General features: G+C 42.0%; 3 protein-coding genes and 3 long non-coding RNA genes across 6 annotated transcripts in view; 2 read left to right on the forward strand and 4 right to left on the reverse strand.

Moving 5' to 3' along the window:
• Positions 1 to 235: 235 nt before the first annotated feature.
• On the forward strand, positions 236 to 28,224 carry LOC134219675 (uncharacterized). Its single transcript, XR_009981633.1, has 5 exons — positions 236 to 311; positions 377 to 573; positions 631 to 899; positions 965 to 1,428; positions 27,916 to 28,224. It is a non-coding gene; the product is annotated as an uncharacterized LOC134219675 (long non-coding RNA).
• Positions 8,720 to 10,347, forward strand: LOC134227192 (threonylcarbamoyl-AMP synthase-like). The gene is made up of 2 exons (XM_062708517.1): positions 8,720 to 9,193; positions 9,294 to 10,347. The coding sequence occupies exon 2, from the start codon at positions 9,534 to 9,536 to the stop codon at positions 10,272 to 10,274; it is 741 nt and encodes a 246-aa protein (XP_062564501.1). The 5' UTR covers positions 8,720 to 9,193; positions 9,294 to 9,533; the 3' UTR covers positions 10,275 to 10,347.
• On the reverse strand, positions 18,256 to 18,942 carry LOC134228033 (uncharacterized). Its single transcript, XR_009983822.1, has 2 exons — positions 18,455 to 18,942; positions 18,256 to 18,386 (listed from the first exon to the last, which is right to left on the reverse strand). It is a non-coding gene; the product is annotated as an uncharacterized LOC134228033 (long non-coding RNA).
• Positions 19,416 to 25,215, reverse strand: LOC134227639 (uncharacterized protein K02A2.6-like). Its single transcript, XM_062709273.1, has 2 exons — positions 24,632 to 25,215; positions 19,416 to 24,563 (listed from the first exon to the last, which is right to left on the reverse strand). The coding sequence occupies exon 2, from the start codon at positions 23,568 to 23,570 to the stop codon at positions 19,416 to 19,418; it is 4,155 nt and encodes a 1,384-aa protein (XP_062565257.1). The 5' UTR covers positions 23,571 to 24,563; positions 24,632 to 25,215.
• Positions 28,225 to 37,804: 9,580 nt separating the features above from the next.
• LOC134221572 (uncharacterized) lies at positions 37,805 to 58,447 on the reverse strand. The gene is made up of 5 exons (XM_062700762.1): positions 57,847 to 58,447; positions 45,630 to 48,917; positions 43,706 to 45,585; positions 40,332 to 43,609; positions 37,805 to 40,299 (listed from the first exon to the last, which is right to left on the reverse strand). The coding sequence occupies exons 1-5, from the start codon at positions 57,903 to 57,905 to the stop codon at positions 38,011 to 38,013; spliced, it is 10,794 nt and encodes a 3,597-aa protein (XP_062556746.1). The 5' UTR covers positions 57,906 to 58,447; the 3' UTR covers positions 37,805 to 38,010.
• Positions 58,448 to 72,013: 13,566 nt separating this feature from the next.
• LOC134219528 (uncharacterized) overlaps positions 72,014 to 72,089 on the reverse strand; it is a 2,965-nt gene continuing 2,889 nt past the window's right edge. The window contains exon 3 of the long non-coding RNA XR_009981601.1: positions 72,014 to 72,089. This exon is cut by the window's right edge and continues 153 nt beyond it. This is a non-coding gene — a long non-coding RNA (uncharacterized LOC134219528).

A 72,089-nucleotide genomic window follows, 5' to 3' on the forward strand; every position in this document is an offset into this window, starting at 1 on the left:
ACTTCAGATGTAAATTTACATCGACTGGAAATTACACATTTTCGGAAGTACCTTTTCGCATTACATTGTATTTGTGTAATATTTGTATGCCAATTCAATGAATATTACACCGATTCAGGTGCAATCAAGTTGTTCTAAACCTGAAGTGTAAAACAACATATCTTCGTGTGTAATATTATAATCATCTGCTATACAATATTAAATCTTGGCAACACTGACCAGATGTTTGCACCATTGCACATCATATCAGTTTTAATCCGACTGGCGATGGTGCGCCATATTCAATTTTGTTATTATTTTTCGAAAGAAACGTAAGTTTTTATAATTTGTATTTTTGAGTTTTTCAATTTAAATTCTTTTCGTTTTTTTTTCGTAGATTCAGCTATAGCACAAACAAACTGGTAGTCGGTCGCAAAGGATTCATATTGCGCTACATCCAGGATATCACAAGCTACGACTCTACGAGGAACAGAGACAGGCATTTGAGCAGCTGAAGACCTGCTCATGCAGGAAGCTTCTCGACAGTTTACGCAAACCGGCTGGTCCCACAAAGCGCATGTGGGAAAATTCTGGGTAAACTTATTCCAATCGATGTTATAGAAGGGCTTCAAATGAAATCTTCTGTTATAGGATGATGCGGTATCGTAAACTTCAATGGTATCGAGCTGAAATGATCGCCATCCTACCAAATAAGTTCCAACCGGGTGAAAAAGCGCTAGATTTATTCTTCGTAGACTATGGCGACAATAAGTATATCAAACCTTCTGATGTGTACGAGCTTCGGGCGTACTTCGAATTCAAGCGACTGAATGTTTTCTGGCACAATTTGATCAATTCGACAACAGGGGAAGAGGAGTTGGATCGTTTGGCGATTACCGGATTAGAAAAGCTTACGCATGGTAGGTTTTCATTTGCCTTATAATCTTATGATATTTATTACAGTTTATAAATTATTAACCTACAGCGGCTCAGTGTAAGAAACTACTTTCCCGCATTGCCATGTACCACGTAGGTAAAGGGACATCGAGGCAATCGTGAATCTCGAGGAAGTGCATCCGGCCCAGGTGTTGAGCTGTATGCGACTGGACTGAGGTTCGCTTGCATCCAGGTCCGAAGAGCTTAACGATCTTTCATCAGCTTTTAGTGCTAAGGATACAGTTTCGTCTGTAGTAACGACGATTCACCCGAGTGGACCAATTTGCGAGGTGACCAACCAAGATGAAGAACCCAGCTCCGTTACGTCGTGAATTGGTGAACTCCAAAAGCAGATGAAACTGAGAGCGACGACTTCATACAAGCAGAAAAGACGAATTACCAGTGCAACCGGAACAGCCGTCCGCTGCTCAATATTCATCCAATAGCTTGGAAGCAGGAGCAAATTAATCTGCCATGTATTAAACCACCAACAGATTGTGCACGGAACAAAACGTAAGTAGTTTCTTCCGCTTTGCAAAAGAGTTTCTCACATATTCGATTACGGTAATCGTTAATCTATGAGGAATTTTCTTTGCAGAAGTATTTTTTTTCTCGCAGATTAGTCCAAAATAGTTGTGATATCCGAATAAAATTCTAATATTCTGATGCAAATCTTATAACCTAATAAAATCTTCCTAATCATCAGAACGCTCTGTATAATTCAAAATATTATCGTTCTGGAATTGTAATCTAATTGAATTGACCATGGGAATTTTAACTGACTAGGGATATACAATCAAAACCTTTATTGATTCATTAGGGATTCCTAACCAGTCTTTTGCGCTCCATTTTTTTGAGGATTCAAATGGTAATCTTTTTGAGATTTCGATGAAAATCTTTTGAAAATTCTGATAGAAATTCTTTGAGTATTCCGACCGGAATTCTTTGGTGTTACTGACCGGAATCCTTCGAGAACTCCGACTGGGATTCTTTGGGAATGAGAATCCTTTGGTAATTCCTATGGGAATCCTTTCGAATCCGATAGTGATAAACTCTTTAAATAACTCTTATAAAAAAATATTTAAAAAAAACTTTCGAATCCAACGGGAATTATTTGGAAATGATAACTGGTATCCATTGGAGATTCCGCTGGATTCCTTTGAAGATTTTGCTAGAATTCTTTGGGATTTTGACGGGAATCTTTTCAGGATTACAACGTATTCATGTTGTTAGAATTACAACGAACATATTTTTGGGACTCCGACGATTATTCGTTAATGATTCTGTTGAAATTCGGTGAAAACCTTTAGGGGATTCCGATGGGAATCCTCCGGGGATTCCATTGGGAACCTATAAGATGGGAATCCTTCCTGGATTCTCATAGAACTCCTTTGGGAATCTTGACGAGAATTCTTTCGAGATTCCGATGGGAATCCTTTGGGCTTTCGAACGAAAATACTTTGGGGATTCCGACTGAAACCCTTTGGGGATCCCAACAGAATCCACTTAGCGATTTCGACGGGAATGGGTATTTCGACAGGAATCCTTCAGGTATTCCGACGGGAATCATTTGAAGATTCAAACAGTAGTTATTTAATAATTCCGATGGGAATTCTTTGGGCATCCGGAGGGAAATCCTTTGGGGATTCCAACAGAAATCCTTTGGGGATTGTTTCGGGCATTTTTAGGGATTCAGATGGAATCCCTAAATGAATGGATAAAGATTTTGTGGAAGATTTCGACTGAAATCTTTTGGGAATTCCTACTTGAATCCTTTGAGGATTCCGATGCAGTATACTGCGACTAAAACCCTTTGGAGATTCCGGCGGAAATCCTTAGTGGTTTCCAGCGGGTAACTTTTGTTAATTCGTTGTAAATGCATATGAGATTCCGTCTGGAATACTTTGGACATTCTAACAGATATCTTCTGAAGATTCCAACGACAATTCTTTGGAAATTGCGACAAGAATTCTCTGATGGGGATCTCGACGTTAATGCTTTGTGGTTCCAATGAAATTACTTTGAGGACTCCAGCTGGAATCCTTTGGGGACTCTCACAGAAATCCTTTTGGGATTCCGGCGGGAATCATTCGGAGATTGCGACAGGAATCCTTTGAGGATTCCAACGGGAATCCTATGCAGGTTCCAATGGAAAGTCTTTTTATGATTGCAATGAGAATTTTACAAGGATTCATATGGTAATGATAGAAATTCTTAGAGTAGTCCGACCGGAATTCATTGGTGTTACCGACCACAATCCTTTTGGTATTGAATGACAACTGGAATCCTTTGGAGATTCCGCTGGAATCCGTTAAAGATAATGCTAGAAATCTTCGGGATTCCGACGGGAAACCTTTGAGGTTTACAACATGAATACTTTGAGGATCCCAACAAAAATATTTTGGGGACTCCGACGATGATTAGTTAAGGATTCTGATTGGAGTCCGATGAAAACCTGTCAAGGATTCCCATGAGAATCCTTCGGGGATTCCATTGGGAATCTATTAAGATGGAAATCCTTCTAGGATTCCCATAGAAATCCTTTGGGAATTTTGACGAGAATTCTTTCGAGATTCCGATGGGAATATTTTGAGCATTTCAACGAGAATACTTTGGGGATTCCAACTGGATTCCGACAGAAACTCCTTAGCGATTCCGAAGGGAATGGGAATTTCGACAGGAATCCTTTAGGGATTATGACGGGAGTCCTTTGGGTATTCAGACGGGAAACTTTTGGAAGATTATAACAGCGCAGTTATTTAATAATTCCGATGGGAATCCTTTGCACATCCGGAGAGAAATTCTTTGGGGCTTAAGGGATTCCAACGGGAATCATTTTGGAAATCTTCCGTGAATTCCGATGGTTTCGTTGATTCATAGAGTGTTGTTTGGGGATTGGGGATTTGGGGATTCCGACGGGAACCCTTTGGGAATTCTTTTGGCAATTCTTTGGAGACTCTAACTAGAATCTGACGGGAATCCTTAGGGGATTACTACGAACATTTTTGACGATTCCGTCGGCAACGAGACGACAATTCCTTTGGGCTTCCGACTGGAATCCTTCGGGGATTCTGACTTGAATCCTTTTGAGACTTCGATGCAATACTCTGGGGGTTCCGACTGGAATCCTTTGGAGATTCCGACGGAAATCATATGTAATTTTTAACGGGAATCTTTTGTGAATTCGGTTGAAAATTCTTGTGGAATCCATTGGATATCCTAACGAGAATTTTTGAAGATCCCAACGCCAACATTTTAGGAATTGCAACAAGAATTGTCTAAGGATTCCGACGTAAAAGCTTTGAGGTTCCGATGGAAACACTTTGAGGACTCCAACTGGAATCCTTTGGGAGTCCCTTTTGGGTCTCCGACGGTAATCCTTGGAAAATTCCAACGGAAATCCTGTAGGGATTGCGACGGGAATCCTTTGAGGCTCCCAACGGGAAACCTTTGCAGATTCCAATGAAAATCGTTGTGGGGTTGTGATGGAAATTCTTGTAGGATTCCGCTGGATTGGAAAGGAAAGGATTTCGTAGGATTGGAAACCTTCTGTGAAATACGATGGATTTTTTTCGAGGATTCCTATAGTTTTGCTCCGACGGAAATCCTTCAAGGATTCTGATGGAAAACGATTATTGCGATTATTACGACGGAAATCCTTTATGACTTAGGTAATCGTTTGGGGATTCCAAAGCAAATACTTTGGGGATCCCGACTGGAATTCTTTGGGGATTCTGACTATAATTCTATTTTGGGAATTCCGGGAATTCCGTTGGAAATACTTTTGGGATACCGTCTAGAATCCTTTAGAGATTCCGACGGAAATCCTTTGAGGTTTCCGACGGAAATCCTTTGGGGTTCTTCTTCATTGGTCCCACTGGGACATTGCCGCCTCGCAGCTTAGTGTTAATTAAGCACTTCCACAGTTATTAACTGCGAGGTTTCACAGCCCTCAGCATGGTCTTGCTTTGTAGCCGCGCATCTTACCGCACGGCTAAGGAGGGCCCCTTTGGGGTCTTCCATCAAAAATCCTTTGGGGATTTTGATGGAAATACTTTGGGGATTCTGACGACAATCCTTTGAGGATTCTGATGTGAATCCTTCGGGAATTCCGTTGGAAATACACTGGGGATTTTGACGGAAATCCTTTGGAGATTTAGACGGGTACAGTCTACTGTAAGTTCCATCGGAATTCTAAACGGTTTTTTTTGTAACAAAATTCTTTCTGAATCCCTGGAAAATTTTCCCTACGGGATCTTGAAAATACTTTCTGGAATCGGAAAAGTGTATTCGCTTCGAAATGTCAGAAGGGTTTTATTTCAAATACAAGGATTGTCTGTATTTTCAGAAGAATTAAATCTACGAAAAATTCCCTTTGGAATCGAAGGATTCCCTTCGGAATCTCAGCAGTGTTCCTTTCAGAATCCCATAGATTTTCTTCAAATTCGTAGGATTTCATTCGAAATCCCAGAAAAAATCTGTTAAATCACAAAGGAGAGCAGCAGGGACTATGTCCAAGGACTTGACGATCCCTCCTCAGGCCATCTGCGAGTAATGTGGCTTGCCTAGGAGGGGGGTGGGAAGTGGGGTTTGACAGTGGGCCCTGTTAAATTCATTTAAAAAGCTGTATGTATCCGCAAGTAGTTTCCACCAATGCGAACGTGTGCCGCTCAAAGCGCACAAGCCCAAGTCCTGGTGTTAGGTGGGACGCTAAACAGCCCTGACACGACGGCCCTCCGATGAGACTGGAGGTTTGCGCAGGCCCAATAAGCCGCCTGGAAAACCAATAATTACGAACAATATAAGAGATAATGCGACTCGATATAATCGGCAAAGACCTAGGTGACGTATAAAGGATCACGATAGGAAGCTTGGAACATGGAACTGCAAGTCGTTAGGTTTCGCAGGTTGCGTCAGGATGATCTACGATGAATTACATCCCCGCAACTTCGACCATCGTGTGATTGGGTGGCAGCCAATCAATGCAAGGATGTGCATCATCAACGTGAACTGACCACACGAAGGGAGACCCAACGAAGAGAAAGAAGCGTTCTACGCACAGCTGGAGCAGACATACGATGGAAGCCCACTGCGGGACGTCAAAATCGTCATCGGTGACATGAACGCACAGGTAGGAAGGGAGGAAATGTATAGACCGGTCATCGGACTGGATAGTCTGCACACCGTATCGAATGACAACGGCCAACGATGCATAAACTTCGCAGCCTCCCGCGGAATGGTAGTCCAAAGCACTTTCTTTCCCCGCAAAAATATCCACAAGGCCACATGGAGATCACCTAACCAAGAAACGGAAAATCAAATCGACCACGTTTTAATCGACGGTAAATTCTTCTCCGGCATCACGAACGTCCGCACTTACCGCAGTGCGAATATTTAATCCGACCACTACCTCGTTGTAGTATGCCTGCGCTCAAAACTCTCGACGGTGTACAACACGCGTCGAAGTCGGACGCCGCGGCTTAACATTGGGCGACTACAAGACGGTAGACTAGCCCAAGAATTCGCGCTGCAGCTGGAAGTGGCACTCCCAACGGAAGAGCAGCTAGGCGCAGCATCTCTTGAATATGGCTGGAGAGATATTCGATCCGCCATTAGTAGCCCCGCAACCGCTGCACTTGGCACGGTGCCCCCGGATCAGAGAAACGACTGGTATGACGGCGAATGTGTGCAGTTAGTGGAAGAGAAGAATGCAGCATGGACGAGATTGCTGCAACACCGCACGAGGGCGAACAAGGCACGATATAAACGTGCGCGGAACAGACAAAACACGATTTTCCGGAGGAAAAAGCGCCAGCAGGAAGATCGAGACCGTGAAGAGACGGAGCAACTGTACCGCGCTAGCAACGCGCGAAATTCTTTGTTTTCGAATGGTATTGATTTGGGTATATTCTTTTGGAAATCCCTCAAAGTTATCCGTGGGAATCTCACAAGGATTCCCAACGGAATCCTTAAGCATTCCTGTCGAAAACGCTCTAGTATTGACGTCGGAATCTATGGACTCTGGATTCTCGTTGGAATCCCTGAAGGATTCTTTTTGGAATCCCTAAAATATGTCCGTCAAAGGCTCTCATGGATTCCCGTCGGAATTCTTAAAGAATTTTCGTCAAATCCCTCATTCCCCTCGGATTCCCTCCTTTCTGAATCCCTAAAAAATCCTGTCTAAATCGCTGAAAGATTTCTGTCGGAATCGTGGAATCGACAGAATCGAATTTCTGTCGCTGTCATGCTCCCGTCGAAATCTCTGAAGGATTCATGTCGGAATTCCTAAAGGATTCCCATCGTAATCCCTAAAGCATTGCTGTCTGAATACATATAACATTCCCATTTGGAATTCTACAGGATACCCGTTGGAATCCCTACAGGATTCCCATTGGAATCCCTAAAGGATTTCCGTTAAAATTCTTTAACGATTCTCGTTGGAATTCATAAAATATTCTGATTGAAACCCAGAAAGGATTTCCATTGGAACCTTTATAAGATTCCCGCTGGAATCCCTCAAAGATTCCCGTCGAAAACCCTCAAGGATTTCCATCGGAATCTCACAAGGGATTCCGTTGGAATTTCTCAAGGCTTTCCATCGAAACCATTATCGAAATCCGTTTGAAATCCCTAAAGAACTCCCGTTGGAATCCTCAAATGATTCCCGTTAGAATCCCTAATCGATTCCCATTGGAACCCCTACAGGATTTCCATGGGAACCCTTGAAGGATTTCGTTGGAATTTCTCAACGTTTTCCGTCGGGACCATTGTCGAAATCCCGTTGGAATCCCTAAAGAACTCCCGTTGGAATCCCTAAACGATTTCCGTTGGAATTACTAAATGATTCCCATTGAAACCCATAAAGGCTTCCTGTTGGAATCCCTAGAGGATCCTCAAGGATTTCCATCGGGATCTCGCAATGATTCCTGCAGGAATCCCTCAAGGATTTCCGTCGAAATCCCTCAAGGATTTTCGTCGGAATCCCTCAAGGTTTTTCGATGGAATCCCTCAAGGATTTCCGTCGGAATCCCTCAAGTATTTCCGTTGGAATCCCTCAAGGCATTTCTCAAGGTTTTACGTTGGAACCATTACCGAAATCCCTTTGAAATCCCTAAAGAACATCCCTAGGAACTACCGTTGAAATCCTCAAACGATTCCCGTTAGATTTCCTAAACGATTCCCGTTGGAATCAATAAAAAATTTCCATTGGAACTCCTAAAGGATTTCAATTGAAACTCTTGAAGGATTCCCTTTGGAAACCCTAAAGGATTCCCGTTGGAACCGCCAAAGGATTCCCGTTGGAACCCCTAAAGGATTCCCGTTGAAACCCCTAAAGGATTTCCGTTGGAACCCCTAAAGGATTCCCGTTGGAACCCCTAAAAGATTCCCGTTCGAACCCATAAAGGATTTCCGTTGGAATCCCGCAAGGATTTTCTTCGAAATCTCTCAAGGATTTCCGTCTGAATCCCTCAAGCAGGAACTAATAACCGGGACCCGACACTCGGAATTTTTCGGTGTTGCGCGTAATTCTAAATCGGTGTGTAGGAGTCCTAGGTATACAACTGAAAAGACTCTAAGTCAGACGCTGTCAGTATTAAATTTTGCGCTTAAATTTCTCGCCGTGCACAACTGACAGCATTGATGTTTTCGTTTTTCGGTATTTCGCGAGCCGGTGTCAAGCGTGGTGTCATCATCATCAATAGACATAGCCCGCTGTCATCATTGAAACGCAGTATGAAAAAAAAATATAGCCCGGGACATCCTGGCTACGATCTGGCGATGGGCTAAACAATAGGATGTCAATAGCCTGGTATTTCGTATATATAGATCTGTCATCATCATCAGAATCGTCAACATCGTCAATCCATCTGCTCCGGAGTTTAGTGAATTCTATTCTTTTTCGCCACGATGTGAATTGTCTCTAAAAGCTTTAAAAATTAGTGAATTTCGTTCGAAATTAAAAAAAAAGAAAACGGGAGGCAATCGAAAGTTCCGTGGTCAAGCACCTTCAATCTCGGAACTAGTTAACATTGCGTTCGCGATAAAGCTAAGAGTTGATTTTTTAGTCATGTCGAACTCCGACGTAGCTGAATGGTTTCCGACCCAGTGAATTAACACTGCGCTGGAATGAGTGGTGAAAATATGAGACTATCCAGTGGAATAAGTAAGAAGGTGGATCCGACGGTGAAATAAATTGCTGCAAGCATCCAGTTTGTCAGTAAGAACGACATGGAGACCAACGAAATAACGATGTTCCAACCAGGAGGTGAAGCTGAAGGTTAGTATAATTGTAATATATTTATTATTATTCTCTTTATTTAAATGTATGTTGTAGAAATTGAATAAAAACTTTTGTAATTTGGATTATTGCTTTGCAGGAAGTTGATCATGTTATGGGCGGTGCGGCTGCCTGGGAAAACGTAGATTCAATTGACGCCGATTGTCCGGCTTGTGCCCATAATCGTGCGTATTTTATGCAGATGCAAACTCGTTCGGCAGATGAACCTATGACAACGTTCTACAAATGTTGTAATCCTACCTGGGGTCATAATTGGAGAGAATAATTTAATTTTGAGGATTGTGCACTAGATTTGATAAGCTATTGAGACTGGAAAGACATGATTTTGGCGCGTAAGTTGCCATCAATGAAAAGATTTAGATTACATTCAAAAATGAAGTTAGAGGAAATGTCTACAATTGTGACTAGTTCTGTTATTAACGCCAATGACGATCAAGCGATTCGCCAGGCTGCTAACCTGCTCGAATCTGGTAAAGTCATTGCGCTTCCTACTGATACCGTGTACGGGTTAGCATGCAGTGCAAACGATCCCAATGCTATTCAAAGACTTTATGCTATCAAGGGACGAGAGGAGAAAAAACCAGTGGCTATATGCGTTGCGGATTTCTGCGATTTTCGATTTTGGGGACAAGCAGATCATCTGCCGGATAAGTTGCTCGCACAGTTAGTTCCTGGACATGTAACTCTCATTGTTCGGAAATCTGCTAATCTTGATAATCCGTATCTCAATCCGGGAGTTGAAAAGATTGGAATAAGGATTCCTGATTTCGACTTCATCAGAAATGTTTCCAGAGAATTCCGATTACCGGTGGCACTAACTAGTGCAAATAAGAGCTCCGAGCAAAGTACATTAAATGTTAAAGAGTTCCAGAAACTGTGGCCAGCGCTAGGCGCTGTTTTTGATGGAGGGCAACTAGGAGTTCAGGAAGAACAACGAACGGCTTCAACAGTTATTGATCTGTCGCAGATTGGTCTGTACAAGGTAATCCGCGAAGGTGTCGCTGTAGAGCACACAATTCGAGTGGTCGAGCAATTTGGCTTTAAAGCAATAGCACAATAGTTAAGGAAACAATGATAAGTATTAAAAATAGATTAAATTTGCAAAATAAAATGTAAATGGTTCATGAGGTCAACTAGCTTGTTTTATGTTTATGAGTGTTAGGAGATGTTTTCGACTCTATATATTCATTCTCATTACCTACATTCGAAAATGGAACTCAACCTCAGTGTTAGTCTTGCGAGCAAAGGCGTATGTCAAATCGATCTTCATCTGACGCTATGCCTATTATAGTGACCGCTTAGAATGGTCTTGGCATTATATCCCCCATTGGGACATTGCCCCCTCGAAGCATAGTGTTCATTAAGCATTTACACAGCTGTTAACTGTGAGGTTTCTAAGCCATTTTTGCATTCGTACATCATGAGGCTAACACGACACTCAGGAAAGTCAAAAAAAAAATCCTAGACCGGACCGGACTTCCTTTTTATAATTGGTATACGAAACATATCGGGGCTGGATGGCTATGTATAACTCAAGCAAAAGTGTGTCCCACCAAGTGTGTTTATTTTATTGTTTAAATAATCATCAATGCTTCTATATGGTTGTAGCTTATCAGGCATTGTTGCTTTTGACCTGGTAGACAAAGAGCTTAACAACATTATGTCACGTAAGCCGAAATTTACTACATACCTATATTAAAAAAAAACCCTATTGACTTCTTCAAATGAATAAAAGTGTGCGTGATTCCGCAGTATTCCTCTCAAAGTGTTTGTGATAGTTTTGCTGTAACTGGATTATCACCCACTTTTATTATACACATCCTACACAGTGACATTAGTGTTGGTGATTCTGGCTTTAGAGAAGTCATTTCACGCCTCTCTTGGAAAAAATAAGCTCAGCCAGCAATCCGAGATTCGTCTAATTTCGTGAAATGTCATACATTAGAGCACCTCTGTAACTGGATTGCTGAACTTAGGTCGGAATTAGTCCTACACGTTGAACGCGCATATTATTTGTCTACTACCATCACATCAACCTAATCATAATGAACTTAAAGGATTCGTAGCGATTCAAATAATCGAGACACTCACGGAACAGTAGCGAAATAAGCTGTGGACATCGAACGACCAAATACCGATAATTGTTCAACATTATCGGATTTGGTCCAACTCTTTGTTTCAGATTTGCGACACTGAATGGTCCCACATGCTGATGAGAATCGCCAAGTAGATCGCCAGAGGCCGCTTCGATGTTCGTGGTCAGTCAACCAAGGATTCGGGAGACGAAATGGTGAGGGCAACCTAAGATTCGGTCAAGGATTCAGTATTACTAGAGCATCGGACGCTAGATTGCTGATCAGAATAATTGTAGATTTGAACTTTTGTAAACCTATGTTTGGGAATAGGATTCTAATTTGTGCCACATGACTTTCCTACAAGTTTTTCTTGAAGGTGATTTGCTCCTTGTAGTTGTAGAACATGGCACATGGCACAAACTGTGACGATGCACTTGAACAGTTCGGCCAGGATGCGATGAGGCAATTGAAGGGAGGGTGTATCGAGATGGACCTTGGTGGGACTTGCAGTAACGGATATGGTGGTAAGCTCTTTGATTGGGCTCATCAAACTGCTAAGACGTTTTGGTGTAAACTGCTTTTGCAGAGACAGCTGTTATAGGCCTTAGTTGGAGTGCGATAGAGGTTTTTGGTAGGTAGGATTCTGGTAGGCAGGGACTAATACAAACAATCATTCAAGCCCACTTCCAATCAATCAAGCAACCAATTAACCCTTATGCGGCCGACGGGGTACCGTGTTCCTTTTTCAACTTCAAGTGGTGATATTTCAATGAATTTTTATAGCTGAAAGCTGAAACTCGGTGACATCTAAGAACTCCATAAAATGTAGCATCTGTGAGAAAATCACGTTGATACAGTGAGGAGGGACGTGGGGAGGGGCATCTGATTTTTTTACCACGTGGATGGCCGACAGGGTACCCGTGTTCCACTAAATTGATATTTTCATAACTTTAACAATTTTCAACCGATTTAGATAATTTTGACAGTTTTGGAAACAGAAACTCATATACTTTTTGCTCACTGTCAAGGTTAACAGCTTTTGTCCATGGTTATTCAAGAAATCTTTGAAGTAAGGCTTAAGAGTCTACACACGTAACCGAAGGACTATCAACCAGCTTCAAATATATTACATGCTCATTGCGCTTCTGAGAACAGTCGGTGTTCACAGTATATATTCTGGGTCTCCAAAAACCCCTGGAGTAAGGCCTCAGTCATCTAAAAAATCACTGGAATAAGATCTTATGGTCTGCTAACGTAACCAAAGGTCTATCGTGCAAATTCAAAAACGGTACATGCTCTTTATGATGTTTAGCATATAATGCTTTCACCGAGGCTTTCACAGTATATGTTCCGGGTCATCCAGTGATCTTTTCTCAAAACATGTTTGCATTCCAAGTAGTTCTTGTTGCTGTCACTGATTCCAGGTAGTCTATGAACTCCACATAGTCAAGGTCTTCGGATCAATATCCGTAATGAAGGCAGTTAACGAAGAATAGTTGCGTGACCCCTTATTGGTATATGTTTGTATTCCAAGTAGTTATTGATGTTGTCGTGGGCTCCAGGTAGTCTACGAACTCCATAGAGTCAAGATCTGTGGATCAACCTCAGTAACGGAGGCAGTTATTGAAGAATAAACAAGTTGTGCGACCCCTTGTTGATATATATATATATATATATATATATATATATATATATATATATATATATATATATATATATATATATATATATATCTATTTTTCATGTAGTTCTTGTTGTTGTCGTCAAGGTCTTCGGATCAATCTCCGTAATGGAGGCAGTTATCGGTGAATAAACAAGCTGCATGACCCCTTCTTAGTATATACTTGTATTCCAAGTAGTTCCTGTTGTTGTCGTGAGTTCCAGGTAGTCTACGAACTCCATACAGTCAAGGTCTTCGGATCAATATCCGTAATGAAGGCGTTTATCGAAGAATAAACAAGTTGCGTGACCCCTTCTTGGTGTATGTTTGTATTCCAAGTAGTTCTTGTTGTTGTCTGAAGAATAAACAAGTTGTGTGACCCCTTCTTGGTATATGTTTGTACTTCAAGTAGTTCTTGTTGTTGTCGTGGACTCCAGGTAGTCTACGAACTCCATAGAGTCAAGGTCTGGGGATCGACCCCGGTAACGGAGGCAGTTATTGAACAATAAACAAGTTTTGTGACCCAAGTTTGAATAAATAAGTTTTGTGACCCCTTCTTGGTATATGTGTGTACTTTAAGTAGTTCTTGTTGTCGTGGGCTCCAGTTAGTCTACGAACTCCATAAATTCAATGTCTGTGGATCAACCTCCGTAATGGAGGCAGTTATTGAATAATGTGCATATGCATAATTGAGTTTCAGACATAGTAATTAATTTCCGCTCCGGGTGGATCAATACCCGGAGCACAGGCAATTAACTTTGATGTACTGAACTCGAAAGGCGATCTCTCTTCGCTTATTTGGTCGGGTTGGGATCTGACGACCAACTGGCACAATCTCACACAACCCTTCTTCATCGAGCGCCGTTGGTGATGAAGCAAGTGTGTAGGAGCCAGATAATACTAAGTACTCATCCTACTTGGTTGGCATTGTACAAAAACATATATGAGAGAGATAGTTCTAAGAATGTATTGCGAGAGTTCGGCTACATGCCCGGTGCTGTGAATTTGGTTTCATCAGTACCCGCTAAGCTGCGGAGGACGCCGGAGGTCCTTCGTAGCTTAGTAGGGAAAGCACCTGTCTAGCGTACTGGTTTCGTGGGATCAAACCCCACTGAAGTTCTGTAGATCAATCTCCGTAATGGAGGCAGTTATCGAAGAATAAACAAGTTTTGTGACCCCATCTTGGTATATGTTTGTATTCCAAGTAGTTGGATCAACCTCCTTAATGGAGGCAGTTATTTGAAAATAAACAAGTTGTGATACCCCTTTTTGATATATGTTTGTATTTTAAGTAGTTATTTTCATTGTCGTGGGCTCCGTAATGAAGGCAAGGCAAACGTGAATGGAATCCGTAATTTTTTGTCGAAGAGACTTACAAACTTCTTAAGAGGTACTCATAAATGATTCATAATAAGCTACAAGCAGTGTAAGTTATTTAATGAAAATCATTGTTGTTTGCGGCAAATTGAGTCGAAAACGTGATAAAATCGGGTTAGGCAAAGTCAGGGGTAGGCAAAATCTGGGAGTGACAAAGTCGGGTCAACCTCATCTGAGTGAATGTACGCATTCCTAGTAGTTTTTTTTTTGCCTTGGTACTTGGTAGTCTATGAACTCCATATAGGAATGATCTGCAGATCAACCCACGAACGGAAGGCTATTGGTATATGTTTGCATTTCAAGTAGTACAAGTTGTTGTCAATAGCTCTGGGCAGTTATTGAAGAATAAACAAGATGTGAAACCTCATCTTGATATATTAGCATTCCAAGTAGTTATTGTTGTCTTGTTGATGTTGGTTCCAGGTTGTATACAAACCTTATTCATATCACTAATATGAAGTTGTCTATTCTTTGGAAATGAAAAATGTGAATAAATTGGAACGATACAACTTCACGCCGAGAACGTGAGGAAAAAAACGGGAAAAAAGATCATGTACCATATTAAAATTAGATATTCGTGTAAGCCTAGAAGTCTTACTCCATATATTTTTAGGATGACCATTGGCATATGCCATGAACGTATTTTATTCATGGACCCCGAAGGCATGTACCAAATTTAAAACAGGCTGATATATCTCTGGTGTAGATCCTAATGCTTTACTTCAGGGTTCTCTTGGATGACCATGCACATTTGAAATGGGTGCATTCTATTCTACGTACCATAAAGGACATGTATAACTATTCAAATAGGCCGAAGGAACTCTGGTTACGCGTGAAGTTTTTGAGGATTGTTCAAGTGTTTTCTTGGATAATCATGAACATATACAATGCAAGCGGTATATTCTATGTACCACAAAGGGCGTATGCCACTTTTGAAACAATCCGAAAGGTATCTGGTTACGTGTGAAGATACTGAGGCCTATTCTATCATTTTCTGGGAAGACCATAAACATATGCAATGGACGTATTCTATTCTATGTACTACAAAGGGCATGTACCACTTTTGAAACAAGCCAAAAGATCTCTGGGTACACATGCAGATTTAAAGGCCTATTCCAGGGTTTTCTTGGATGACCATGAACCTATGCAATGGACGCAATCTATTCTATGTACCACAAAGGGCATGAAACACTTGTGAAAAATCTGAAAGATCTTTGGTTACGCGTGTAGATCTTAAGGCCTTCTCCAGGGTTTTCTTGGATGACCATGAACTTATGTAATAAAGGCGTTCTATTCTATGCACCACAAAGGGCATGTACCAGTTTTGAAACAATCTAAAAGATCCCTGGTTACGCGTGTAGACCTGCAGGCCTTTTCCAGGGTTTTCTTGGATGACCATGAACATATGCAATGAAGGCGTCAGAGGACTTATCCGAGAGATTTCTTCGATAGCGCAGAACATATGTAGTGATCACATTTGATTTCAAGATGCGCAAAGAGCATGTACCACTTTTGAGACTAGTCCATAGACCCATGGTTACAAGTGTAGACCTTAAGGCCTTACTCCAGAGATTTCTTGGATGACTATATACTGTGAACGCATACTATGCTAAGTACCACAAAGAGCATGTACCGTATTTGAATTTGCATAATAGGCCTTTGGTTACGCGAGTAGATCTTTAGGCTTTACTCCAGAGATTTCTCGGATGACTAAGACCTCATTTCAGGGATTTTTGCATCACCCGAAGCATATACTGTGAACACCTTCAATTCTAAGAAGCGCAAAGAGCTTGTAGCATATTTGAAACTGGTTGAATGGCCTTTGGTTACGCGTGTAGACTCTTAAGCCTTACTTCAAAGAGTTCTTGTATAACCATGGGCATAACTTGTAAACCTTGACAATGGGCAAAAAGTGTATGAGTTTCTGTTTCCAAAACTGTCAAAATTATCCAAATCGGTTGAAAATTGTTGAAGTTATGAGAATATCAATTTATAGGAACATGGGTACCCTGTCGGCCATCCACGTGTGTTTTTTTTTGTTGGCCGCATAAGGGTTAAGCATCCAATTAATCAATAAAGCCACAAACCAATCAAGAAATCAAACATTCAAGCAAGATACCAATAAACTAACCAACCAATAAACCAATTAGGCAACCAACCTATCAAGCAACTAAGGTGTAGTATTCAGAGCAAGCGGCTAATGATTTTAGTTTGTATAAGTGATTCTAGACTATGAATTGATTCTGCTATTGCGGATTGTACATTAAACATAAGCAATCAAATATACCAATCGTGAAATCACATATTTCACGTGCCCCAATTTACCGTACAATGTGGCAAGTTTTACATTAGACTTGATTCGAATTCTCAATTTTGCATATGCGCTAATACTGATCTCTATCGTGAAAGAATCTGTGCATGATTGAGTATTTGAGAGTATGGAGAGCAACATATTGAATTTTCTGACGAACTTTGCTTCATTTAAGCGTGTGCCAATGAATCGGTAGCTTGTGAGGGGCTGGGAGAGGTTGCGCGGCGGGGTATGGCAATGCTAGCGCATTGCTGCCACCGCAGTATGAGATGGTGTTGGTAGCGCCATCGGGTTGAGTAGCAACGACGAAGATTGCACCGGCAGTTTGTTGTCGAATTTTAAAACGAACAGTCGCACCGCTCTTCAACGGCGGATTCCATTCAGCCGTTTTCGGCTGGAATACGACATAAGGGAGCATCCATAAATTACGTAACGCTTGGGGGGGGGGGTTAAGTGCGACCCATACAAAATTTTCAAAAAATTCATATGACAAGTGTTACATAAGGGCGAGGGGGGTTGAAAATCGTCAATTTTTGCGTTACGTAATTTATGGATCTTCCCTTACCAATCAAGTAATCAACCATTCAAGCAAGGAACCAGCCAAAAATTCAACCATTCAAGTAAGCTACCAACCATCCAACCAATCAATCAAATAACCAATTATCCAATCAAGCAACTAATCAACCAAACAACAAACGAATCAAGTAACCAACTAAAAAATCATTCTAACCCACTTCCAATCAATGGAGCAACCATTAACCAATTTACCAATCAAGCAACTAACCAATCATCCAACCAACCATTCAAGCAAGCTACCAATCAACTTATCAACCAAGCAAGCAATTAACCATTGAACCAACTAACAAACCAACTAATCAATCAATCAACCAACCAACTAATCAACCAATCAATCAATTATTCAAGCAATCAAAAAAACAACTAATCAACTTACCAGCCGAACAACCAATCAACCATTTAGGTAAACTATCAATTAACTAACCAACCAATAAACCAATTAGGCAACCAACCATTCAAGCAAACAATCATTCAAGTCCTCTTCCAATCAAACAAGCTACCAATCAACCAACTAACTTATCAAGGAAATAACCATTTCACCAACTAACAAATCAATCAACCAACCAACTAATCAATCAACCATTCAAGCAACCAACAAAACAACTAATCAACTAACTAACCGACCAACCAATCAACCAAATAACCAACCAATTAAGCAAACAACCAGCAATCAACCAATCAGGCAGCCAACCAATCAACCATTCAACCAACTAACCAATCAAGCAACCAACCAACCAACCAATCAAGCAACCTACCAATCAACCAACCAATCGACCAACCGACCAATCTAATGACCAACCAATCAAGCAACCAACCTACAAATCAATCATTCAACCAACTAACAAATCAAACAAGCAACCAACAAACCAGTCAACGAATCAAGCAACCCACCATTCATACCATACCATTCAAGCAAGCTACGAATCAATCAAGCAACCAACCAACTAATAAAGCAATCAATTAGGCAATACACCAATCAATTAATTTTTCGAGCTGAGTCGATTGATGTATAATGGATTTCACAAAGGAATTCCCAGAGGAATTTTCGAAGGAATTCCCGATTTTATTTTTAATATTCTTGGTTTGACGTTTTAATAAATAGAAATTTGACATTCCCCTTTCCCAGGCAGAATAAAACTTTACAGATGCTTTTAATACACGCAGGTCGATGATCTGTAACAAAAAAAACATTTTATTGAAATTAGAATTGTTCCAAATTATGCAGCAAGCTGTCACCCTACCTCATGAAAATTCGATTGTACGGTAGGTCCTCTTACACCAGTTCATCGGGTGAATGTCCAAGCTATAGTCCTCGATCCAGAAGAGTAAGTGGTAAAATTTGGTCAATCATTGAAGCATATTTTAATGTTGCACCCGTCCGTGGCCACGTCCGTTGTCGGCCGAATGAGCATTTGATTCTAGCGATCCACCACCTCCAGCTTCATGCCCGATTTGAAGTCCATTGGCTGTCTAGTTGCAATAAGCGATTGGTCATAATGGCCTTGCCAATCCGTCGCGACTTCATCCGGATGTACTTGACTAATTCGAGTTCACCCTTGTTTCAGTTGATTTGCGCCTGAGCCGGTTGATTTGTGGTCGTGCATTGCGGAATCGACGTTAGTGACTGTTTTGGTGATGAGAGCCGCGTTCGTTAGTATTGTTGGCGATTATAATTTTGCGCTTAAAATGGAATCGTAATCGATTGTAATCGATCATGGCGAGAAAGCTGTGAGGTTTACCCGTAATGCTGGGTAGACACCTTTACGTGGTGTGTTACGGGGTAAGATCTACCACGGTTACATTGTCAGCTACAGGCAAATCCTGACCCAACGAATACCTTCCGCATTATCCAACTCCGTGGTATTTATGAGGGTGTCGCTAAGTCGGTGGCCTCTCGTTAAGTAAGTACTACATCAACACTTCCTTCCTCTCCCTAGTTACGGTGAAGATGGGCGTGGCCAGTGTTGTATATTGGGCGGATGGGAATGACGAAATAAACATCGAGAACACGCGGATGCGAATATAATTAACTTTTTATTGTTTTCTCTGTGATGCTCTCACTCCGGTGTATGCAACGGAAATCAAAGTTCGTTTATGTTGGCAGGAGTGGGTAGGCTCGTGCCGTTGACAGCGTAAGTGCTGCCAGAACTGCTGCTAGGATATAACAGCTCTTCCCCGCGAAATAAGCTCCTTTCTAGTCTGTTACAAGTCGAGTCTCCGCGGTGGTTTGATCGTTCGCTGCGATCGTCGCAATCCTTGATCTGCTGGCAAGCTCATTGGATTCGCAGATCCACCAGCTTTGGCTGTTTCATTCGAAATTGGCGTTGGCATTCCCGATGAAGGAACGGAAACAGTCGGATTAGAAGGAAGGGATAAGTCCGCGGAAGTATTGATGTTTTCTTCCGTTGTCGAAGTCGGGGGCATATTTGAAGTTACTGCGATAGCGTTGTCGTAGAAAAATTGACAACCGATCTCTTCGCCGCGTGAAGAAGTCACGTTTGTTGGGGAACCCGTTAACCCTGCACCAACGCTACGCAGTTGGTCTATATGACGCTTCCAGACCCGTCCATCCTTAAGTTGTACCATGTAATGTAACTTACCAAGACGTTCTTTAACAAACCCGAATTCCAATTTGTTTTCGTGGACGTAGTCTCGAATCGCCACTTTGGCACCCATCGTTAGTTCTCTAACTTTAGACTGAACTTCGCTTCTGTTCGGATCGATTGAAGGAATCATTAGATCTAGCCGTGAGCGGATCTGGCGACCAAAAACTAACATAGACGGAGAATAGCCAGTAGCCGGGTGAATCATTTTGCGATACGCTAAGAGAATATTGCAAATTTCACTTTGTACTTCGGAACGGTTGCAATTTAAAGATTTCAATTTCAATTTCATTGTCTGTATGAACCTCTCGGCCTGGCCGTTTGTGGCAGGATGATACGGAGCGCTGAATTTGTGGACAATACCGTTTAGTTCCAAAAATGTGGCGAAGTCAGCTGAGGTGAACTGAGGCCCATTGTCACTCACAAAAACTGACGGTAGACCATAAGTACTGAAGAATTCTCTGCATTTGTGGATTGTAGTTTCGGTTGTCATGTTTTTGACTACATATACCATAGGCCACTTTGAAAACGCATCAATGAGTATCAGATAGTAAAAACCCATGAAAGGGCCAGCGTAGTCCGCATGGATACGCTGAAATGGTTCACTGGGCGTTTCCCAACAGTGGAAAGAAACCTTCGGTGGATTAGCCTTAACAGCCTGACAAGAAGCACAGTCCCTAATTAGACCTTCTATATCCTTATCTATTCCTTCCCACCAGCAGTAACTACGAGCGAGTGATTTGATCCTGGACATACCGAAATGCGTTGAATGAAGTTCGTGAAGAACCTTCATTCTCAACGAAGGTGGTATATATACACGACAACCACGCATTATGCAATCTTTCTGTAAACTGAACTGCTCTTGATCTACACCGAATCTAAATTTACCGTCAACTGCTTTACCTGTTCTAAGAGCTCGTAGTAATTCGCGAACACTGTCGTCTGACAGAGTGGATGTGCTCAACTCATCTACTGTAAGTGGTAGCGTGTGTATAGCATTAATCTCAACAGCATCTGGTTCCTCGATTTCTGACTCGGAGTCAGTGAACGATATTGGTAAGCGAGACATGGCATCCGCATTGAAATGATCTGAAGATCGACGATGACGGATTTTATAGTCGAAAGCTTGCAAAAATGCGGCATAATGCTGCATCCGCATCGCAGACATTGTAGGAAGACCTTTGGATTCCGAGAATATCTGACTGATAGGTTTGTTATCAGTAATAAGGGTAAACTTACGACCATATAAGTATTGGTGGAACTTGCGAATACCAAAAATGATCGAATATGCCTCTTTGTCTATCTGGGAATACTTCTGCTGCGTTCTAGATAAAGTCTGTGAAGCGTACTGTAATGGCCGCTCAGTTCCATCAGGGTACTGATGACTGAGTACCGCGCCTACACCGTAGGGTGAGGCATCAGTAGCTAAAATCACCGGAAGCGACGGATCGTAGTGGACTAGGAACCTGTCTGACTGCATTTCCTTTTTAACCAATGCAAATGATTTCTCGCACTCCTGGTTCCAGACAAAAGGAACCTCGTTCTTTAGTAAGTTATTAAGTGGGTAAAGAATCGTACTTAGGTTGGGGAAAAAACGACCGTAGTAAGTGATAAGTCCTACGAAGGATCGAACTTGATCCTTGTTTTTAGGAACCGGCATGTTCTGAATGGCGTCGATCTTATCGCGAAGCTTGTGTATCCCAGCTTTATCTACCATGTAACCGCAATAATCGATACGATTTGAGAAAAATTCGCACTTCTCCCTATTAACGCGTAGATTGTATTTACTTAGCCTTCTAAATACTTCTTCTAGTCTACGCAAGTGCGTTTGATTATCAGGACCGGTAACGCGAATGTCGTCGATGAAGACGGTAACCCCAGGGATACCCTGAAGTATTTCCTCCATTAACCGCTGAAAAATAGCTGGGGCGGAAGCGACACCATACATGAGCCTCGTAGGGCGGAACAGGCCTCTATGAGTGCTCAACGTCAGCAAATCCCTGTCCTCTGGGCGAACCTCCAGTTGCAAATAAGCCTGAGACAAGTCTAACTTAGAGAACGTCTCTCCTCCTGCAACGGTAGCAAACAGTTCTTCAGCAGTGGGAAGCGGATGGTCATCGACTAGCAGATGCGGGTTCAAAGTGATTTTATAATCTCCGCACAACCGTACTCTACCCCCAGACTTTTTTACTGGAACGACAGGAGTGGCCCACTCCGCATGATCCACCCTTTCCCAGATGCCCTCACTGACAAACGCGTCGATCTCCTTATCGACTGCGTCGCGCACTGCAAATGGTACTGCTCTGGCCTTCACGTAAACTGGCCTTGAATCTTTTCGAACCGTCAGCGAAGCTTGAATCCCCTCAATTTTACCTACACGTCCTTCGAAAACATATGAAAATTTATTGAGCAAATCATTTAACGCAGTGGCGGTGGATTGATCATTGCCGCCACAATAGGAAACCGAATGTGTACCGGGTCTAAAAACGCGATTGAAATCCAACTTCAATGCGAGCAACCAATCGCGGCCCAGCAAGGGGTGCCTGCTGGATTCCGCAATGTGCAGGGGCAACGTAAGCTCCTCACCATTTGCAACAACTTTAACCATAATCTTACCGAGTACACCGATATCATTATCGCAGTAGCTTACTAGCCGTGTAGTTGTAGGAAGGATTTTCAAGTCGTAAAAGTATTGTCGTTTGTCTCGTACATTGATAAGGGATACAGGAGAGCCGGTGTCAACTTCGAATGTTAACTCTTTGTGATTGATCGTCAAATCCAAAAGAAACTTACCAGCAAGACCTCGAACCGCATGTAGATGGAATACGTCCTTAATAACGCAAGGTTCTTCCAAGTGGTGTGCGCCATCGGTGCCCCTCTTCTCCTTGAGCTTTGACTGGCACACCTTCTCCAGATGCCCCTTCTTCTTGCAGTGGTTGCAGACAGTGGCCTTATGCTTGCATTTGTCCGCGAAATGTTCAGCATCTCCGCAGCGGTAACAGTGCTTCTTCTGTCCGTCTCGTTTGCCGGTCTGGATGGAACTTCTATTCGAACTAATTTGACTAGCCGGCTGGAACGCATTCTTCTTTCTCGCTTTCTTGGATCCATGTTCTATGTGCTGCACCTCGTTCTTTGATCGGGATCCATGCATCTCGTCGGTTCCACGATGAGACATTTCCATGCCAAACGCAATTTCTTTCGCCTTCGCCAGGGTTAAGTTGCGAACTTCCAGTAACCGCGACTGTATCACACGATTCCGGATGCCAAAGACGAATTGGTTCCTCAGGGCTTTGTCCAGATGATCCTCGAAGTTGCACGTTTGAGCGAGCTTCTCCAAATCCATCAAATAGTCACTCAAAGACTCGTGATCTAGTTGCTTGCGACTGGCGAACTTGAAATTTTCCAGAATTTCTAGAGGATCCGGGCTGAAATGATCCTTCAGAAGTGTTACGATTTCGCCGTAGGTTTTGGTGTGTGGTGCGGCCCTTTTCAGCTTATTACAAAGTACGTCGTATGTGGCACCGCCCATGTAGTGGAGTAGGTAATCGCGTCTGTCGGTTGCCTGAACATGGTAAATCCGAAAAGAAATTTCCAGCCTCTCCAACCATCGGTCGAATTTCAATGTAGCAGGGTTGAATGGCTCAAACGAAAACGTAGCCGGCATGGTAGCAACGCCACCGACGGGATGACTCGTTGAACTACCGACAGGAAGACCCGTAGCACCGCCGGCCGCAGCAGCAGATGGATTCGCCATGATGCAGAAAAAAGTCGGCCGAAAACCGTACAGACACCAAAATAATCCGAAAACCACTTACGAATTAAACGCAGCTTCACCGAATTACGCGCAGTTTCAAACTTCTCGTCGCCAAATTGTTGTATATTGGGCGGATGGGAATGACGAAATAAACATCGAGAACACGCGGATGCGAATATAATTAACTTTTTATTGTTTTCTCTGTGATGCTCTCACTCCGGTGTATGTAACGGAAATCAAAGTTCGTTTATGTTGGCAGGAGTGGGTAGGCTCGTGCCGTTGACAGCGTAAGTGCTGCCAGAACTGCTGCTAGGATATAACAGCCAGGAGTAGTAATCCTCATGCTTTTGTTATTTTTGTTTAAGACTGGAATCAAGGACCACTCCCCTTCTTGATTTCTGATAGCATTCTAGATAAGGATCTCAAAAGTAAAACATGAGTATCACTAGTGTCCAATCTACGAATTACACCGTAACAATGCTAATGCTAATGCTAATGGCGAGAAAGCTGTGAGGTAGCGACAACGGCGTGTTTGTCCAGCGGTTGTTTGGTCCAAGATGAGAGATTCCGAGAAGGCGCCAGTGGTTTCAAGATTTTGATCGACGATGGAAAACGCTTAAAATCGTCCGCCCCGGCAATGGCAAACAAGCCCTAGCCCTTCTTCACAAGTTTCATCCAGATCCGGAGCTCATTAACCCAAGTACAGTCGACTGTAGCGGACAGATCTCGGGACAGATGACCAATATCCGTTTATCTCCGGTTACTTCCGAGCTAGCGAGCAGCGTGTGTGATAAGGTCACCACTTGCAAAGTCTTTCTCAGACCAATACAGTGTGGCAGAATGCAACCGGATTCCTTATTGTTTCGGGCCCGTTCCAAACTTTCGAATCACACGTAAACTTTAACAACAATAAACAATTTTCTTCGCGAATTCACCGGTAATCGTTATTAAATAAATCAACACAAAACCGAACCGGAGGCCAAAACATGACGTCTTGATTTTTGAAAAGAAAAAGAAGAAATCTGTCAAAACTCACAGCAAACACTTTAAAATAAATTTACCATAATTTGAGTAAAATACACTAGCGCCTCTGGCGGTGCTGGTCTCGTCAGCTCATCATGGGTTGCATGAATTTCACATCGGTTCTTCGGGACTCCGACGTCCCGGTAATTAGTTCCTGCCTCAAGACCTTCCGTTGGAATCCCTCAAGTATTTCCGTCAGAATTTCTCAAGGTTTTCTGTCGGAATCATTATCGAAATCCCTAAATGATTCCCGTTGGAATCCCTAAAGAACTCCCGTTGGAATCCTCAAAGAACTCCCGTTGGAATCCCAAAGGAACTTCCGTTGGAATCCCTAAAGAACTCCCGTTGGAATCACTAAACGATTCCCGTAGGAATTACTAAAGTATTCTCATCGAAATCCATAAAGGATCCATCAAGGCTTTCCGTTCGAATCCCTCAAGGATTTCCGTCGGAATTTCTCAAGGTTTTCTGTCGGAACCATTATCGAAATCCCGTTGGAATCTTTAAAGGATGTACATTGGAACCTCTAAAGAATTCCCGTTGGAACCCCTAAAGGTTCTCGTCGGAATCCCTCAAGGATTTTCGTCGAACTCCCGAAAGGATTTCCGTCGAAATCCCTCAAAGATTTCCGTCTGAATCCCTCATGGCTTTCCGTTGGAGTTTTTTAAGGTTTTCCGTCGGAACCATTATCGAAATCCCGAAAAATCCGAAGAAAATCCTTTAGGGATTCTAACGGAAATCATTTCGGGATTCCGACGCGAATCCTTTTCCTGTAGGAATCTCGAAATGATTACCGCTGGAATCCCGAAAGGATTCCCGTCGGAATCTCGAAAGGATTCCCGTCGGAATCCCGAAAGGATTCCCGTCGGAATCCCGAAAGGATTCTCGTCGGAATCCCGAAAGGATTCCCGTCGGAATCCCGAAAGGATTCCCGTCGGAATCCCGAAAGGATTCCCGAGAGGATTCCCGTCGGAGTCCCGAAAGGATTCCCGTCGGAATCCCGAAAGGATTCCCGTCGGAATCCCGAAAGGATTCCCGTCGGAATCCCGAAAGGATTCCCGTCGGAATCCCGAAAGGATTCCCGTCGGAATCCCGAAAGGATTCCCGTCGGAATCCCGAAAGGATTCCCGTCGGAATCCCGAAAGGATTCCCGTCGGAACCCCGAAAGGATTCCCGTCGGAATCCCGAAAGGATTCCCGTCGGAATCCCGAAAGGATTCCCGTCGGAATCCCGAAAGGATTCCCGTCGGAATCCCGAAAGGATTCCCGTCGGAATCCCGAAACGATTCCCGTCGGAATCCCGAAAGGATTCCCGTCGGAATCCCAAAAGGATTCCCGTCGGAATCCCGAAAGGATTCCCGTCGGAATCCCGAAAGGATTCCCGTCGGAATCCCGAAAGGATTCCCGTCGGAATCCCGAAAGGATTCCCGTCGGAATCCCGAAAGGATTCCCGTCGGAATCCCGAAAGGATTCCCGTCGGAATCTCGAAAGGATTCCCGTCGGAATCCCGAAAGGATTCCCGTCGGAATCCCGAAAGGATTCCCGTCGGAATCCCGAAAGGATTCCCGTCGGAATCCCGAAAGGATTCCCGTCGGAATCCCGAAAGGATTCCCGTCGGAATCCCGAAAGGATTCTCGTCGGAATCCCGAAAAGAATTTCCGTCGGAATCCCGAAAGGATTCCCGTCGGAATCCCGAAAGGATTCCCGTCGGAATCCCGAAAGGATTCCCGTCGGAATCCCGAAAGGATTCCCGTCGGAATCCCGAAAGGATTCCCGTCGGAATCCCGAAAGGATTCCCGTCGGAATCCCGAAAGGATTCCCGTCGGAATCCCGAAAGGATTCCGTCGGAATCCCGAAAGGATTTCCGTCGGAATCCCGAAAGGATTCCCGTCGGAATCCCGAAAGGATTCCCGTCGGAATCCCGTAAGGATTCCCGTCGGAATCCCGTAAGGATTCCCGTCGGAATCCCGTAAGGATTCCCGTCGGAATCCCGTAAGGATTCCCGTCGGAATCCCGTAAGGATTCCCGTCGGAATCCCGTAAGGATTCCCGTCGGAATCCCGTAAGGATTCCCGTCGGAATCTTGAAAGGATTCCCGTCGGAATCACGAAAGGATTCCCGTCGGAATCCCGAAAGGATTCCCGTCGGAATCCCGAAAGGATTCCCGTCGGAATCCCGAAAGGATTCCCGTCGGAATCCCGAAAGGATTCCCGTCGGAATCCCGAAAGGATTCCCGTCGGAATCCCGAAAGGATTCCCGTCGGAATCCCGAAAGGATTCCTGTCGGAATCCCGAAAGGATTCCTGTCGGAATCCCGAAAGGATTCCTGTCGGAATCCCGAAAGGATTCCCGTCGGAATCCCGAAAGGATTCCTGTCGGAATCCCGAAAGGATTCCCGTCGGAATCCCGAAAGGATTCCCGTCGGAATCCCGAAAGGATTCCCGTCGGAATCCCGAAAGGATTCCCGTCGGAATCCCGAAAGGATTCCCGTCGGAATCCCGAAAGGATTCCCGTCGGAATCCCGAAAGAATTCCCGTCGGAATCCCGAAAGAATTCCCGTCGGAATCCCGAATCCTAATCCCGGAATACTAAAGCCCTCAGTACACTGTTTGTCATGATGACAAATATTTGTCAAGTTTATCCGGATATCTATCAGACTGACCAGAAATCGACATGGATATCAGGCTGACTTGACAAATATTTGTCATTATGACAAACAGTGTACTGATAGCTTAATTGAATTCCAGGAGGAACTCCTGAAGTAATTCCTGGAGAGCTTTTCGAATGAGTTCATTGAGGAAATCTCGGAAAAAAAAAACCTGGAGGAATTCCAGAAGGAATTCTTCAAGTACCTACCAGGTGAATTCTTGAAGGTAATCCCAAACAAATTTCTAGGTAAAAAAATCGAAAGTGTGCTTGGAGGAATAACTGAAGCATAACTGGATAACTGAAGATAACTGGATGAATTCTTAAAAAGTAACCCCTTTGGAATCTCAGAATCATTTCCTTTGAAATTTCAGTAGCATTTCTTTTGAAATCACAAGAGTATACATTTTGAACAATCAGAAGGATTCCATTCGAAGCTCTAACAGGATTCTTTTCAGCATCCTAAAAGGAATCATTCCGGAATTCTAAACGAATTCCATCCGGCATCCTAAATGCATTTCCTCCGGCATCCTAAAAGAATTCCACTGGAATTTCGAAACTATTCCTTATAGAATCCTGGAGGATCTCCCCGGAATTCTCTTCGAAATTATCAAAAGGTTCCCTCCGGAATCCTAAAATCCAAATCCAGTTTAACTTAATCAACTATTCTTTCTTGTAGGTTTGCGATGCCCATACCGAGGCTGCTAGCAACTGCCGCGCAGTGTTTCTGGACATGCTATGCGATTTACCCAGCGTTGCAGGACAATTGACGATGAATTGGCGCGTCCGTATATCCTGACTGTCACCAATCCCAAAACTTCCAAATATTTATGCTGCTGTAGCAGAATGGAACCGTGGTTGCGTTGGTGTGATAAAATCGTTACCGTCAATTTAATAATAAGCGTTTTTTGTTTATATAAATATGGACAGATATGATATAGACAAAAAAAAATCAGAGTATACATTTATAATAAAATTATTGATATGATACAAATTTAAGGATAATTCTATTTATGAAAGAAAATTTCTATAAACACTCAATTCAGATTTCCAGGCACTATTTTACATCACATTATTTTACATTGCTCGGATCACGTCGTTTATTGTATTACGTCGAAATAAATTACACTGCTTCTGTGTATTACACAGCAAGCCTTCGAGTACATCGGAAGAGTGTAATATCACAGCACTGATGGAATAGTCTATGTGCATCTGTTTCGAATGTAATATTCAACAACTGTTTTTGCTGTGTAAGTAATTTTTTTTCATGAATTCTCTCTTAACTTTTCAAAAGGACGTAAGTAACATTTTTTTTTCATGAATTAATTTGAATACTGCAATCAATAGCTTTCATGTTGTTCTGTTGATTGCAGTACTCAAATTCATGAAAAAAATGTTACTTAGGTCCTTTTGATAAATTATGCGAGATCTATAGTACAGCAGAAAGTCCATTGCTGATAAACGTTCATTTCGAACAATACACCGCAGATTGCTGGTTAATTTTTTTTTACATATACTCTGTCTCGCTCAAACCAACAGCGAATAATCTAGCGACTACTTTAACGAACTGTTTAAGGAACAGCTACTTTAACCGACCGTGTCCATTTAGCAAGTACGGTGTTGAACATAATCTGGAGATTAAAATAACACTTTAATAAAGTTTAAAAAAAAACTTAGCAAGTAACCGCACAATATTGAGTAAAACAAATTAAGGGTGTAGCATTTCTGCATGCGGTGAATGAATTTCGCACCGTGTACACGCTTACTTCAGTTCACCCAAATATGGGTGAAGAGTACCTAAAATCCTCAAAAAGTGCACATACCTAGATTTGGGTGAATCATCATTTACCCATATTTGGATGATTCAGTATAGGAACAATTTATAGGTGAATACTACCCAAATTTAGGTACTTTTTTGAACTTCCACCTGCAGGTCCACCCCATGGGGTCCTTTCTATTGGGGATTTAAAATAGCATTTTATATTTATGTTCCAATTTCATGTTAATATCAAACGAAATGGTTTATTAGATTACTGTTGAAAATCATTTTTATTTTAACTAATTAATAATTACCATAGGGATTTTGGTACCTAATACATCCGGGAGATGTTTCGATTTCCTAATCCCTAATACTGTTTTGGGCAGCTGATGTTTCCACGGCCGATGACCAGCTGATGATTGTTGACCGGCGATATCATGATCGCGGAATTTCCGCACATATCGTACAGATAGATTGAATTTTATTTTGGAAAAACATTTCTTGCTTCATTGTGGTTGTCGTTATGAATCCCCCTTATATCCGGATTTCCTGCAGTATGATGAAATTACTCTTTTGGTTGCTTCCATAACTGCAGACTGCAGTTCCTCAGTTGTCGAAGGCCGCGGCCAGAAATAATATCTGAAATATGTACATGAAAAGTAGAAATAAAGTATCTCTGGAAACAGATATTAACTATTCAGTTGAATACTCACCAGTGAATAAGAAAAACATTTTCAATGCAATTGTAATTCAATGAAGAAATAACATGATCGAGGAGCACACTGGTATATAGACGATCATGTTGTTGTTTTGAAGATGGTTTTTTCATCCAAATATGGGTAAACTCATTTACCCATATATCGGTATACAGCTACTCCACTATAGATAGTAGAATCTATAGATGAGCGAAAGCATGGCTGAGTCGATTTTTTTGCCCGTGCACACGCGCATATGACGTCACAGCCCTTAACGTTTCCATTGAAATCATGACGTCATGCTCGTTTGGAGACACGTTTGACAGTTCGTTTGGAGACAGTGGATTTATCTTCGCTCATCTATATATTCCACTATCTATAGTAGAATCTATAGATGAGCGAAAGCATGGCTGAGTCGATTTTTTTGCCCGTGCACACACGCATATGACGTCACAGCCCTTAACGTTTCCATTGAAATCGTGACGTCATGCTCGTTTGGAGACACGTTTGACAGTTCGTTTGGAGACAGAGGATTTATCTTCGCTCATCTATATATTCCACTATCTATATACTCCACCAATATTATAGGTGAACTTAACTGACTTTGTTGGTATATTTCACCCATAATTATGGTGTACTCAAATATGGGTGAATCAAGTACCCATAAATAGGTAAAGTGAACTAAGCGTGTATACACGGTGGGTAATTTTAAAACATGTCATGGGTATTCTCAAATCTCCGTGTAACACAAACATTCATGCTGTCAGTTATATATATATAACTGACAGCATGAATGTTTGTGTTATTGGAAATAAAAATCGCATACCTACGTACATGCTTTCTCGTGCGCTCGTTACGTTTGCTGCCATTTTGTTTCATGCTTTGGAAGGAAAGAAGAGGCGTGCCATTAAGGCTAACTGCTTTTTGGTTTGGGTGGTTTGGTTGGTTTGGGTGGAATGATGGTGTAGTTTGGGCATATGGGTGATTTGAACATAACGTTCGTTTTCATACACCTCCTTATTTCCATATTATGCGGCTTTTTTTTTCATTTATATTTATGTGAATTGTTGGTTTAATTTTCACAAATGTACTTGTACAATTATTACAAAAAGGGATGCAAAATCAATGTATGACATACAACTATGTAGTATTATTGAACTTTAATATTACATTGGTGAAAAAACACTACGTGGGAATCAGGAAAGTTGGAAACATATCGAATTTTAATCCATATGTATTTTTCAAAACGCGCCGTTGCGCTAATCATTGTATTTACTATCGCTAATCATTGTACTACCGCACGATCGCATATTTGTAACATATGCATTTTTTCCTTTCTCGTACAACAAAGTTGTACCGAAAGGCTATATGATTGCTAAAAAAAACTTGATAGAAGGCCCGAAGACCCATAGTGTTATATACCGATCGACTCCATCGACTCAGCTCGACAAACTGAGGTGACGTCTGTTTTTTTTTGTGTATGTGTGTGTGTATGTGTACAAATTTTGTAGGCACACTTTTTATATGGGTGAAAGGATTACGTATTTATGGGTAAACTAAGCTAAGCGTGTAGAAAATCGATAGCTTATTTGTTACGAAATAATGATGTCTCATAACTCTTTGAATATTTACTATTTTTTGAGAAGTGCCATCATTATGAAACTCAATAGTGAACAAGAAGAAAACTTTCCCCATCGAATGCAACTTGTTGTAGCAAAATCGATTCAGGTTTAGTACTAGAAAAATTGGCTAATGTTTCAATGTGCACACACATACGCACACACACACACGGACACACACACGGACAGACAGACATTTGCTCAGTTTGTCGAGCTGAATCGAATGGTATATAATACTATGGGTCTACAAGCGCTCTATAAAAAGTACGTTTTGGGAGTGAAATGAAAGCCTTTCTGGTACAACTTTGTTGTACGAGAAAGGCAAAAAAGTTATGACATTTCAAACATTTCACAATTTTCACATATAGTAAACAAAAAAAAATATCCGTGTATTTTTTTTTTCAAGAATCGCAGTTTGATGCTGATTTTATTGTTAAGGGCCTTGCGTGAGTTAAACAAGTTGTTTGTATGATATTCCATATTTATGTATTCATCGATATTATGTATATTATATGTATAAATATTATATGTATAAATAAATAAAAATAAATTAATATTATCCTAAGTATTAAATTAAATGTGGCAGTTACACAATGTTGTTATAGAAACTCTAAGAGTTTTGGGTTTGAATTTTGGTATGGGTTATGATATCATGAAAACAGTTTATTAATACTTATTTTTTATTTATTTTTATTCAATTTTTTTAAAATATCGAACACTTTTGAATTATTATCAGCACAGTTTGAGTATAGTTTTGCTTTAATTTTATTTTCCGACAATGGAATGAAACAGTGAAATTTTTCGGTTCCTTGGATCGTTTTCGCGTTATTAAATTGCTCGCTGAGCTCTGAAGCCTTTATTTCGTACTCTTCAGTAGTAGTAAAACAAAATGATAATTTGGTTAAATCTTTTTCTTTTCTACGATTTGCCCAATCAAAAAGTTCTTTCGCAGTTTTAATTGGATGCTCACGTTCTTTGGCTAAACTTGCTCTTGTGGCCATGCGCTTAATTGTTCCTCCAATAGCATCACAAGGACCTTCGCCATGTGATGTAGCAAAAAAATGCCATTCTGCATCAATTCCGTACATTGATTTAAATTGACATAGGCTCGAAAAATTCTTACGATTTTTGTACTGCGACGCTGCTCCATCAGACATGAAATATATCTTTTTGACTTCTTTATGCTTATCAACGCGTAAAAAGTTAATCATTTTTTCAATGAACAAGTTTACGGATACTGAATCGTGTCTTAAATCTTCGGAAATTATAATAAAACCTAAGTGTTCAATTTTCGTACTTCCATTAAAATAAATAACGAATGGATGAATTGTAGCTTGTTGTACGTTCCAGTGATGGGACTGCACTTCATCTTGCAATACAAAGCTGTAATTTTCAGAAAAATCACAAATGACTAAAAATTCACCATTTTGTGATGTATTTTTCGTATTTTTTAAAAAGCTGGATTGTTCTGTTTTAATGAAATCGTGAGGGATTAAACTTTCTAATTTCAAGCAAAAATATGACACAAACTCATCTACTGGTTTTTCAATAGTTTCTATGTCACACCTATCCGTGGTCACCCATTGCTCAAATGATAACTGATCAATATATTTTTCTTCAAACTCAGCGAATAAAGTATTTTCCAATGATGAAAAATCTGGACAATCCGAACAAGATCGTAGATAGCAATTTGATGTTGTATTTTCACACAAAAGACTACGAGTTAACATTTTAATATCCTTTGTTAAATTGATTCTTTTCAAACTATGTAAAATAAGATTAATATTCTCATGGGTTGTGCACACACACACATTATGTGTTCCTGAATTGGAAAGAAGCTTACATTGCCTTGGCCGAAGGCTTGCAAATGAGGAAAAACCTATTTTAATATTATCGTGAATTTCCTTGAAGCGTGTGTACGCTTCTTTCAAAGTCGTCATCATTAATCGTTTTTGGATTGCTTGACGCTTTCCATCTTTTTTACTGATACATAATCTTTTTGACCAGGCATAGCTCGACTTACTTCATCATCTTCAAAATATTGAACTACTATTTCTTTTGTCTCATCTGTTAATGCAGTACTAGACCTAGTATTTTTGGTTGAAAGACAGTTATTCTTCAATTGTTTTGCCTCTTTTACTGTATTTCTATTGGTTTTGAACTCATCAATGGCATCCTGAATAGACCACGAACTTGGCAGCATCGACAAAATCAATAATTTTTCTTTCCTTGTCGTGGCTGCATTCGAGAACCTTTCCTTCATATTTATAATTACCTCATCGTAGTCTGTATTTTCCACATCATCAGGTCCCTAATTTGAAGAGGTTTCTTCGTACAGCTTCGTTTATTTCACGGTATTTTTTCTCCGGGTAATAAACGTAGTCCATCTTACTCCATTTAATCGGAGTCACTTTTATCCCAGCTATGCCCTCGTTAAAGCGTTCGATGTTGACCTTTTGGATACACTCATCTTCCGATTGATTTGTTGAAACAGATTTCGCTGATGGTACGGTGGCAAGGCTCTCAGCACTTAATACTTCTGGCAATTCCTCAGTTGCTGTCGTTTTCGAACTTCCTGCGCTCTGCTCAACCGATGATATACAGATTGCTCTTTTGTCAACGTTTAGACGGCAGGACGTGCAAATGCGTAAATTTGTATTCAATGTGGACATTGGAGCATAACCAGTCGCTTTCAGTTTATCTATGGTGCTTTCGGTGAGATTTCGTAACTCTTTTGAACACTTTTTCCATCAAACGGCCTACAACAGTTGAGAAAGCGGCTACTCATGTTGTTCGTAATATTTCAATAAACAAAATCACTTTTAAGTTTTTACTGACTAGTTTGGTGTCATTTGTTTGACTGAAGAAAAAAATTACTATAAGATCTTTAACAACCTTAGTAGTAGTAATTTTTTGCTTTTTCGTGAGCATTGTCATGGTATGTACCTATCATGCATTTGTTGTTGTTGAAGATACCCGTTTCCTCCCGATCATAAAGTCTATTCTCTAAGAGGTATATTTTTGCAGGTAAACTATAGACGTACACGTGTATATAAATCTTTGATTTTGCAGCTTTTGTCTTAAAAATAACATTTCTGATATGTTTCTATCAACGTTATTATCAACAGGTTTCAACACTATTAAAAGAATTTTTCGCCAGTCACGTGCAATGAAAATTATGACACTATCAATACTTTTGATCACAACACTGGATCGTGTGTAAGTTTCTTATAGATGCTATGAATAATTAAATCAAAATATCATGAAAACAACTTGTTTAAATCACGTCCCTTAACAATAAAATCTGCATCAAACTGCAATTCTCGAAATAACTTACACAGAAAAAATTTTTTTACTAAATGTGAAAATTGTGAAATGTTTGAAATGTCATAACTTTTTGTTTATTAGTTTACCATCACCAAATTTTTATGGTAGATAGCTAATATAATGGACCGTTTTCCCTAAAAAATTACGTTCGAAAAAAGATAGGGTTTTGAGATATTTGAGTTTTTGTGACAAAATGATATTTTTAAAGGCAAAAACATTTTTTTTACTGTGCACATTTTCTTAAGAATCACCATTTAGTTGTCTAACTTTGCTGAAAAAATCATAACAATCGAACATTCCGTTTTTGCTGTGCAGCTTTTTAAATATTTTTGAACCATTTTCACATACACCCTTTTGAAAAGTTAGTCGTGACTCAATATGAAGATTTGATATCGAAAAATGACGATTTAGATGAAATTGAAAAACTGTGCAGAGTTTCAAATATTTTCGAAATGGTCGCTCAGGATCGACTGACATGCCCCCGTGGAATGCCTCATGTGTATTTTATTGCAGCGCAGACCTGTAGAGTTCAAACTAGAAAATTGTATACATACTGTTTTTATGTGAATTGAGTTGTACAGATGTTCTAAGTTGCACAAGGACTCCGTCAAATACAGGCCATTGCATCTACATACGTAACAGGTTGTCTTTGTAGGATTTTTCAGATTGGTTCAGGCTCTTAACCCGTAAAACAAGTAAAGGGAATACAATATAAAGCTCTATTAAAGCTAAACGAACTCCATGCAATAAAAGCTTCAAGATATATAAGTATACTGCAACAACATTTATTTATTCATTATGTACATGAACATCCTCAACAAAATCATCATTTATTTCTTCAAGATCGATTAAAATATCTGCTATGGTATATTTTTCTGTACTCGAATCTGTTGTTTTGCAAGAAGTTTCAGTCACTAAAAAACTTTGAACATCTTCTGGATATTCCAGATTAGATTTATTTTGAAGTCGCTTACCTAAGTTGAGGGAGTTTATCAAAGGATCCGACGAGTTCATAGCACGAATGAAAACGTCATGTAAATTTTCTTCTCTTGTCTTGTCTTCTCTTCTTTCACCTAGGTACATACCAATAATTATCGAAAGATGTCCTTAGGTACAGAAATTTTTGCTTCTTGTATTCACATATTGGATTTTAATTAATATCAAAATTTTACTTTTTATGAAATAATTTCAAATGAAGCCTAGAGTATTTTCGTAACCCTCAAGAGTATATTTTTTTTTTCATATTTATTTGCTTGATACTTGATAGATAATGAGTTGCCTCTTCTTGGTGAGCCTACGCCAAATGGAGTATCATAAAGCTGCATAAGCTATCGTGTACACGGCCTACCACGAAGCCTACGACACTTTTCGTGTTATCTACTATCTCTATTTTAACTGTTCTTGATGCTCTTTTGTCATACGCATGGGATTTGTATCCAGCCAATCTGCCGTGGCGTGACCCGTTAAATTTGCCTCCGTATGAACACCGTTGTGCCTTACTAGGAATTGAACCACTACATGTACGTCGTAAAACTAACCGGGCAGTTTATGGCGCCAAATTAATACATAGTGAAGTCGACTGCCCTGCTCTGCTGGAACGTGTTCGTTTTTATGCCCCAGAACGTATCCTTCGATCGAGGCAACTGATACAACTATCAGCTAGGAACACTATTTATGGAGCCAATGACCCAATCAACTCTATTTGCAGAGCATTTCGAGAAGCATATTCTTTATTTGACTTTAATTTATCTACGGAAGCATTTCGACAACGTTTGCGTACATCACGTATATTCAATTAATTGTTTAGTATAATTTAATTAAGTATAATACATTAAGACCATGATGTCAGATGGATACAACAATAAATAAATAAATAAATCGGTCCTCTGGTGGTGGGACACTGTAGTTCAGTGGGTGGTTGACTGCGTAGGGTGGTGGTGAAGCTCAATTTAGGACCTAGCCTACTACAGGGGCTAACTGGGAAAAACCTACACTGAGACACGAGTATTACCTGCATTTGCAACATTTATTCCACGAAATACACTACACTAAACACGGATTTCTCGGTAACACTCTCGGCATAATATAACCAACACTTACAATCTTGACGAAGTTTGTGATAACGGATATCTTTTCTTGAAAAATGTAAATGATTTGTTTTTTCATTAGGGCGCTTATAGACTATTTTTGCTCGCCTCGATGATGATGATGGTATTTTATTTATTGAGTTGTATTTTTACATTCTTTTGTGTGGTCTACAAATATTTGAGAATCGCGCGCGAAATACAGGTATAAATGACTTTTTACGATTTTATAATCAATACTTGAAACATTTGGAACTGTTTGAAGGATACTATGAAAAGTAGTGAGCTCTCAGATAGAACGCGATTTTATCGAGACTTTTGGTATCTACGGAGAGGTAACACAAGTTTTGAATTTTTTCGAGTAAATTAAATTGATTGGTACTAGCGAGAATAGTTTGAGTACACGCTTCTTGACGAAACTTTTGGCATCATGCGAGAGGTATCACAAGTTTTGTATCTTAATCGGACTCGTTGTACCACTGATGATGCTTGCAAAACTCTGTGGTGGAATTCAACTGTTTCTTTTTACTAACTTATGTTTTTTGCTGTATAGCGATGTTACAGTGACCTGCATAATAAAAAGCTTACTTGCCGTTTCTCATACAAAATGGTCAACTTTGGAGATCTAGATCTCGATTGCGTGTGAACCAATTTTGCTGAAAATTTGACCAGAGCTCAGATATAACTTGAATTTTACCACACCTAAGCTTCGACCATATTGATTCATAGGGTAAAAAATTATCGCGGTAATACCAAAACGATTTTTTTGGAAAAAAAATTATTTTATGATATCTTGAAATCTACAACTCTTAGTGTACAAGTATATTCCGCAAGCTTTTTTGTATTGCCAAAATACGCGTTTTTGCCGAATAAGTAATTAGTTTACAACCTACAGAATTTAAGATATTTAAAAAATAATTATTTGCCAAAAAAATTATTTTGGTATTACCGCAATATTTTTTTACCCTATGAATCAATATGGTCGAAACTCAGGTGTGGTAAAATTCAAATTATATCTGTGCTCTGGTCAAATTTTCAGCAAAATTGGTTCACACGCAATCGAGATCTAGATCTCCAAAGTTGACCATTTTGTATGAAAATCGGCTAGTGGGCTTTTTATTATGCCGGTCACTGTATATGTTAATGTTGTTTATATCTGTGGAAATAATCGGATCGTTTATTGTTTGCCAAATCTGATTAAAATTGGTCATGATTAATTATCTTAAAGATAAATCGCCCTGCTCACACCTCTGTAGGGGTATGTGGCGTTCTGCCGTCTCTCCTCGATAGCTAGTTATTGGCACCTTTGCGGATCAATAATACCACTGCATCGTTGTGACCTTCTTGAGCGGCAAAGTGCAGAGGCGTCACACCATTTTCAGTTTGTGCATCAATTTTGGCCTTTTTATCAATCAAAGTGCTCAAAACATCCACTCTTCCATCAGAGGCAGCGACATGCATTGCCGTTCTGCCGTCTTTCATCGATAGCTCGATGTTAGCACCTTTGCGGATCAACAATACCACTGCATCGTTGTGACCTTCTTGAGCGGCACAGTGCAGAGGCGTCACACCATTTTCATCATGTGCATCAATTTTTGCCTTTTTATCAATCAAAGTGCTCAAAACATCCACTCTTCCATTGAAGGCAGCGGAATGCATTGCCGTTCTGCCATCTTTCCTCGATAGCTCGATGTTAGCACCTTTGCGGATCAACAATACCACTGCATCGTTGTGACCTTCTTGAGCGGCACAGTGCAGAGGCGTCCAACCATTTTCAGCATGTGCATCAATTTTTGCCTTTTTATCAATCAAAGTGCTCAAAACATCCACTCTTCCATTGAAGGCAGCGGAATGCATTGCCGTTCTGCCATCTTTCCTCGATAGCTCGATGTTAGCACCTTTGCGGATCAACAATACCACTGCATCGTTGTGACCTTCTTGAGCGGCACAGTGCAGAGGCGTCACACCATTTTCAGTTTGTGCATCAATTTTGGCTTTTTTATCAATCAGAGTTCTCAAAACATCCACTTTTCCACTTAGGGCAGCGACATGCATTGCCGTTCCGCCATCTTTCATCGATAGCTCGATGTTAGCACCTTCGCGGATCAACAATACCACTGCATCGTTGTGACCTCCTTGAGCGGCACAGTGCAGAGGCGTCCAACCATTTTCATCATGTGCATCAATTTTTGCCTTTTTATCAATCAAAGTGCTCAAAACATCCACTCTTCCATTGAAGGCAGCGGAATGCATTGCCGTTCTGCCATCTTTCCTCGATAGCTCGATGTTAGCACCTTTGCGGATCAACAATACCACTGCATCGTTGTGACCTTCTTGAGCGGCACAGTGCAGAGGCGTCACACCATTTTCATCATGTGCATCAATTTTGGCCTTTTTATCAATCAAAGTGCTCAAAACATCCACTCTTCCATTGAAGGCAGCGGAATGCATTGCCGTTCTGCCATCTTTCCTCGATAGCTCGATGTTAGCACCTTTGCGGATCAACAATACCACTGCATCGTTGTGACCTTCTTGAGCGGCACAGTGCAGAGGCGTCACACCATTTTCATCATGTGCATCAATTTTTGCCTTTTTATCAATCAAAGTGCTCAAAACATCCACTCTTCCATTGAAGGCAGCGGAATGCATTGCCGTTCTGCCATCTTTCCTCGATAGCTCGATGTTAGCACCTTTGCGGATCAACAATACCACTGCATCGTTGTGACCTTCTTGAGCGGCACAGTGCAGAGGCGTCCAACCATTTTCAGCATGTGCATCAATTTTTGCCTTTTTATCAATCAAAGTGCTCAAAACATCCACTCTTCTATTGAAGGCAGCGGAATGCATTGCCGTTCTGCCATCTTTCCTCGATAGCTCGATGTTAGCACTTTTGCGGATCAACAATACCACTGCATCGTTGTGACCTTCTTGAGCGGCACAGTGCAGAGGCGTCACACCATTTTCAGTTTGTGCATCAATTTTGGCTTTTTTATCAATCAGAGTTCTCAAAACATCCACTTTTCCACTTAGGGCAGCGACATGCATTGCCGTTCCGCCATCTTTCATCGATAGCTCGATGTTAGCACCTTCGCGGATCAACAATACCACTGCATCGTTGTGACCTCCTTGAGCGGCACAGTGCAGAGGCGTCCAACCATTTTCATCATGTGCATCAATTTTTGCCTTTTTATCAATCAAAGTGCTCAAAACATCCACTCTTCCATTGAAGGCAGCGACATGCATTGCCGTTCTGCCATCTTTCAGCGATAGCTCGATGTTAGCACCTTCGCGGATCAACAATACCACTGCATCGTTGTGACCTTCTTGAGCGGCAAAGTGCAGAGGCGTCACACCATTTTCAGTTTGTGCATCAATTTTGGCCTTTTTATCAATCAAAGTGCTCAAAACATCCACTCTTCCATCGGAGGCAGCGACATGCATTACCGTTCTGCCGTCTTTCATCGATAGCTCGATGTTAGCACCTTTGCGGATCAACAATACCACTGCATCGTTGTGACCTTCTTGAGCGGCACAGTGCAGAGGCGTCCAACCATTTTCAGCATGTGCATCAATTTTTGCCTTTTATCAATCAAAGTGCTCAAAACATCCACTCTTCTATTGAAGGCAGCGGAATGCATTGCCGTTCTGCCATCTTTCCTCGATAGCTCGATGTTAGCACCTTTGCGGATCAACAATACCACTGCATCGTTGTTTCCTTGTTGAGCGGCAAAGTGCAGAGGCGTCCAACCATCTTCATCATGTGCATCAATTTTGGCTTTTTCATCAATCAAAGTGCACAAAACATCCACTCTTCCATTGAAGGCAGCGACATGCATTGCCGTTCTGCCATATTTCGTCGATAGCTCGATGTTAGCACCTTTGCGGATCAACAATACCACTGCATCGTTGTGACCTTCTTGAGCGGCACAGTGCAGAGGCGTCCAACCATTTTCATCATGTGCATCAATTTTGGCCTTTTTATCAATCAAAGTGCTCAAAACATCCACTCTTCTATTGAAGGCAGCGGAATGCATTGCCGTTCTGCCAGCTTTCCTCGATAGCTCGATGTTAGCACCTTTGCGGATCAACAATACCACTGCATCGTTGTGACCTTCTTGAGCGGCACAGTGCAGAGGCGTCCAACCATTTTCATTTTGTGCATCAATTTTGGCCTTTTTATCAATCAAAGTGCTCAAAACATCCACTCTTCCATCGGAGGCAGCGACATGCATTGCCGTTCCGCCATCTTTCGCCGATAGCTCGATGTTAGCACCTTTGCGGATCAACAATACCACTGCATCGTTGTGACCTTCTTGAGCGGCATGGTGCAGAGGCGTCCAACCATTTTCATCATGTGCATCAATTTTGGCCTTTTTATCAATCAAAGTGCTCAAAACATCCACTCTTCCATTGAAGGCAGCGGAATGCATTGCCGTTCTGCCATCTTTCCTCGATAGCTCGATGTTAGCACCTTTGCGGATCAACAATACCACTGCATCGTTGTGACCTTCTTGAGCGGCAAAGTGCAGAGGCGTCACACCATTTTCATCATGTGCATCAATTTTGGCTTTTTTATCAATCAGAGTTCTCAAAACATCCACTTTTCCACTTAGGGCAGCGACATGCATTGCCGTTCCGCCATCTTTCGTCGATAGCTCGATGTTAGCACCTTCGCGGATCAACAATACCACTGCATCGTTGTGACCTTCTTGAGCGGCACAGTGCAGAGGCGTCCAACCATTTTCATCATGTGCATCAATTTTTGCCTTTTTATCAATCAAAGTGCTCAAAACATCCACTCTTCTTTTGAAGGCAGCGGAATGCATTGCCGTTCTGCCATCTTTCCTCGATAGCTCGATGTTGGCACCTTTGCGGATCAACAATACCACTGCATCGTTGTGACCTTCTTGAGCGGCACAGTGCAGAGGCGTCCAACCATTTTCATTTTGTGCATCAATTTTGGCCTTTTTATCAATCAAAGTGCTCAAAACATCCACTCTTCCATCGGAGGCAGCGACATGCATTGCCGTTCCGCCATCTTTCGCCGATAGCTCGATGTTAGCACCTTTGCGGATCAACAATACCACTGCATCGTTGTGACCTTCTTGAGCGGCACAATGCAGAGGCGTCACACCATTTTCATCATGTGCATCAATTTTGGCTTTTTTAACAATCAAAGTGCTCAAAACATCCACTCTTCCATTGAAGGCAGCGACATGCATTGCAGTTCTACCATCTTTCCTCGATAGCTCGATGTTAGCACCTTTGCGGATCAACAATACCACTGCATCGTTGTGACCTTCTTGAGCGGCAAAGTGCAGAGGCGTCACACCATTTTCAGTTTGTGCATCGATTTTGGCCTTTTTATCAATCAAAGTGCTCAAAACATCCACTCTTCCACCGGAGGCAGCGACATGCATTGCCGTTCCGCCATCTTTCGCCGATAGCTCGATGTTAGCACCTTTGCGGATCAACAATACCACTGCATCGTTGTGACCTTCTTGAGCGGCACAGTGCAGAGGCGTCACACCATTTTCATTTTGTGCATCAATTTTGGCCTTTTTATCAATCAAAGTGCTCAAAAGATCCACTTTTCCATTGAAGGCAGCGACATGCATTGCCGTTCCGCCATTTTTCGCCGATAGCTCGATGTTAGCACCTTCGCGGTTCAACAATACCACTGCATCGTTGTGACATCCTTGAGCGGCACAGTGCAGAGGCGTCCAACCATTTTCATCATGTGCATCAAATTTTCTCATTTTATCAATACAAGTGCGCAAAACATCCATTCTTCTATTGTAGGCAGCGGAAAGCATTGCCGTTCTGTCATCTTTCCTCGCACCTTTGCGGATCAACAATACCACTGCATCGTTGTGACCTTGTTCAGCGGCATAGTGCAGAGGCGTCCAACCATCTTTATCATGTGCATCAATTTTGGCTTTTTCATCAATCAAAGTGCACAAAACATCCACACTTCCATAGAAGGCAGCGATATGCATTGCCGTTATGCCATTTCTCGCCGATCGCTCGATGTTAGCACCTTCGCGGTTCAACAATACCACTGCATCGTTGTGACCTTCTTGAGCGGCACAGTGCAGAGGCGTCACACCATTTTCATCATGTGCATCAATTTTTGCCTTTTTATCAATAAAAGTGCGCAAAAAATCCAATCTTCTATTGAAGACAGCGGAAAACATTGCCGTTCTGTCATCTTTCCTCGCACCTTTGCGGATCAACAATACCACTACATCGTTGTGACCTTGTTGAGCGGCATAGTGCAGAGGCGTCCAACCATCTTTATCATGTGCATCAATTTTGGCTTTTTCATCAATCAAAGTGCACAAAACATCCACTCTTCCATTGAAGGCAGCGATATGCATTGCCGTTCTGCCATATTTCGTCGATAGCTCGATGTTAGCACCTTTGCGGATCAACAATACCACTGCATCGTTGTAACCTTCTTGAGCGGCATTGTGCAGAGGCGTCCAACCATTTTCATCATGTGCATCAATTTTTGCCTTTTTATCAATCAAAGTGCTCAAAACATCCACTCTTCTATAGAAGGCAGCGGAATGCATTGCCGTTCTGCCAGCTTCCTTCGATAGCTCGATGTTAGCACCTTTGCGGATCAACAATACCACTGCATCGTTGTGACCTTCTTGAGCGGCACAGTGCAGAGGCGTCACACCATTTTCAGTTTGTGCATCAATTTTGGCTTTTTTATCAATCAAAGTGCTCAAAACATCCACTCTTCCTTTGAAAGCAGCGACATGCATTGCCGTTCTGCCATCTTCCGTCGATAGCTCGATGTTAGCACCTTTGCGGATCAACAATACCACTGCATCGTTGTGACCTTCTTGAGCGGCACAGTGCAGAGGCGTCACACCATTTGCAGTTTGTGCATGAATTTTGGCTTTTTTATCAATCAAAGTGCACAAAACATCCACTCTTCCATTGAAGGCAGCGATATGCATTGCCGTTCTGCCATATTTCGTCGATAGCTCGATGTTAGCACCTTTGCGGATCAACAATACCACTGCATCGTTGTGACCTTCTTGAGCGGCACAGTGCAGAGGCGTCCAACCATTTTTATCATGTACATCAATTTTGGCTTTTTTATCAATCAAAGTTCTCAAAACATCCACTTTTCCACTTAGGGCCGCGACATGCATTGCCGTATGGCCTTCATTCGTCGATAGTTCAATGTTTGTACCTTTTTCGATCAACAACTCCACAATTTCATTTTGACCTTTCACAGCGGCAAGGAACAAAGGATACAAAGGTTTGACTTCCTTTCCTAAATTCAGATTAATAATTCTTTCAAGTACGTTGCATACACAGATTGGAGGGTTACCATTTAGTGGTTTGTCGACATCAAACTTGTAATCATTTATTAGAAGGCTGCAAATGCCTAAGCTTCCATTGCCAATCGCCACATGAAGCATTTTATCGTATCCGACAAAATTCTCTGATTGTGTTTTATATTTTCCAAGGAAAAATTTCACCAACTCAAAGCAACTGCTCTCACACGCAAATAATGCTATTTGATTACATTCTTCGAAAAGCTCGCCAAGATCTTGGAACCATATTTGTTTCTCTTCATCGTTTTTGTCGATACTTCTAACAGTATGATTTTCAATCATCATCATGGTATAGGTTTTTATATTTTCGTTCCGACGAAATATATCTGACAAGAAGGTCTTGTGATCGTGAAGATTGTCGAATAAATATTTTGCAATCAAAAATTCTCCAAAAGACTGATGAGTAAATTTAATTTCTTTGTTGACAATTTCTATGAGAATGGACTTCTCAGAGGCTTTGAAACATTTTTGGCGGAAATTGTCATATTTTCTTCGGTTTCCAACATTTTTGAACTTCTTATCCAGTTCCGTTACGTCAAGTGTTTTGATTGCCAGTAATAAATGTTCATCGAAGCTGCCATGAACGCATGAATCATATAAAGAGCTGATTTCATCATATATTGCAACTGGTGCATTCGTTCTAAAAATCGTGTTAAAGAACATTTCATAAATTGTTACCTGATCAAATCGATTTCGTTCGAGTTCGTTTAATTCTTTTTCCTGTTCCTTCTTGGCTTTGCCACAAAACTTTTTGAACCTCTCTCTAAAAAGTTCAGCCAAGATTTTGTCCAACAGCGGAATAAGGACTTTAGTTTTGCCAAGCAATCTTTCAGAATATTCGTTAAACAGATTATCGTCAGACACATTCCAGATTTTTTTCATCATAAGTTTTCGGGTTTCATCTCCCATAGGACGTATTGATAACATAACTGGTTTCCATTCAAATGTGTTGAATCCTTCTGTCAGAATCTGCTCAATATGTTTTCTTCCACAGATTATTAGTCGTAAGCTCTTCGATTGAAAAAGAGCTTTGAACAGGTCTATGACAATATCCCTGTTGACTTCATGGATTTCATCGAAGGCATCAAAAAAAATCGTGATTGGTTCGTTTTTCGTTGATTCATTCATGACATTCCGAATACGTTTGAAGTTTGTAGGAGATAAAATTGGTTCGAGTATATTCAGCACATTATCTTTTGCTTTTTCACTCAAGTTTTGTATTTTATTCAAATCAACGAGAAGTACCGTTCCCATGTTGTTCTCTTTCTGCATTTCGAGAGCGACGTAATGCAGAAACATCGTTTTCCCCATTCCAGGTTCAGCTGTCAAAATAAAGCACTGATATTCTTTAAGCTTGTCGTTCAAATCGATCACCAGTTGTTTATCAGCAATTTCGATATATTTCATATTCGATTTTAAAAAAGTATCTAATATGTTGTTAAATTTGATTTTATATGTCTTCAATGACTGATCACTTACGATTTCGGTTTCTGCGTCCGTTCTCCTAAAGAACGCGGGTAGTAGTAAGTAACTTGTCTGGTGATGTACAACTGTTTATGTGCTTTCAACTCCGGATATACTTTCTCAAAGTCATCTTGTAACTGCTTTTGGAAAACATCAAGCGATCTCTCGCTCAAAACATTGTTTTCATTTTTTTCTGTTCCATTTTTTAATGCTTCCTTGAAACTTTCTTCAAATGTTTTGAATGCTCGCTCTCCGTCCTCTTTTCTTAAGTTTCCAAACACGTCCGTTCTCATCCATGGTTTCATACATAAGAAAAGTTCATCAACCACGAACGGGTTCAGATCATGTGGTTGACTGTGCAACAAGACAAACTGTTTGAAAAAAGATTCTATGTCTGATTTCTCCGCAAAAAACGGCATTTTTCTTAGACCAGAAGTTTTTTCATCTAATATTCGATTTTTCACAAATACTGACAAACTTCTATCCAAATAATCAATATTGTCATTCTGCAACTGTTTGTGAAGCAATTCAAATTCTTCGCTGGGTTCAGAGAAAGATTTTGAAAATTTAATTTCATAACAAGGCTTCAGAATATCTTTCAAACCGACTTGGTAATCGATCAGCACATCGTCTACGGCGCCTGTTTTGAAAAACTCCACGAGAGAATTTTTAAGTCGATTTACATGGTCGAGAGAAGAAGGCAAAGTTTTGAATAATAGTCTTTGTGGCTTAACTTCCAAATTCATGTCGATAGAATCCGCCTTCAATAATTCGAACAATAATCTGATGCTTTGATTATCATTTCGATTTTTAAAACTTGAGGCAAGCTTTATTGATCCATCATAATTTTTTACCAAAATTTCTTGCAAAGGAGTTTGATACTTGAGCAAAACTTTACCAACGCTGCCATTTTTCCATAAACTTTGAACAGCGTTTCGGAGTGAAATAATGTTGCTGTCAACAGTTGGAAAAATTTTCAATTTGGAGTTCTTGGCATCCAACAGCGTTGACGGTACAGTGATTCTAACTTTACTTAAGCTTTTCAGATCAATTTCAAGAAGTTTGCATAAAACGATGTTCGTATTTGTTTTGAATCTCAGTTTTTTTCCATCTTCGGTTTTTTCAAGGACATTATTTAGTGCCACTTTATATTCCTTCAATATATCAGCAACCTTTCCTGTTTTGAATAGATCCTCGATAGCATTCTTTAAGTCTTCAAATTGCCTAGATTCAGACGGCAAGCTGTTCTCATCGAAAAGGTCTGTGTCTGTAGTGACAGAAATTTTCTCCAAACTCCGTAACTGTTTTTCTAACGCCTTGCATAGTCTATTGCTGGCAATGAATGTTTTCCTGAACTTCAGCCCATGTTTATTATCCGTCTTTTCCAAAACTTGATAAAGCGCCGATTTATATTTTTCCAAAATTTCAGCCACCGCACCGGTTTCAAACATTTTTTTCAGTGCATCTTTAAATGTGTTGAACTCGGCTTCATCAGTCGGAATGCTTTTGAATTTCGATTCTTTTCCATCCAATAATATTTTTGTTGAATTTTTCGCTTCCTCACCGTCCAATTCACCCATCTCACTTTCTAAAACTCTGCATAATTTACTACCAGCTATGAATGATGAAGTAAACTTAAAATTATTTCCAGACTTTTCAATAATCAACGTCATTTCAGATTTGTATTTTTTTAGTACATAATCCACAGTTTTATCATTGAAAAATCGCGTTATGGCATTTGTGAGTGAATCAAACTCATTGCCTTTGTCCGGAAAATTCTTATCTAGGAACATCTCTTCCGGAATAACTTCTACTCGCGTTAAGTATTCAGATATTTTATATAGTTCATAATGTTCGTAAAAGGATTTTGAAAATCGAAATGATTCATTGCCCTCTTTTTCAGCTAGAACGCTTTTAAGAAAAGTTTTATATTTATTTAGTGTCTCATTAATAGTTCCTGTTTCAAATACTTCTTCTATAGCGGTTGCGAGATGTTCAATCTCATCCTTATTCTCGGGTATTATACGTATCTTTGTTTTACGATTATCAAAAAAAGCTTCTTCAAGAGTAATTTCCTTTTCATTTAGGTTCACGAATTTTTTTTCCAATTGCTGGCACAAAATACTTGACATTATAAAAGATTTTTTGAACTTGTATTTATCTTTTCCAGATATTTCCAATACTTGACACAGTGGAATTCGATACTGTTTTAAAATATCTTTTACAGTTCCTTTCTCAAATAGTTCCACCAGAGCATCTACGAGATTTGTAAATTCTTTCTCTTCCTTAGGCAAGTTTTTGTGATTGACCTTTTTCTCATTAAGAAACATCTCATTTGGTTTAACTTCCACACCTTCCAATGATTTCAGTTTGCCTTCCAGAGTCTTGCATATATTACTATGGTCAATAAAAGATTTCGCAAAACACAGTGTTTGTCTTGATTTTTCAATGATATTCATCAAGGCGGCTTTATAATTTACCAACAACTTCGACACATTTCCCTTAAGGCATAAGTCTGTTATTGATTCTTTAAGCGGTAAGAAATCTTTATCCACGTCGGGCCATTTCTTGAATATTTCTTTTTTCGGAGAGATCTTAACACTACTGACATCTAGATCTAGTTTGATTGCATTAAAAATTTTTAATACGTCTTCGTTTGCGTTATGCTCATCGAAACCGTCAATAAAGGCTACAGAATTCAACGTCTGACTGAGAATCCGATGCAGAAGGTGTTTATGATTATCCAACACAACTAAATCTGTTGCATTCCCGAAAAGATCGACTATGAATTTCTTTATTGCCAGAAATTCCTTGTTGATATAGTCCTTGAGCAGCTTGCAGGCCTCTGCAGTGGGCTTAAATGTCGCCTGTCTTCCAGCTGGAACTATTTGCAGAACTTCATTCATTATCTTGTCAGTGTTGCCAACGGAAAATGATACCAATTTCTTTAGTTCATCCGTCTCTCTCAAAGTATTATTTGTGAATATGATCAATTGTTTCTCACGTGGATCCATTTTTTGCAATATGAGATATGATTTGAAATATTTGAACATACTGAAATCGCTGTTAGTGCTTTTATCATTATGGTCGGGGAATAACTGGCTGTACTCGATTGTTGATCCTTCTTTAGACGCATGCTTCACTTGTACAAAGTACCCCTGCACGGTTTCGCTTTGTTTGACTGTAACCGTAAGGTCGTCAAACTTGTCTGCATCTTGCCTCTCGTAATAAAAGTCAAAGCTGTATTTTTTACGAATCAGCTTTAAAAGTGACCCATATGCAAGGCCACGTTGGTAATGGAACCCATGTTCCCCTGTGTCATCCTTACTTTCGTAGGTTCCAACCTTCGTACTTTCCATGGCCATTATGTATCTGAAAAAAAGGAATAATGTTTAGCAGTTAGGTCTTGCATGTATTGCGAATAGAATCTGACGAATCTGTGTCTCACATTTATAGGAACACCGGATTTTTAAGATACCTTTACATCTAACCCACCGATTATCACCCGTCCTTTTTCTTCTTCTTATTGGCATTACATCCCCACACTGGGACAGAGCCGCCTCGCAGCTTAGTGTTCATTAAGTACTTCCACAGTTATTAGCTGCGAGGTTCCTAAGCCAAGTTACCATTTTTGCATTCGTATATCATGAGGCTAACACGATGATACTTTTATGCCCAGGGAAGTCGAAACAATTCCCAATCCGAAAATTCTCTAGACCGGCAGCGGGAATCGAACTCAGCATGGTCTTGCTTTGTAGCCGCACGTCTTACCGCACCGCTAAGGAGGGCCCCACCACGTTATTCCAGTGGATTGTGGGAATGATTTAACAAAGTTCACTGAAGTTTTGTGAGGCTACTCCAAGTGTATTTAAACAAATAAATACACTAGACGTTCGATAACTGCAATGCATTCTAGAAGTCAAACGATTGTCTGTCGACGTAAGATACAACAAAAGTGCATCGAATTGTGCAGCGGAATGCAGCTGTCATCAACTTTGTCACCGTTTTGAAGCTTAACGGTCCGATAACCAGGGTTGGTTCACTCTGAGGAATATTCAAGAGAAGGTGTATAAAATTTTCAAAAAAATAGAAAATTGCCAATAAAGAAATAAATATAAAATTTCGACTAATACAGCGGTTCTCAACCTTTTTCTTGAGAGGTACCCTTCAAACTTTTACATTAATTGAGGTACCCCCTCTTGAAAGTAGGCTTCCAAGCCTTTTGTAAGAATAATTCCGAGCCCTTTGAAGCGAGGCTTCCGAACCTCTTGAAGGGAGCTTCTGAATCTCTCGAAAGTAGGCTTCCGCAGCTCTTGACGAAAGGCTTCTTAGCCTCTTGAATGGCGGCTTTTGAGCCACTTAAAAGAAGGCTTCCGTTGCATCTTGAAAGGAGGCTTCCGAGCCTCTTGAAAGGAGGCTTCCGAGCCTCTTGAAAGGAGGCTTCCAGGCCTCTTGAAAGGAGGCTTCCAGGCCTCTTGAAAGGAGGCTTCCAGGCCTCTTGAAAGGAGGCTTCCAGGCCTCTTGAAAGGAGGCTTCCAGGCCTCTTGAAAGGAGGCTTCCGAGCCTCTTGAAAGGAGGCTTCCGAGCCTCTTGAAAGGAGGCTTCCGAGCCTCTTGAAAGGAGGCTTCCGAGCCTCTTGAAAGGAGGCTTCCAGGCCTCTTGAAAGGAGGCTTCCAGGCCTCTTGAAAGGAGGCTTCCAGGCCTCTTGAAAGGAGGCTTCCCAGCCTCTTGAAAGAAGGCATCCGAGCCTCTTGAAAGGAAGCTTCCGAGCTTTTTAAAAAGAAGGCTTCCGAACCTCTTGAAAGGATCCTTTCGAGCTTTTTGAAACAAGGTAGACAAAGACACAGCACAGGCCTTTCGAAAGAAGACTTCTGAACATCTTGAAAGGAGGCATTCGTGCTGTTCTGAAGAAGCCTTCCGAGAAGCGTAGAAAGTTGCTTCTAAATCTCTTGCAACGAAACAATAGAGCTTTTCTAAAAAAAAATGCCTCTCATTCAAAAAAAAGGCCATGCCTCTCAAACGAAGGTTTCCAAACCTTTAGATTCTAGATTTTAGTTCAAAAGCATGTTTCTAACATATTATTCAACATTTTGTATAGATCAGGTAGATTTCATTGCTGTTCTAGTTGAGGAAAGCAGGGTTCAATGAATTTCCTGCTTTGAGCATGCTTACAGCGGCACACTATGAGTTAACTTTCTGAAATCAGTATGGCTAAAGGCATCTATAGTTCGATTTCTCAGAATTAAGTACCTTAATCGAAAAAATATTTGGTAGGCGTAGTAGCGAAAACCATCCTTCATAACCGGTATCAAATAGTTTTTTATGAAAAGTTCCTAATTTTGAGAAAACCCGCGTTAGATGTCCTTCGCCATACAAATTTTTGGCGGTTAACTCATGCTGGCTATTTACGCATATACGGTAGCGCCTGGATGTGGAAGCGGCGGTTAGAAAATTAGCCACTGCCAACCAGGGTTGTATATTTTCGGCAGCACTGGATGAAGGTGATGTTTTTTTATATCATGTTTTTATTTTCTTCCTGCTCTGAAATCAACCTCACATTCCCGGCAAGGCAGAAAAGTAAACAACAAAACTCACATCACCCACTGCGCCGCGAAGATGAAATTTACCACAGCAAAATGTACACATTCACCCAGCAAATTGAAAAAATTCACCACGCGTTTAAATGGGCCACTCGCACAGTCATACGGTAAAGCGCGAACTGAGCAGCATGTCAGAGCGACTCGTGAGTGGCTGAATGCGAAATTGAATGGTCGGTGTTAAAAATGATTTTTCGGCTGCACCCAGTCGCACTCACCACGGCTGCGATGGAGGCGACAGCAGATTATACTGAGATCCATGTTTTTCACTGCACTGACTGTGAAATATTTCTACCCTGCTGCCAACAATTCGTTACCTTCGATTTACCGATCGCCATGCATGTACAAGACAAAGTTTTCAAATAAAATAATCACTATAATCAAAACTTTATCAATAAGATCCGATTGGAATTGTAATACGTACGCCATTATGCATTTTCACTCGAGGTACCCCCTAGGGCCATCGAAAGTACCCCCAGGGGTACATGTACCCCAGGTTGAGAACCGCTGGACTAATAAAACAAAATCTCCATAAACAATTAGGAATTTTCCACAAAACAAAAATAAATAAGCACTTTTGAAAGCAAAAATTGCAATTATCACAGAAGAATTTTCCCAGAGGTGCGACAACGGATTTTTTTCATATGGAGTTTGGCAAGTATGACAGTACCCTCTTATTTGGCGCATAAATTTATACTCCAATGTCAAAATGCTCATATACTATCATAAACTGTCGTGGTATTTGTGAAAATTTGTATTGTTTACGCTTTTCACAAGAGAGAGTGATGTCGAAAGCACATAATAAATTAAAGATTGCAACGAACAAAAATACACCAAATCCGTAAAAATGTAGTGTTTCTACTTTATTCCTTACGCGAAATATGCAGATAAATAATTATGTTGGTAGAAGAAACTCTGTGCTGAGCAAAAACAGTTGTTTCTTGCATAATCCAAACTTTGTGCGTTTCAGAACATTTTCACTCACTGCAGTGTTTATTTTTCATAGACTACGGCGTAGTGTTAGTGCCGTCGGCATTCGATTTATTGGAGGCAACAAACATTGGACAGCTTAGCACCCGCCTGAATTTTCCATAAACAAATCAAAATGTTCCACGAAAAAACTCAGATTAATCCACCTAGCAGTGATGATGCCTTGTGGGCAGCAGGGACTATGTCCAAGGGATAGAAAAATCCCTCCCCAGGCCATCTGTGAGTTGTGGCGCATGCCTAGGATGTGGTGGAGTTTGACAGTGGGCCCTGTTAAACCTCTATAAAAAGCTGCATGAATCCACAAGTAGGCTCCGCCAAAGCGACCGTGTGCCGCTCAAAGCGCACAAGCCCAAGTCCTGGTGTTAGGTAGGACGCTAAACAGCCCTGACACGACGGCCCTCTGACGAGACAGGAGGTTTGCGCAGGCCCAATAAGCCGCCTTTAAAAACAACTATTATGAACGACATAGAAGATAATACGACTCGATACAATCGGCAACGACCTAGGCGACGAATAAAGGTTCACGATTGGAAGCTTGGATCATGGAACTGCAAGTCGCTAGGCTTCGCAGGTTGCGACAGGATAATCTACGATGAATTACATCCCCGCTACTTCGATGTCGTAGTGCTGCAGGAAATCTGCTGGACAGGACAGAAAGTGTGGAAAAGCGGGCATCTACCAAAGCTGTGGCACCACCAACGAGCTGGGAACCGGCTTCATAGTGCTGGGAAAGATGCGGCAACGCGTGATTGGGTGGCAGCTAATCAACGCAAGGATGTGCAAGCTGAGAATAAAAGGCCGTTTCTTCAACCATAGCATCATCAACGTGCACTGGCCACACGAAGAGAGATCCGACGACGAGAAAGAAGCGTTCTATGCGCAGCTGGAGCAGACATACAATGGATGCCCACTGCGGGACGTCAAAATCGTCATCGGTGACATGAACGCTCAGGTAGGAAGGGAGGAAATGTATAGACCGGTTATCGGATCGGATAGTCTGCACACCGTATCGAACGACAACGGCCAACGATGCATCAACTTTGCAGCCTCCCGCGGAATGGTAGTCCGAAGCACTTTCTTCCCCCGCAAGAATATCCACAAGGCCACTCTGTGGCTTTGAAAAGGAATGAACAGATACCAATTTGATGAATACTGTACGACTTGTATTTACTCATACCATGTGTGTTCCGATGGTTTCGTGGTATAGCAAGCGCTTTCCACCCCAGAGGTCAGCAGTTCGAACCTAGGTGAATTCAGTACAGAACATTTTGCTATTTTTTATACGCAAAAACAGTTTTTTGGCCATAACTCCAGATTGCGGGACTGAATTCCGCGTAGACTGCAACTTGTTGCGAGCAAATCGGACAATGGGAAGTTCAAAAAATTGTGTCTACAAGATTTGTACAAATATACACATGGAGCCTGTGGGGTACCTGGGCACCCTCCACAGTAATTGTCCCTTACCGCGTCATGCTGGGCTCTGGCGTGGTGAACCTCTTTTCCCGAGCAAATCGTGGGACCAAAATGGAAAACCAAGTCATTTCTTCAATTAGTGGTAGTAGTGTAGGCGACAACCCCTTCGCAAGAGGTGGGTTGTTCAGGTCTCCGCCTAGGAGGCTAGAGGCAATAGTCGGCAGCTCAGTGCGCAGCGCCAGCGTGGGTCACCTAACCATCAACCAGGTTCCGCCGGTAGAGGTTATAGACGGCCCATGGCTTGTGAAGGCGACGGATGGCGACGGAACAGCTGGACGCCTTCATCGACTTTGCGTCATCGATGCATAATATCAGTAAGGACCTCAAGAGGAGCTTGGTGAAACTTCGAAAGTCGATGTTGGACGCCAAGCTGGAGAGGGCGGTCGGGACGGCCAAGTCTAAACCCGTGAAATCCGTGGATTCGAGGTCTACCCAGACTGAGGCCCAAGGATTCGCGGACTCGGGCAAGGTCGAATCGATCGAGGGCGTGCCAGCGAACACGATGGCGCCAAAGTCTACCCAGATTGAGGCTCAAGTATTCGCGGGCACGTCGGGGGTGACTGCTCCAACGGAGCAGACACAAAAACGGGGGAGACAGTCTCCAGGGGATGAGCTCCCTGGGGGCCGCTCCAAAACGCGGAGGGTTACTATCCCGAACAAGGGTAGTGGGGCTGGGAAGCTGAACCCCTGTCAGGTACCTCCAAAACCGGGGGAGGAAGGACCTGGAAAGGTTCGTTCACCCAGGAAAGACGGTGGTAAGGGGTTACGGCAGGCTGAGAGATCTCAGCCTCAGCCTCAATCTTTTTCTTCAATATTCAAGAGTTTGTCAAACTTTTCCTGTCGTCTGGGGTCTGCTTAACGCTGCCACAGAGCTAACAAACTTTATACAGGTTCTGTAATAGCCCTATATACAGAAAAAATATTTCAAGCTCTTTTCAGTGGAATGTATTCAACCATCTAAAGGCCACCTTACACCTCGGGAAAATTTTCCGCCGGATTTTGATCCCCGTGTATTTTAAATGGGGCCGGGATTCTGATTTTCCGTGCCCAAATCCCGAAAACATCGCATATGCAAAAATGCATGGGTAAAAAATCCGGGGACCAAATTCCCGAGGTGTAAGGTGGCCTTAAAGGTAGCCATGTATTTTCGCATACGCGATGTTTCCGGGCACGGAATTTCATTTGGGCACGGAAAATCAAAATCCCGGCCCCATTTAAAATCAGAGCATAAAATATTCATCTTCATAAAGATACTTCAGTCCGAATTTTGACAAACATCGCATGATTATTCAAAACATAGAATGACATAGTCAAACGACTGCTCCACCAATTAATTCATTCGATTGTCACTGAGTGTGCTTACTATGTACAGAAAAAAACAAAATTAGCATTTTTTATATTGATGTTTACCGTTGAAAGGGCCTCGCGGATGCAAATCGGATTCAGTTCTGTGTGATATATTACTTTACTCAATAAAAACGTGTTCAGATTTCAGATAATTTATCGATTTGTAGAATGTGCATAAATATTCAATGACTAATATTCAACTGAATATTGACAGTCCAGAGCCGAAAATGAATGTACCTGGAAGTGAGCTGACAAGTGAAGAAAGGTGGTCTTCACCAAAAAAATTCGATTATTTTACACTCTGTTTAAAATGCACGGGGACCAAAATCCGGCGGAGAATTTTCCCGAGGTGTAAAGTAGCCTTAAGACGAGTTAAGTAACCTCCATTTAATTCCACCAATGGATCAATCAAGGTAACTCATTTTGCACTCACCGCATCAAAACAACGGCGGCACTGTATACGCATATTTCTATTCGTGTTGTTTTGACAGAACATGTCTACGGTGGCTCGATCTATTAATTTCATAGCGGCAGTTTTTGCTTATTGATTGATACATTATTTCGATATCTTTGCAGATACGTATTTCGACCACAACTGTGTGGTCGTCTTAAGTGTCGCGTACTTGATTCTACAAGTCTGTGACACTATGCAGAATAACTATCATGTCGGTCAATTTTGAAAGTAAAATTTGAAAGTTTATTTTCGGTTCCAGTTAACAAAACTTCCTAGTGCAATCCCATTTCGACCGCATAAAATGGTTTTTATTGTACTGCCATTCAGTTGAGTGCCTCAGCCTGTCAAACAACTAAGGGCGAAGCCAGAGTAAACGCGACGTGCGATGCGACGCGACGCGACAGTGCAATTTGACAGCCTGTTGATAATGATTGTTATTCTTTTACGTGAGTCGCGTCGCGTCGCATCGCACGTCGCGTCTACTCTGGCGGGCACCTAACACACAAGCTTAACATGTACGTGGGTAGTGCTGCCAACAAATTTCTATTATGAAATTGTTTCTCCTGTTTCAAACTTTTGGAATAGTGGAAAATTTTAGTAATAATGAGGAGTGTGTATGAAAATATATATTTGGAAGACTTTAGATAAATTTTCAGACGTGTTACATAAGATTATTTCAGTTCAAACCGCCAGTTTAGCAACGCGTTTTTCAACTGTAAACAAGGCGACGCTCTAAAGATAAAAAAAGATCTTTTGAAAGCTTTTCGGTAGTTTCTTTTAAATTATTTTTCACTCGGGCAATAAATATTGCTTTTATTTAGTGCGTAGTGGGCAATTTGACATTAAAGCAACTGGATTTTCCTTCGTCGTACGGTGATGGTAGGAAATTGTGCAAATAGGCTCAGTGGCAAAGTTTATTTAAACTGTACTTCAAGTAAGAAACACCAAACACCTGAATGTAATGGAAACTCATATGTGAATATGTACGTTATGTGGAAGATATTGATGTTTCCAAATAACGTACATATTCACATATGAGTTTCCATAACATTGTAAATTAACGTCCAAGTCGGGTGGTTTAATCCCCGGAAATAGGCAATTAACTTTGATTGAACTGAACCTGAATGTAATTCAAATGTCTTCAAATGTACACTACACTTTTTTCTATCTCGCCAGATGATTAGTTCATTAATTTAGTTTACATTTCGCGAGTATTTAGGGATTTAGAATTTGATATGACGGATATTAGCGCCATGGACGAATTAGCGCATAACCCTACGATCGCAAATTGAACGATTCATTTCACCGCAGAATTTCACCGTGACCAACGTGGAGAGGTGCCAATGCAAAGCACAGCACCTGGGACCAATAAGTGGCAAAAGCATGGAACGAAGGTAAATCCTAAACTTAAACGGTAGAGGTCAAAAAGAAACTTGGAACTTTATCCCAAACAGAAGGCACTGGAGCCAGCCCAGAACAGGAGTAACTTATACCACCTTATACGTAAATGCGCTGTACTCAAGAAAGATGGTTCACGATGAAATGGGCCTAGTTCACGATGATCTGTGTCACTACGACCCAAGGACACTGGTTATCTAGTGCGATTTACCCAGATGTTGTAACGGTATCGTCAGTTGGGACTGGTTGATCGATGCCGACGGAGGCGACGGAGGTGGAAATCCTGACCAAGCCCAAACACCGGGTGTTGATGATGGACGATGAACGAAAGAAAGTGAAACATTTCGAGGAGCCGCATTTGGATTACCGAAATATGCTTGAGCTGGTGGATGTCGTCGTTGTGAAACGGGTTCAGCATGGAATTGCCATCATTGAGTTGTCGAATCCTTGCTCCCCGGACAAGAGCATTTGACGTGGACACCATCATCAAACTTGCCGATGAATATAAAGCACTTCCGTTAAAATTATATGTAACTTCTGCTCTTGTATCAATAAAATAATATAGTGTGACTAAAATTATATTAAAAGAAATAGAAAAAGAATGTTTATTCTTTGTTTCTGACAGATCAAAAACACAACCAAAATGATTTAAACGCCGTTATACTATTTTCATATACTGGAATTGTGGCGTCAAATTGTTGATTCAGTGTTATCTGTTTAGATGTTAACTAAATAAATGAAAAAAAAATGAAATACACTCTGAGAAAAATTTATACTAATTAGATTAAAAGTCATTCTAATTGGCTATTCACCTGGTTGACCCCTAGTTGGTATAAGTGCCACATAAACGAGCTTAGTATAAATAACTTCAAGTTATTATGACCTTGTATACTTTGGGGCCACAGTTTTTTTATGTAGATGGATTCTGCAGTAAAATGTTTTGTTTTGATTTGACGAATAAGGAGAATGACAAAAAAATTTAAAAAATACACATATAGTTGTATTATCACAATCTTAAGAAAACATTATGTAATTTACTTACTTACTTATGGATCCTGTACACCTCCGGTGGTGCAAAGGGCCGACTTGAAAGATCTCCATCCTGAGCGATGCCCAGCTATCGCTTTAACCTGTTGCCAGGTTAGATTTCGGTCGACTTCTTTTATTTCTTTATTGAGGCTTCTCCGCCATGAGCCTCTGGGTCTGCCTCTGCTGCGATGTCCCGCTGGGTTCCAGTCTAATGCTTGCTTACAGATTTCGTTTCCGCCCCTACGTAAAGTGTGGCCGACCCAGCCCCACTTCCGATCCCGAATTTCTGTTGTTATCGGCCTCTGGTGACAACGACGATGGAGCTCGTTGTTTGGGATCCAGTTGTGAGGCCACCAGGCCCGAATTATATACCGCAGGCATCTGTTAATGAACACCTGCAGCCGTTGAGTGTTCTCCACTGATACACACCATGTTTCGCTAGCGTATAACAGCACAGATTTCACGTTAGAGTTGAAAATTCGTATTTTGGTGCGTTCACTTATCTGCCTGTTTTTCCAGATATTTCTTAAACTCGCAAAGGCAGCCCTTGCTTTCTTGATCCGTGCGCCTATGTCGATCTTGGTACCGCCGTCTGACGCCATTTGGCTACCAAGATATTGGAAGCTTTCAACATTCTCCACTGGTTGCCCGGCTTCTGTGAAACTGGAAGGAGTCACCGTGTTTACATCCAACGATTTGGTTTTGTTGACGTTGATGACTAAACCTGCCGAGGAGGAGCGATCGGCCGTTGCGCGAGTAGTGCAACGTCATCCGCCAATTCGAAGTCGTTTAGGTGCTCCATGGTTATAGGCTGCCATAACAGCCCGCGGTTTGGTTCACGGTCAATCGCATCTACCAGAATCTCATCGATTACGATGAGGAACAGTAACGGTGATAGAATACATCCTTGCCTCACACCAGCTACGACCCGGATAGGGTCGGACAGGACCCCATTGTGCAGCACTCTACACGAAAAGGCCTCGTACAGAGTGTATGTAATTAAGAGTGGCGACATGTGCCGCATTTGACAGGTCTCCTGCTCGTTTGGAACATGATTTTGTATGGGAATGACAGATGAATTTTGTTCCAATTCTGACAGTGTCGCCACTCTTAATTACATACACTCTGGCCTCGTACTGTGCTTCGATGAGGCCGATGATTTTCTCAGGAACCCCCTTGCGTCTCAGGGCGCCCCACATATTCTCGTGATTGAGACGGTCGAAAGCTTTTTCGTAGTCAATGAATACCAAGTAAAGGGACTCTTGGAATTCGTTGACCTGCTCCAAAATGATGCGGAGCGTGACAATATGGTCCACACAGGATCTTCCGGCACGGAATCCGGCTTGCTGCCGCCGGAGAGTCGCATCGATCTTCTCCTGAATCCGGGCTAGGATAATTTTGCACAGAACTTTGAGAACGGTACACAGCAACATAATGCCTCGCCAGTTATCGCATACAGTCAGGTCACCCTTTTGGGCACCTTCACTAAGATACCTTGCATCCAGTCGACCGGGAAAGTTGCGGTGTCCCAGATATTACGAAATAAACGATGCAGTAGTTGAGCGGATGTCATGGGGTCAGCTTTGAGCATCTCGGCTGATATGCGGTCGACCCCTGGGGCTTTATTCGATTTCATGCTTTGGATGGCTGTTTGAATCTCTAGCAGTGATGGAGCTTCGGTATTGACACGTGTTATACGCCGGATCCTAGGCAGATCATGCCGAGGTGGTGATGGCCTGGTTGGCACTTGAAAAAGTTGTTCGAAGTGCTCGAACCAGCGTTTCAGCTGGTCAGTTGGGTCGGTCAATAACTGATCATTCGCGTCTTTCACAGGCATCGTTGCATTCATCTTCGCCCCGCTTAAGCGTCGTGAGATATCGTAGAGGAGGCGAATGTCCCCGGTTGCGGCGGCTCTCTCTCCTTCGTCGGCCAGAGAGTCTGCCCACGCACGCTTGTCCCGTCGACATGAGCGTTTTACTTCCTTCTCAAGAGCCGTGTATCGTTGATGGGCTAAGACTTTGGCTCCTCTGGTTTTCGATCGCTCTATCGCGGCTTTGGCTTCTCTTCGCTCCTCTATCTTCCTCCAGGTCTCATCGGTGATCCATTGTTTTCTCTGGGTGCGTAGTTCACCCAGATTGTTCTCGCTGGTGGCGATGAAGGCATTCTTGATGGCGGTCCATTGGTCTTCCACGCTGCCACCTTCCGGAATATCTGCAGCACGCGTCTCCAGTTCTTCAACGAAGGACCGTTTCGCCGTGGCATCTTCCAGTCGGCGTGTGTTGAATCGTCGTCCAACTCTTTCCTCCTGCCGACGAATCCGCGCAATGCGCAGGCGTATTTCGCCGATGAGGAGGTGATGATCAGACGCGATATCGGCACTACGTTTATTCCGTACATCAAGAAGGCTCCGTTTCCATTTTCGGCTGATGCAGATGTGGTCGATTTGATTTTCTGTAAAGCCGTCACGGGAGACCCACGTGACCTTGTGAACCGGTCGATGAGGGAAGAGCGCCCGATCACCATGTCGTTATTGCCACAAAATTCTGAGAACAGCTCTCCGTTTTCGCTCATTTCTCCGAGACCATGGCGTCCCATAATGCGCTCATGGTTCGAGTTGTCGGATCCGATCTTCGCATTGAAGTCGCCCAAACAGATCTTGATATCACCCTTCGGAATTCTATCTACGACGGCATTGAGTTGACTGTAGAAGTTCTCTTTGTCTTGCAGATCAGCAGCATCGGTTGGCGCATAACATTGGATTATAGTAAGGTTTCGGACCCGTGTTCTAAATCTGGCAACGATTATCCTTTCACTTATAGGTTCCCACTTCATAAGCGCAGAGTGTGCCTGAGCGCTTAGTAGGAAGCCAACTCCGCGATGCCGGGGAGCGTGTTCACCTCGTAAACCAGAGTATAGCAGAACTTGTCCCGACGGCGTTCTGTGTTCTCCAAAGTTTGGCCAACGGACTTCACTCAGTCCCAGGATCTCAAGCTTCATGCGGCGTGCCTCATTGGCAAGTTGTGCCAATTTACCCTGCTGGGCTAGGGTTAAAACGTTCCTTGTTCCTATTCGTGTCCGTTGTTTCGCGCTAAGAGTCGTCGCCGTAAAATCAGTCCGTATCCTTTCATTATCGGATTCTCGAACAAATTGATGTTTCGGGAACAGTAGGTTGTTGGCCCAAGGTTCCCTATCCACCGGGATGGGGCTGCCATCTTAGGTATAGCTTCCGGGGAATAGCATTTCATACTCAGCCGCTGGATGCCAGAACAGACGCTGTTAGAGCCGAAGTACTCTATACAATAGGTTATCGAAATGGTATAATGTTCACCTGATTGAACGTATATATGGTAATGAAATACTAGTTGCGGAAATCCAATTATTTTTAGCAAAATGACCAAAAAGTTATCTAACTCCATATCTCCCTTGTTGATTATTCAAATCGTTTACAATTACACATGATAATAGTTGGCCAGAATACCTGTCAAACTGATGCAGTGCTGCTAGGTTATCTTTTTTTATTACTTCAAAAAATCGAAAACGTACTCTTACCCCACGCGCACTCTTACCCCACTCTACTCTATGGCCAATTTTCAATAGGAAACAACGGGACAGGATTCTACGTCGAATGCAATTTGTTGCAAGTACATCGGTTGAGGATAAGTGCCCGAAAAATGAGTGACATTTTTTATGCGATTTTTTCGTATGAATTTGTATTTTGGCCATAACTTTCGATCCCATAGTCCGATCTGGCCAATTTCAAATAGGAAACAACGGGACAGGATTCTACGTCGAATGCAACTTGTTGCAAGTAAATCGGTTGAGGACAAGTGCCCGAAAAATGAGTGACATTTTTTATGCGATTTTTTCGTATGAATTTGTATTTTGGCCATAACTTTCGATCCCATAGTCCGATCTGGCCAATTTCAAATAGGAAACAATGAGACAGAATTCTGCGTCGAATGCAACTTGTTGCGAGCAAATCGGTTAAGGATAAGTGCCCGAAAAATGAGTGACATTTTTTACGCGATTTTTTCGTATGAATTTGTATTTTGGCCATAACTTTCGATCCCATAGTCCGATCTGACCAATTTCAAATAGGAAACAATAAGATAGGATTCTGCGTCGAATGCAATTTGTCTCAAGTAAATCGGTTGAGGATAAGTGCCCGAAAAATGAGTGACATTTTTTAGGCGATTTTTTCGTATGAATTTGTATTTTGGCCATAACTTTCGATCCCATAGTCCGATCTGGCCAATTTCAAATAGGAAACAATGGGACAGAATTCTGCGTCGAATGCAACTTGTTGCGAGCAAATCGGTTAAGGATAAGTGCCCGAAAAATGAGTGACATTTTTTACGCGATTTTTCCGTATGAATTTGTATTTTGGCCATAACTTTCGATCCCATAGTCAGATCTGGCCAATTTCAAATAGGAAACAATGAGACAGGATTCTGCGTAGAATGCAACTTGTTGCGAGCAAATCGGTTGAGGATAAGTGCCCGAAAAATGAGTGACATTTTTTGAGTAGTTTTGCGCACACACACACATACACACACACACACACACACACACACACACACACACACACACACACACACACACACACACACACACACACACACACACACACACACACACACACACACACACAGACATCACCTCAATTCGTCGAACTGAGTCGATTGGTATATAACACTATGGGTCTCCGGGCCTTCTATAAAAAGTTTGTTTTTGGAGCGATCATATAGCCTTTACCGTATACTTAGTATACGAGAAAGGCAAAAATGGTATAATTCTCGATCCCATAGTCCATGACCAGAAAGGCAAAAATGGTATAATTTTCGATCCCATAGTCCGATATGGCCAATTTTCAATAGGAAACAACGGGACAGGATTCTGCGTCGAATGCAACTTGTAGTGAGCAAATCGATTGAGGATAAGTGCCCGGAAAATTAGTGACATTTTTTACGCGATTTTTTCGTATGAATTTGTATTTTGGCCATAACTTCTGATCCCATAGTCCGATCTGACCAATTTCAAATAGAAAACAATGGGACAGGATTCTGCGTCGAATGCAACTTGTTGCGAGCAAATCGGTTGAGGATAAGAGCCCGAAAAATGAGTGACATTTTTTACGCGATTTTTTCGTATGAATTTGTATTATGGCCATAACTTTCGATCCCATAGTTCGATCTGGCCAATTTCAAATAGGAAACAATGGAACAGGATTCTGCCGCGAATGCAATTTGTTGCGAGCAAATCGGTTGAGGATAAGTGCCCGAAAAATGAGTGACATTTTCTACTTTTTTTAGAACCGCTCTTTCTATGACACTTTCTCGAGGACACCCAATCTACGGAGACTACGGAGGTCAACGACGTCCAGTGAGTGATGGAGGAAACAACTCGATAGTTCACTATAGGAACGGTGCTGGTGCTTACCGGGAAGAGCTGGAATCGAACAACGACGTATTATGTGATTCGGGTGATCAAGCGATGACAGGTTCCAATGAGCAAAGTCTCTGCTAAAACAAGCTCTGATCAATATGACGGGCGATCTCATCCTGTGTTCCGGATTTTCAATCGTTTAACCCTTTATAAGGCAGTGGCAACTATATTGCCACCAACAAATAATATGTTTTTCTATTTATTAACAAGAGCTCTACTTATTATTTCACATGTAGTGCCTTTTTTTTGCTTCCTAGTAACACCCCAGATGAATTTGAGCCATAAAAAAATTGAAATGTCAATTTGAGAACAGTTTTTTTACGAACAGATCGTAAGTTTCGAGTGGAAGAAGGATTTTCAGTTATAATTCGTTAAAATAACGACAAAGATATATTTTTTCCCGTTGGTATCAATTATTTTGAATCTCCTGTGTTAGATTACTACGTGATTAGCGTGAAGAAAGCTTTGCCTTTCTGTATATTTGGTTTTTGGATTTTTGACGAAATTGTGTTTTTTCCCAAGGGTCCCCCTTGGGAGAAAAAACGCTTTTTTTTTCACTTATAATGCGTTTTCTGACTAGGACTCTTCACCAAAAAATGTAACGTACCTTGATTTGACTGGTTCTACGTAAAACCAAATTTTTAAAAATCTTTTTATATTTTTGTTGTTGCCTGTTTTCCCGCTTGCCGGGCAGTGGCAACTATATTGCCACCAATGTTGTCCCGCTTCGCGGGCAGTGGCAACTATATTGCCACCAATGTTTTACCGCTTGGCGGGCAGTGGCAACTATATTGCCACCAATTTTTCAATGTTTCTGAACTGTTTAATGTATAACAAACATACATTTGAGTTTAATACCATGTCAACATTGTGTCCTATTGTTGTTTTTGTTAATTTATTGTTTAGATTCGTCTGCCTTATAAAGGGTTAATGGAATAAGGGGTGTATTTGCCAACATCGCTTTTAGTAATCGAGGCGACGCTCACCACCACACTTCACCAATGTCTAGGGTGATCCGGACCGGACATGGTTTTGAAAATTGTTCACACATCGCTGCAGCAGATATTGCTTTTCTCACCGAAGAATAGACTACCGTGCAAATTTGTCGAAGTACCAAAACAAATGCTCACACGTCCAATTGTATAGAAATTAGCGAAAGCACAATCCAAAACATCATTCTTGCACCTTATCTCACACCCTAAACAGCTCTTTCTTGCAGTGGAGACGTCATCCATATATGGAGAAACTGGTGGGAACATATTTTGGTGGGACAATATTTTTTGCATGGGAGTCGAACACGGCGCAAAATTTGCAATATGTATGCAGCACAAATGTATGTAGTTTCAGACTACCACCAGATGGATGCAACATGGTATGTATTGTTGATTGGGAGCTATTTTTGCCACTGCAAGTGTTACCGCGAAGAACTACCATCTGTTCCAGCGGGAATCCGTTCAGAATTTTGATGATAATAGTTTTGTAATTCCGGAGGGAATCCTTTTGGATTATCGATGGAAATCTTTTTGAAATCTCGATGAGAATACTTTCAGAGTTTTGATGAGAATGATCCTTTCGGGATTCTTATGAACATTCTTTTGAAATTGCGATTTGAATCAATTTAGGATTCCCAAGCTACTGACATCTTATTGTTTAGCCCAGCTCCAGATTGTAGCCAGGATGTCCTGGCCTATAATTTTTTCATACTGCATTTCAATGATGACAGCGGGCTACGTCTATTGATGATGATGACACCGCGCTTGTCACCGGCTCGGGGATTCCAACGGGAATCCTTCCGGAATTTCGACGGGAGTCCTATCGGGATTCCAACGAGGATCCTTTCGGAATTTCGAAGGGAATACTTTCGGGATTACGACGGGAATCCTTTCGGGATTCCGACGGGAATCCTCTCGGGATTCCGAAGGGAATCCTCTCGTGATTCCGAAGGGAATCCTTCCGGGATTCCGACGGGAATCATTTCAGGATTCCAACGGAAATCCTTTCGGGATTTCGACGCGATTCCAACGGGATGCCGTTCGGGATTCTGACGGGAATCCTTTAGGAATTCCGACGGGAATCCTTTCGGGATTCCGAAAAGAATCCTTTCAGGATTGCGACGGGAATCCTTTCGGGATTCCAACGGGAAATAATTCGAGATTCCAACGGAAATCCTTTCGAGATTCCAAAGGAAATTCCTTCGAGATTCCAACGGCAATCCTTTCGAGATTCCAACAGGAATCCTTTCGGGATTCCGACAAGAAGCCTTTAGAGACTTCGACGAGAATCTTTTTGGCATTTCGACGGGATTCCAACGGGAATCCTTTCGGGATTCCGACGGGAATCCTTTCGGGATTCCGACGGGAATCCTTTCGGGATTCCGACGGGAATCCTCTCGGGATTCCGAAGGGAATCCTCTCGTGATTCCGAAGGGAATCCTTCCGGGATTCCGACAGGAATCATTTCAGGATTCCAACGGAAATCCTTTCGGGATTTCGACGGGATTCCAACGGGATGCCGTTCGGGATTCTGACGGGAATCCTTTAGGAATTCCGACGGGAATCCTTTCGGGATTCCGAAAAGAATCCTTTCGGGATTGCGACGGGAATCCTTTCGGGATTCCAACGGGAAATAATTCGAGATACCAACGGAAATCCTTTCGAGATTCCAACGGGAATCCTTTCGAGATTCCAACAGGAATCGTTTCGGGATTCCGACAAGAAGCCTTTAGAGACTTCGACGAGAATCTTTTTGGCATTTCGACGGGATTCCAACGGGAATCCTTTCGGGATTCCGACGGGAATCCTTTCGGGATTCCGACGGGAATCCTTTCGGGATTCCGACGGGAATCCTTTCGGGATTCCGACGGGAATCCTTTCGGGATTCCGACGGGAATCCTTTCGGAACCCGGGAACTTTCGGGACCCGATTCCGACGAAAGGATTCCCGTCGGAATCCCGAAAGGATTCCCGTCGGAAACCTGAAAGGATTCCCGTCGGAAACCCGAAAGGATTCCCGTCGGAAACCCGAAAGGATTCCCGTCGGAAACCCGAAAGGATTCCCGTCGGAAACCCGAAAGGATTCCCGTCGGAATCCCGGAAGGATTCCCGTCGGAGACCCGAAAGGATTCCCGTCGGAGACCCGAAAGGATTCCCGTCGGAATTACGAAAGAATTCCCGTCGGAAATACTCGAAGGGATTCCCGTCGGAATCCGAAAGAATTTCCGTCGGAAACCCGAAAAGATTCCCGTCGGAAACCCGAAAAGATTCCCATCGGTATTCTGAAAGAATTCCCGTCGGAAATATGAAAGGATTCCCGTCGGAATTGAAAGGATTCCCGTCGGAAACCCGAAAGGATTCCCGTCGGAATCCCGAAAGGATTCACGTCGGAATCCCGAAAGGATTCGAAAGGATTCCGTCAGAATCGAAAGGATTCCCGTCGGAATCCCGAAAGGATTCCGTCAGAATCGAAGGATTCCGTCAGAATCGAAAGGATTCCCGTCGAAGGATCCGTCAGGATCGAAGGATTCCCGTCGGAATCGAAAGGATTCCGTCGGAATCCCGAAAGGATTCCGTCGGAATCCCGAAAGGATTCCGTCGGAATCGAAAGTTCCCGTCGGAATCCCGAAAGGATTCCCGTCGGAATCGAAAGGATTCCCGTCGGAATCGAAAGGATTCCGTCGGAATCCGAAAGGATTCCCGTCGGAATCCCGAAGGATTCCGTCGGAATCCCGAAAGGATTCCGTCGGAATCCCGAAAGGATTCCCGTCGGAATCGAAAGGATTCCCGTCGGAATCGAAAGGATTCCCGTCGGAATCCCGAAAGGATTCCGTCGGAATCCCGAAAGGATTCCCGTCGGAATCCCGAAAGGATTCCCGTCGGAATCCCGAAAGGATTCCCGTCGGAATCCCGAAAGGATTCCGTCGGAATCGAAAGGATTCCCGTCGGAATCCCGAAAGGATTCCGTCGGAATCCCGAAAGGATTCCCGTCGGAATCCCGAAAGGATTCCGTCGGAATCGAAAGTTCCCGTCGGAATCCCGAAAGGATTCCGTCGGAATCCGAAAGGATTCCCATCGGAATAGCGAAAGGCTTCTCGTCGGAATCACAAAAGGATTCCCGTCTAAATCGTGAAAGGATTCCCGTCGGAATCGAAAGGATTCCGTCGGAATCCCGAAAGGATTCCGTCGGAATCCCGAAAGGATTCCCGTCGGAATCCCGAAAGGATTCCGTCGGAATCCCGAAAGGATTCCGTCGGAATCGAAAGGATTCCGTCGGAATCCCGAAAGGATTCCGTCGGAATCCCGAAAGGATTCCCGTCGGAATACCGAAAGGATTCCGTCGGAATCGAAAGGATTCCATCGGAATCCCGAAAGGATTCCGTCGGAATCCCGAAAGGATTCCCGTCGGAATCCCGAAAGGATTCCCGTCGGAATCCCGAAAGGATTCCCGTCGGAATCCGAAAGGATTCCGTCGGAATCCCGAAAGGATTCCGTCGGAATCCCGAAAGTTCCGTCGGAATCCCGAAAGGATTCCCGTCGGAATCCGAAAGGATTCCGTCGGAATCCCGAAAGGATTCCCGTCGGAATCCCGAAAGGATTCCGTCGGAATCCCGAAAGGATTCCGTCGGAATCCGAAAGGATTCCGTCGCAATCCCGAAGGATTCTCGTCGGAATCCCGAAAGGATTCCCGTCGGAATCCCGAAAGGATTCCCATCGGAATTCCGAAAGGATTCCCGTCGGAATCCCGAAAGGATTCTCGTCGGAATCCCGAAAGGATTCTCGTCGGAATCCCGAAAGGATTCCCGTCGGAATCCCGAAAGGATTACCGTCAGAATCCCGAAAGGATTCCCGTCGGAATCCCGAAAGGATTCCCGTCTTAATCCCGAAAGGATTCCCGTCGGAATCCCGAAAGGATTCCCGTCGGAATCCCGAAAGGATTCCCGTCGGAATCCCGAAAGGATTCCCGTCGAAATCCCGAAAGGATTCCCGTCGGAATCCCGAAAGGATTCCCGTCGGAATGGGAACGTCAACAAATTACGTAACGATTAGAGGGGGGGGGGGTTGAGTGAAGTCTGACGATCCATACAAAATTTTCAGAAGCTTTATACAAAAAGTGTGATATAGGGGGGAAGGTGGGTTGAAAAAGTCCAATTTTTGCGATACGTAAATAATGGATTTTTCCAATCCCCAACGGATTCCCGTCGGAATGGGAACGTCCACAAATTACGTAACGCTTAGAGGGGGGAGGGGGTTGAGTGAAGTCTGACGATCCATACAAATTATACAAAAAGTGTGATATAGGGGGGAGGGTGGGTTGAAAAAGTCCAATTTTTGCGTTACGTAATTAATGGATTTTTTCAATCCCGAAAGGATTCCCGTCGGAATCCCGAAAGGATTCCCGTCGGAATCCCGAAAAGATTCCCGTCGGAATCCCGAAGAGATTCCCGTCGGAATCCCGAAAGGATTCCCGTCGAAATCCCGAAAGGATTCCCGTCGGAATCCCGAAAGGATTTCCTTCGGAATCCCGAAAGGATTTCCTTCGGAATCCCGAAAGGATTTCCTTCGGAATCCCGAAAGGATTTCCGTCGGAATCCCGAAAGGATTTTCATCGGAATCCCGAAAGGATTTCCGTCGGAATGGGAACGTCCACAAATTACGTAACGCTTAGAGGGGGGAGGGGGTTGAGTGAAGTGTGACGATCCATACAAAATTTTCAGAAGCTTTATACAAAGAGTGTGACATAGGGGGGAGGGGGGGTTGAAAAAGTCCAATTTTTGCGTTACGTAATTAATGGATTTTTCCAATCCCGAGAGGATTCCCGTCGGAATCCCGAGAGGATTCCCGTCGGAATACCGAAAGGATTCCCGTCGGAATCCCGAAATAATTCCTATAGGAATTCCGAAAGGAATTTTTAGATGATTCCAAAAAGAATTCTTTGGAGATTCCAAAAGGAATCCTTTCATGATTTCGAAAGAAATCGTTTTGGAACCCTTGGGGATTTTTGTTGGGATACTAGATTCCGGAAGGATTTAGGATTTGAGGATTTCAAAGGTAAATACTTTTGAGATTTTGAAGTGAATTGGAAATCCTTTTCGGATTCCAAAGGGATTCCCGTTGAACTCGTAGAACTCCCGACAGAATTCCCATCAATATTCCGACAGGATTTCCGTCGGATTCCGATAAGAATTCCCTTCAAAATCCCGATAAGATTCGCGCCGGAATCCGGATAAGATTTCCGCCGGAATCCCGGTAAGATTCCCGCCGGAATCCCGATAAGATTCCCGCCAGAATCCCAAAATCTTGGTAGGATTCCCGTTGGAATCCCGACTGGATTACCGTTGGAATTCCGAAAGGATTCCCGTCGGAATCCCGAATAGATTCCCGACGGAATCCCGAAAGGATTCCCGTCGGAACCCCGAAAGGATTCCCGTCGGAATCCTTCAGAAATCCTCTCTGGATTCCGACGGGAATCCTTTCGGGATTGTAACGGTAATCCTGTTGGGATTCCAACGGGAATCCTACCAAGATTTCGACGGGAATCCTTTCTGGATTCCGAAGGGAATCTTTTCAGGATTCCTGCGGGAGTCTTATCGGGATTCCGGCGCGAATCTTATCGGGATTTTGATGGGAATTCTTATGGGAATCCGACGAAAATCCTGTCGGGATATTGAGGGGAATTCTGTCGGGAATACTGTCGGGAGTTCTACGAGAATCTTGTCGGGTTTTCGACGGAAATTCCTTTGGAATCCGTAAAGGATTTCCAATTCACTTCAAAATCCTCAAATCCCAAATCCATCCGGAATCCGGTATCCCAAAAAAAATCCCTAAGGGGTCCCAAAATGATTCCTTTGGAAATCATAGAAGGATTCCCTTTGGAATCTCCAAAGACTTCTTTTTGAAATCCCCTAGGAATTCCTTTTGGAATCTCAAAAGAATCCCCTTCGGAATCCGAAAAGGTTTCCCTTCAGAATCCAAAAAGGATGCCTTTCGGGATCTCGGAAGGATTTTCTTCGTAGTCTTTCGCTTACGAATCGTAGAAAAAATCTCTTCAGATTATCTGCGGAATTTCACAAGTTTTTCCAAAAAGAAGCCTAGCAGATTTAAGAATTTTAAGAATCTCAAAAGAATTACCTTCGGAGTCCCGTAACTACTTTCATCTGAATATAAGAAGGATTCCCTCCGGAATCCCAAACAAAATCTCTTTGGAATCCGAAAAGGATTTTCAATTCACTAGGATTCCTTTTGTAATTTCAAAAAGATTATTTTCGAAATCCCTTTCCGAATCCTAAAAGGATTCGCTTTGGAATCTCAGAAGATCCACTTTGAAAACCCAGACGCAATTGTTTCCAAATCCAATAAAGATTAGCCTCTGAATCTCAGACGAATTTGTTTCTCAATCCCAAGAGGGATCCCTTCAGAAACTCAGAAGGATTCGCTACGGAATCACAGAAAGATTTGTTTCAGAATCCCAGAAAGAGTTGTTTCAGAATCCCAGGATTCACTTCTGAATCCCAGAGAACACGCTTCCAAACACCTGAAGAATACGCTCCCGAAACCAAAAGGATTCGCTTCGAAATCCAAGAAGGAATCCTTTCAGGAACCCAGAAGGATTTATTTTGAAATCCCAGAAGAAATCCCTTTCAAAACTCCAGAAGGATTCGCTTCGGAATCACAGAAGGGTTCGTTTCCAAATCCCATATGGATTCGCTTCCCAGAATCCCAGAAAGATATGCTTTGCAATGCCGGAAGAAGGATTCCCTTCGTAATTTGCGGAGATTCTTCCCGTTAACTTCTTTACTTCCTGGTGAATCATCAGTGATAGTCTTATATGTTATTTCGTAGAATAACCAAACATGTTAAATGAATCTACCCAGATATAATACCTATCATTGCGAATACCTGTTTTCAGTGTTTGATGTCGTCCAAGAACACCTACGTCCGCGCCGCACGGTGATGTTCCCCATAAAAAATCCTCCCGACTTTCCCCCCGACTTAATCGGTTCACGTCGGTACGATCGATCTATGTAGGACCCGACGAATTTATAGATTGTTTCACCAAGCCATATGGGACTTTTACAGGGGACACCACCGACGCGACGTCAAACGAAATCGGTAGACTAATATCGACAAAATCGAATGAATCATAGGTCAATTTCGTATTAAATGATGTGTGATGAAACCCATGAAACCAGATGAAATAGAGTAATTCTCGCGTGATTTTTGAAAACGTCGTAAGTCCAAATGAGAGACTCTCTTTTATTACGCTCTCTTTTGCTAATATCTAGGCTAGTTTAAAATTTGTTGCAATATTTTCACCTCAGCACACTAGACAAAGCTATTTTCTTTAGATCGGTACTGGAAAATCCAATATAAATGTTAGTATGGCTTTGTAATAATCGAAAGAGAAAGTAAACAAAGAGAGTCTCTCTTTTGGACTTACGACGTTTTCAAAAATCACGCGAGAATTAATCGAGTTATTAAAAATTATTATTGAGCAAATCAGAAATAATCTATAGATTGATCGGTGTGGCAAATAATGAAATCAGGCGAAATAGGGTGTTTAATCGATTTATTAAATTTCATCGTAGATCAGATTAGATCAAATATATAGATTTATTGATGTATAAAATATTCAAATCAGACAAAGTAGGTTGTTTAATCGCTTCATTAAAATTCACCAGGGAGCAGGTCAGACTTTGTCTATAGATTAATTTATGAGGAAAATAATTAACAGCAGACGAAATATGGGGTTAAATCGGTTTATTTAATTTCATCATCTAGTGTATCAGATTAAATCTAGAGATTGATCGGTGTGCAAA

The sequence above is a fragment of the Armigeres subalbatus genome, chromosome 3 (genome assembly GCF_024139115.2).
Source record: "Armigeres subalbatus isolate Guangzhou_Male chromosome 3, GZ_Asu_2, whole genome shotgun sequence".
Classification (NCBI taxonomy): Eukaryota; Metazoa; Arthropoda; class Insecta; order Diptera; family Culicidae; genus Armigeres; species Armigeres subalbatus.

Bases quoted from the DNA above. Each gene is read 5' to 3' on its own strand.
- LOC134227639 (XM_062709273.1), bottom strand. From the start codon at position 23,570: ATGGCGAATCCATCTGCTGCTGCGGCCGGCGGTGCTACGGGTCTTCCT.
- LOC134221572 (XM_062700762.1), bottom strand. From the start codon at position 57,905: ATGGAGATCTTTCAAGTCGGCCCTTTGCACCACCGGAGGTGTACAGGA. The intron at 45,586-45,629 runs GTACATCACCAG...CGCGTTCTTTAG, and splicing joins TTGAAAGCACATAAACAGTT to GAGAACGGACGCAGAAACCG. The intron at 43,610-43,705 runs GCAGAACGGCAA...CACAAACTGCAA, and splicing joins CGAGCTATCGACGAAATATG to ATGGTGTGACGCCTCTGCAC.
- LOC134227192 (XM_062708517.1), top strand. From the start codon at position 9,534: ATGATTTTGGCGCGTAAGTTGCCATCAATGAAAAGATTTAGATTACAT.